The sequence below is a fragment of the Balaenoptera musculus genome, chromosome 19, assembly GCF_009873245.2.
Source record: "Balaenoptera musculus isolate JJ_BM4_2016_0621 chromosome 19, mBalMus1.pri.v3, whole genome shotgun sequence".
Lineage (NCBI taxonomy): Eukaryota > Metazoa > Chordata > Mammalia > Artiodactyla > Balaenopteridae > Balaenoptera > Balaenoptera musculus.
Window position 1 is genome coordinate 56,077,493 of NC_045803.1, and position 65,835 is coordinate 56,143,327.

Below are 65,835 nucleotides of genomic sequence, written 5' to 3' on the forward strand. Positions count from 1 at the left end.
AATGCATGTACACAAATACGTCTCATTTTGATGTTTGGGACTCCAGTATTGGCCCTGCTGGTGACTTGATCTATGTCATGCAGCCTCTGGGTGGCAGAATCAAAATGGGAGTCCCTCAGATTCCTGATCCAGTGTCCCATGTTCCCTTCCTCTTACCCTAAGTTCACGCAGAGCATGGAGGGTGGTTGGGGGTGGGGGGAAAGGGGGAGGGAGTTGATTATAAAGGATGCTGGTCCCACAGCATTTCCCAGGATTTGTTTTTAAAGATGAGTAGGCTGTGCTAATATTTCTTATCTAGTGGTTTATTAAAAGTAATGCACCAGATGCTCCAAAGATTATATCACCCTCATGGCCTGGTGGCTCTGACAGCCCTTAATCAGCTTCCTGACTGCAGCAGGCTCAGGAGATTCCATGACCTTGTGTAGCCAATTCTCTCTTCTTCCACACTAATATGTCAGCTGGGCACGTGGCCATGCAGAGCAAAGACTACATTTCCCAGCCTCTCTTGCAGCTAGGTATGGTCATGTGACCAAGTTTTGCCAATGGGATGTCAGTGGAGGGTCGAACTGGCAGCATCTGGGGATCTATTTTAAGAGAAGGCTGGCAGGCATGTGCCCTCTGCCCCTCCCTTTCCCCCTTATCCCTTTTTCCATTCTGCCGTCTGCAGCTGTCACTTTGGTTCCTGAGGACAAGGTTGAATGTGAGGGATGGAGGAGAGGAGCAGAGCCACCATGCAGCCCTGAACTGCTAAGGTTTGGCCTTTTATGTGAACATGAACCAAGCTGCTGTCTGAGTTAATTTTTGGTCAATGTTATTTTTGGTCACTGTTATTTTTGGTCAATGCTACTTGCAGGCAAACCCAGTTTTAACTGATGAGCTAGGTGATAAAAGTGGCTAACTATAGGTCAGGCCCTCTCTATAAACTCACTGTTGCTTAACCCTCAGAACAGCCTTAGTAAAGTAGGGATTCTCAACTGGGGATGATTTTGTCCGGAGGGACATTAGGCAATGTCTGGAGACATTTTTGATGGTCCTGACTGTGTGTGGGTGTGGAGTGCTACTGTTATCTCCTGGGTCAAGGCCAGGAATGCCGCTTAACATCCTACAATGCACAGAACAGTCCACCCCACAAGAATGATCCGGTTCCAAATGTCAATAGTACTGAGGTTGTAATGCTCTGCTTTATGTTTTGTTTTGTTACGTATAAGAAAACTGAAGCCAAAGGGCATAAATTACTTGCCTGTGGTGACAGAGCTTGTAAGTGGCAGAGTCGGGACTCAAACCCAGGCAGTTTCGGTGCAGAGGTGAGGGTGGGCATGTACCATGGGGCAAGGTGTGGGATGCACCGAACGTGCCCCCCCAAACACCCTGCACAGTCCCACCTTGTCTCCAGGAGTCTGGCAGCTCCTGGCTTTGCCACTCACTGAAAGAGTGACCTCGAGCTGGTCACCTCCCCTCTGGGTGCCCCAGTTTTCTCTGCGGTAGGGGTGGGGGATGGTAAAGCCCAAGTGCCTGTTGCGTGTATTGGTGAGCCCAATGCAACACTTGTACAGCGGCTCTCTGACCAATCAGAATGGACTTAAGCCCAATGCAGCACCTCTACAGTGGCCCCTGGCCAATCAGAATGGACTTGAGCTTAGATCCCAGAGGCCCCAACTGTGCAGAGCCAGCCCTTTAGTTGCCAGACCATGGGGGAAGCCGAGGAGGGGGGTGGATCTTGGAGGCTGGAGTTGGGGGGAGGCACTTGAGCATGTGCTGTTTGCTAATTGGTATGGAAAGATTTCAACACTTCAACAACCTGTACAGTTAATTCTGGTACCATCGGCCACATGTCAGCATGAGTAGGAGATGTAGAAATCGTTCAGGTCGGGAGGGAACCTGGCCTCGTTTGGAAGAATGAATCTGAAGAGCTGGTCTCCTTTAACCTCCAAATTATCCCACCCATCTTGGGTTTAAAGAAATTAAAACACACCCACCATTCAAATGGAAGGTTAGGGGTGAGAGGGGACTGCCCGATGAGCTCTACCCAAGACCAGGAGCTTTGCTATCGTTTAATTCATTTCATTCCCACAGCTGTCCTGGGAAGCGATGTGTTTATTATTTGCTCCCATTTTACAGATGAGGAAACTGAGGCCCAGAGAGACTTAGTACCACTTCCAGGATTTTGTAGCTGCTAAGCAGACTCAGGAGTTTGTTTACACAACCACCCAGTTAGAAGGCAAGAGGTGGGATTTGGGGACCTGTGGCCATCTCTGATTTGTGCAGATGGGCAACTTTTTTTTTTTTTTTAAAGGATATTTAATTTTTTTTTTTAAAGGAATTCCTTTATTTTTATTTCTTATTTATTTATTTATTTACTTTTGGCTGTGTTGGGTCTTCGTTTCTGTGCGAGGGCTTTCTCTAGTTGCGGCAAGTGGGGGCCACTCTTCATCGCGGTGCACGGGCCTCTCATTATCACGGCCTCTCTTGTTGCAGAGCACAGGCTCCAGACGCGCAGGCTCAGTAGTTGTGGCTCACGGGCCTAGTTGCTCCGCGGCATGTGGGATCTTCCCAGGCCAGGGCTCGAAACCGTGTCCCCTGCACTGGCAGGCAGATTCTCAACCACTGCGCCACTAGGGAAGCCCAGATGGGCAACTTTTAACACTCAGAAAGAAATAGGGAAAGGACTGGCCTCAAAGGGCATTTGGCTTGCTGAGTTTGCTCAGTTGGGCTCAGCACCTAAGTTCACCAGGGCAGAAACTGACGCATTCCATTTCCATTTCCTGCCACCTGCCTCACCTTGACCCCTAGGACCCGCCTACCCCATTTGCACTCCCTGACTGGTGCCCTGTCAGCACCAGCCCAGGGTCTCCATGCCCCTTCTCCACACTCCCTGGCAGGTTTGAGCCACCTCTGGATTAAGGAGGCGCAAATGATTTGATATCTCAGCCTGGGATTTAACTGACCTCTTAGCTCAGTTGGAAAAATTTCCTCTCTCAAATAGCTGTTTTATCTTCCGCCCCTGCCACCACTTTAATTATAGTAGCTCCTCATCAGATGCCTCAAACGAGAGGGAAAAAAAAGGCAAGAAGACAAGACACTGGGACAGGCTGAGTTTCCTTTCTAGACCATTTGGAACACAATTGCTTGTTATCACCCTCTGAATCACCAGCTTTCACCTGGAGATTAAAAGGCATCCCTTGAGACCACTTGAAATGAACAATAAGGCATACAGAAGCTTAATCTTCTCAATGGTCATGAAACCTGGGTTTTATGGGACATTGCCTCCCCCAGCCTCCAGTTTCCCATCTCAGGCCATCAGTTCCCTGGGCAAAAATGGTGCCCTGGGAAAATTCACACCTCCACAAAGTGGTTAATGGCGCATGAGACCATTTCACAATGTAACTAGAATGACATGTTTCCAACCTTAAGTTAACCTTCAGTGGAAGGACACCACTGACTAGACTTGGAACTTTTGAGTTCCAGAAGCTCCCAGGGTGAATGCTTTGCTTTGCTCTTTTCCTCCCTCACTCCCTCCCTCCCTCCCTCCCTTCCTTCCTTCCTTCCTTCTTTCCTCCCTTTCTTTCTTTCAATAAAATTGAAGACTTTTATTTAAATTTTTTGCTTTAACGTAAATTATAAATCTTAAGCCTTACTATCAACTTGCCTTTCACAAAATTGGAAAAACCACAAGTTGAAACAACATATTGATACTAATATATAATTCAAGAACAGTTTCAAGAGAGAACGCATTTTTAATACAACTATTTTATAATCGGTGTGGTGTCACAGAACCCAGGCATCCGAATGCAGTTTCTTAGGGTTCAGAGGGATGTAATAGGGCTTGACCTTCTGAGGGCTGATACAACTTAGCTGTATGAGTTCTGGAATAAAAAACGTAAGTGCTAATCAAATGTTCATCTTTAGCAGTCAGTATTTACCAGTGTGAATGGGTTTTGATGAAAGGTGATAGACCCAGGTTGAGAAAACGTGACAATGGCCTCAGCAATTACAACTCACATCTATACAGCACCCATAACCCAGGAACTGTGCTAACTGCTTTCCAGGCATTATTTTACTTGATCCTCCCCACAACTCAGTGTAAGAGATGTTATTACTGCCCCATTTTACAGATGAGGACATTGAGGTTCGAGGGGCGGACAACTTGCCCATGAATATGCATGCTGCTATTACGTTGCTTTGTGACCTTGGACCATTCGTTAGTGGAGTTCTTATATGGCTCTAAAAATGTAGGTCAGATTCTGACCTTGGCAGCTCGCAGCCAGGGTATAGCCTGTAGGAGTGTTTTGGGTTGGCCCTCAGAGTGTTATTAAAACTATGTGAATAAAGTGGAATTTGGAACAAACACTTTGGGAAACTGGCAGTTTCTACTAAAGTGAATTCATGCCTACCCTAGAACCCAGTAATTCCACTCCTAGCTCTTTCCTGAAGATGGTAAATACTCTTGCCAACCAAAAGACACAGACCAGAAGAGTGTCCACGGCAGCTCCATTTGGAGTAGCCCAAACGTAGAACCACTCACATGCCCATCAACATGGATAAATTGATTACTCTATGGTCGTACAATGGAAAACTCTACGCCAGAGAAGGTGACCGACCCACTGCTGTGTGTCAACATGAATCTCACAAGTACCGTTGGGTGAAAGAAGCCAGGCATGAACGAATGCACACTGAATAATTCCATTCATAGAAAGGACTAGAAAGGCAAAACTAGTCTAGTCTAGTAGAAGTCAGAATCGTGGTTACCTTTTAAGAATGAGAGGAGAATGCAGTCGTGTAGTGAATGAGATAGAGCGTGGGAAGGCGTCTGGGATGCTGGCAGGGTTCCCCAACTCCTCTGAGTGGCGGTTACGTGAGTCCAATTGCTTTGTGGAAATTCATCAAGCTCAATACTCTTTTTTTTTTTATATCACTGTCATTTTTTGGAACAGCTTTATTTGAGATATAACTCACATATCTAAAATCCACCCACGTAGAGTGTAAAATTCAGTGGTTTTTAGTATATTCACAGAGTTGTGCAACCATCACCACATCTAATTTTGGAACATTTTCATCTCCTCAAAAAGAAAATTGGTACCTGCTAGCAGTCATTCCCTCTGTACCCCCATCTCTTGGCCCAGGGCAACCACTAACCTACCATATGAGTTATATACTCTTTTTTTTTTTTTGGCTATTATTATTATTTTTTAACTTGTCTTCCAATCTTTATTTTTTAATTTTTTTTATACAGCAGCTTATTACTTATCTATTTTGTACGTATTAGTGTATATATGTCGATCCCAATCTCCCACTTCATCCCATCACTGCTCTTATTTTTTTTTTAATTGAAGTATAGTTGATTTATAATGTTGTGTTAGTTTCAGGTGTACAGAAAAATCATTCAGTTATATATGTGTATATATAATATATATATATTCCTTTTCAGTTTCTTTTCCTTTATAGGTTATTATAAGAGATTGAATATAGTTCCCTGTGTTATACAGTAGGTCCTTGTTGGTTATCTATTTTTTACATGGTAGTGCGTACCTATTAATCCCAAACTTCTGATTTATCCCCCCCCCTTTCCCCTTTGGTAACCATAAGTTTGTTTTCTGTGTCTGTGAGTCTGTTTCTGTTCTGTAAATAAGTTCATTTGTATCACTTTTTTTAGATTCCACATATAAGTGATATCATATGCTATTTGTCTTTCTCTGTCTGACTGACTTCGCTTAATATGATAATCTCTAGGTCCATCCATGTTGCTGCAAATGGCATTATTTCATTGTTTTTATGGCTGAGGAGTATTCCATTGTATACATGTATCATATCTTCTTTATCCATTCATCTGTCAGCGGACATTTAGGTTGCTTCCATGTCTTGGCTATTGTGAATACTGCTGCTATGAACATTCGGGTACGTGTATCTTTTCAAATTAGAGTTTTTGTCTTTTCTGGATATATGCCCAAGAGTGGGGTTGCTGGATCATATGGTAGCTCTGTTTTTAGTTTTTTAAAGAACCTCCATACTGTTCTCCGTAGTGGCTGCACCAATTTAGAATCCCACCAACAGTGTAGGAGGGTTCCCTTTTCTTCACACCCTCTCCAGCATTTATTATTTGTAGAGAGTTATACACTCTTAAGTGTGTATGTAGTTATATTTAAATGAAAAAGTTACTGAATAGCCAGTGTACCTGGTAGGAATTGCACTGAGCTCCTAATTCCTATGGTCTTACACTTGCTTGTCTTGCACATTTACATCACCTGCCTGGGTTCCCCAGGCGTTCAAATCTGTGACTTTGGGAATAAACAATCTTGAGAGTGTTTTCCTACTGGAGTATCTCTTGTTTCTGGTTTCTTTTGCCTGGGAGCAGGTCTGGGTCAAATCATCCCTTAATTTAGACAACACAGTGGAGATATATTTGACAGCCAGATGTTGAAGTGGGTCAGGTTCCTTCTGTACCCACGTCACAGCTCTCCCTGGAGAGCGGACACCCATCTGGAGGGAGTCATTTCTCTGACTCCTTCACTGCCCCCGGGACCTGCTGCTCTGGGTGAGTGGGAGATGGCCCTCCCCGATGTGCCTGGCCAGTACGACTGGAGCCCAGCACCAGGCTGGTCTCAGAAGGACAAGGTAGGGGAGGGAGCAGAGAGTTGTATGTCTGGGCAACTTGAGGATATGAGAGTGGCCTGGCCTTGGGTCACAGTGGATGGGGGAGAAAAGTCGAAGGAAAGAGTTGTTCCCTTGGCTGGTCCAAAATTAAAAACTGGCAACCAATCACTGACCGTCTTCCTTACTTTCTCACAACAAACATGGAAGGTAAAAATTGCTCTCCCCATTTTTCAGATGGGGAAACTGAGGCTGAAAGATGAACCAGGCCAGGGACTTAAAACAGCAATGATTTGTGATTTTCCCACAATCCCATGCATTGGCTGGGGCTCTACTGATGGTTCTGGCTGGTCTCCCCTGAGCCCAGTCCTGCAGCCGGGAGCTTGGCAGGGAGCTCGGCTGGGGCTGGAATGTCCAAGGTGGCCTCATTTGCTGGGGCATCCCTCCATAGAGCCCCTCCTTGGGAGGTAGTCCAGCCTGGACCTCTTCAGAGCATGGCAGCCGGGCTCCAAGAGATGTTAAGGGCTATGCTCAGAGTGCCAGCTGGGTGGGAACTCAGACAGCAGGCAATAAACCTGGACTGGGGATAGACAGAGGGCTTTCTTGAGGACGTGGGACCTCCTCTTGCATGGCTCCTTAGAGAAATGGTTAAGAGGAGGACTCTGGAGTCAGACTGCCTGGGTTCAAATCCTGATTTCAATTGCCAAGAGCTTGGACCAGACACTTGAGCTCTCTGCCTCAATTTCCTCATCTATGAAATGGGCATAACAATCATCCTTGCTTCATAACCCAGCAGGATGTTCCTGTAAAACACTTAGCACTGTGTCCACACATAGTAAGTTCTCAAATTTAGCTGCCATTGCTATTATTGTGGTTAACATCATGATGATGATGTGATATTGACAATGCGGAGGATTATCCAGACTAAGGGGGATAGGAAAGAGGGTCCTACGCAGAAGGAACAGCCTCTGCTCCAGCCAGGAGCTGAGAGAACCTGATGCCCAGAAAGAATTGAAAGGAAGCCTATATAGCAGATGGGCAGAGTTTGGGGGGATGGTAGTCACAGGCTGGAGAGGTAGGCGGGGGTAAACCAGAAAGCCTTTGTGAGGTGAGGAAAGGATTGGGGATTTTATTCTAAGGGTAGCAGAGGCCGATAGGACCCGGGGCCTGCTGGGGCCAGTTTAATACTCTATTGCGGTCCTGCTGGCTGCAGTGGGAGTGGGCGGAGGGATCAGGGATGGGGGTGGGGCAGTGAGTGCGGGGGCCTCTGCCTCATCCATGGCAGAGGGAAGGGGGCTGGGAGCTGGCGGTTGCAGAGAGGGTGATAGGCTAGGAGAGCTTGAAGGCTGCAGGAGCAGGAGTTGCTGACACTTGGCGTCTGATGGGATGAGAAGGATGGAGGAGAGGGCAATGTCCTGGATGCCTCCTGAGTCTGTGGTCTGGGGTACGGGGTGGATCCTTTAAGAACCTGGACAATACAGAAGGACCCGCTTTGGCAGGAGATGATGATGGCTTCAGTTGTGAAGACACTGTGTTTGAGGGACCAGCGCTTCCATTCCCTGACAAGTGAGCTTCTAGAAGGAAGGACATGCCATAGGTGGAGAGAAGGGAAGCCTATGTGCTGGGTCAATAGCATGTATGGGGCTTGGAGGCCTGAGGGAGAAGGATCTGTCCTCAGACCAGAAAGGAATTTCGTATGATGGCAGCACAGGGGGTTTAAGCGACAGGGGCAAGAGGAGGATGAGAAACGAGACTGGAGGCTTGTGCCAGGACCACGATGTGAAGGACTTTGAGTGCCCTGGAATTTGCACCTGTCCTGTGAGTCACACATTGCTTCCTGAGGTTTTTAAGCAGGGAAGCGATGTGAGCAAATCTTTTTTTGTTTGGAAGGAGGCCAGAGCGCAGAGGGACCCCACTGGTGGCAGGAGAAGTTAATGCTAATGCTTTGAACCGGGATAATCAAGCCCTGTGATAAAGCTGCTAAGTCAATAGCTGGACGTGGGTGGGGAATTCATTAAATATAGATGTTTGCCGATGAGTTAAGATGACTATGGAGTCTGGTTCCAAGGATTAGAGGTGCAAACAGCCTGTTGACTTCTGTCACTGGGCAGCAAAAGTCCTCCTCAGAAAGGTGTAGAGCAGCCGGGCCCCCTTCAAACACAGATGGGAAGTATTTAGCATCAGCAGTATCTAGCCAGCTTAGTCCGGCAGCCACCTCATGAAGATTTTACATCTATCCTTCCTTCCATCCATCTACTCATCTTCTACTCACCCATCCGTCATTCTATCCATTTCCTCCTCCTATCTTTCCTTCTACCTGTATCCTTTCATTCACCTATCCTCCATCAGCCCATCCTTTCTTCTACCCACTCATCCATCCATCCATCCATCCACCCATCCTTCCAACCATCTATCCTTCCATTCATCAACCTTTCAAGTTTCCCTTTCCTTTACCAGTTTTCACCCACCCATCCAACCATCTACCCATGCTTCCATCTTTCCTTCCATCTCTCCCTCAATCCATTTTCCCACTCACCATCCTTTTGTCTTTCTTTCATCCACCAGTCTTCAATCCATCCCTCCTTCCATCCACCCATCCATCCATCCATCCATCCATCCATCCATCCATCCACGCATCCTTCCCTTTACCCATTCATCATCCTGTCCATTCATCCTTCCATCTTCCCTCCCATCCACCTATCCTTCCCACCCAAATGGATTTTTTCATCCACCCAGCAATCCTTCCATCTACCCATTCTTCCAACCACCTATCTTTCCGTTCATCAACCCTTGCATTTTTTTCTTCCATTTACCAGTTTTCCACCCATCCATCCTTCCATCCAACCAACCATCTACCCATGCTTCCATCTTTCTTTCCATCTCTACATCCATCCATTTTCCCACCCACCATCCTTTTGCCTTTCTTTCATCCAACAGTCTTCAATCCATCCATCCATTTATCTCCATCCTTAAGTTTTTTTTTTTTTTTTTTTATAGGTTTTGCTGAAGATTTTTTTTTAAACTTTGGGGTTTTATTTATTTATTTATGGCTGTGTTGGGTCTTTGTTTCTGTGCGAGGGCTTTCTCCAGTTGCGGCAAGTGGGGGCCACTCTTCATCGCGGTGCGCGGGCCTCTCATTATCGCGGCCTCTCCTGTTGCGGAGCACAGGCTCCAGACGCGCAGGCTCAGTAATTGTGGCTCACGGGGCTAGTTGCTCTGCGGCATGTGGGATCCTCCCAGACCAGGGCTCGAAACCGTGTCCCCTGCACTGGCAGGCAGATTCTCAACCACTGCGCCACCAGGGAAGCCCGATCCTTAAGTTTTTGAATGCCTACTTATTTCAGGTTCTGTTCTAGGCACTGGGGAGTGACCAGCACGCAAGATAGACAAGGTCTCTTCTCTCATGGAGCTGACCTTCTTCAGCAGGAGACAGGCAGTAAACAAAGTAAACAAGAAAGTAGGAGAGTGATGGATGCTGGAGAGACAATTGAAATAGGGCAATGAGATTGACTGGGTGACTGCTTTTGCTAGAGTAGTTGGGAAGACCCCTCTCTCAGGGGGTGACATTTGAGCTGACACCTAAATGGTAAGGGTACAGACATGCACACTTTTTTTGGTGGTGGGACGAGAGCATTCTAGATGGAGGGAATAGCAAGTGAAAAGTCTTGGTCCAGGAGTGAGTTCAGTGCGTTTGAGGCACAGCACGGCCAGTGGGGCTGGGAAGGGAGAGGCGGGGAGAGAGCTGAGCGTGATGATCTGCAGGAGGATGGAGCCAGGTCTGAGGACCCTAAAAGTCAAGCTAAGAAATACATAGAGTGATCACCACTGGAGGAGTGTGACCTGATCTGACCATATGAGTGTCTCCAACCCCATCTTTCCTGCCTTAGTCCTGTGTTATTTTCTTATTGTTGCTATAACATTTTACTGCAAATTTAGTGGCTTAAAACAACACAAATTTAATATCTTCCCGTTCTGGAGGTCATGAATCTGAAGAGGGTTTTACTGAGTTAAAACCAAGTTTGTCGCAAGGCTGGTTCTTCTGGAGCCTCTAAGGGAGAAGCTGTTTCTCTGTCTTTTCAGGTTTCCAGAGGCACCTGCATCCCTTGGCTCGTGGCCCCTTCCTCCTTCTTAAAGCCAACAGTACAGCATCTTGACATCTCTCTCTCTCTGCTTTCATTGTCACACCTTCTTCTCTGACACTGACCCCCACCCCCTGCCTCCCTCTTATAAGGACCCTTATGATTACACTGGGCTCACCCAGATAATCCAGAATAATCTCCCCATCTCAAGATACTTAGCTGAACCGAATCTGCAAAGTCCCTCTTGCCACGTAAGGTCACATACTCACAGGTTCTGGGAATCAGGATGCAGATGTCTTTGGGGGGGTCTTTATTCTGTCAAGCACAGTTGGGGGGTCCCATCCTCACAGCCTTTTGCCATCACACTCTTGTCCTTTCTCCACAGAGTTATCAGAAGAGATTTTCTGGGAAATAGATTGGTATAGATGAACTTGTTTGCAAAGCAGAAATAGAGACACAGCCGTAGAGAACAAATTGGACACCAAGGGGCGGGGGTAGGATGGATTGGGAGATTGGAATTGACATATATACACTATTGATACTATGTATAAAATAGATAACTAATGAGAACAGACTGTACAGCACAGGGAACTCTACTCAATGCTCTGTGGTGACCTAAATGGGAAGGAAATCCAAAAAAGGAGGGGTATATGTCTTATTATAGCTGATTCACTTTGCTGTATAGCAGAAACTAACACAAGAGTGTAAAGCAACTATACTCCAATTAAAAAAATAAATAAATAAAAACTAAATTCCTTTAAGGGCTTCCCCTTGACCTCAGGATAAGGTTCCAGCTCCTGAGCACATGCCCGAACCCAAAGTTCAAGTCCTCGCCCATTTTCCTGTTACCCCCGTGACCCTGGTAAACTGATGGAAACCCCCCAAGCCATGGTCTCTGTACTAGATGTCCTGCCCTCCAGAAGCCCCTCACGACTGAAGGACTTAGTCCCCCAGCTACACGGAACGCTGCTGGCAGCACACGGCACTTAGCTACCAGCCCTCTGGAAAAGTCCTTCGCTGATGTTATGGTTTGAATTGTGTCCTTTCTCCTCCCCCACCCCCAGCAGCAACAACAAAATGATACGTTGAAGTTCTGACTTCCCGTACCTGTGAATGTGACCTTACTTAGAAATTGGGTTGTTGCAGATGTAATTAGTTAAGATGCGGTCATATTGGATGGAGTAGGGTGGACCCCCTGTCCAATATGACTGATGTCTCATGAGAAGAGACACAGACCCACAGGGAGGAGGCCACGTGAGGACAGAAGCAGAGTTGGGAGTGATGTGTCTACAAGCCCAGGAACATCAAGGATGCCGGCCATCGCCAGAAGCTGGGACAGATGCATGGTACAGATTCTCCCCCAGAGCCCTCAGAAGGAACCAACCCTACCGGCATCTTGATTACAGGCTTCTGGCCTCCACGACTATGAGAGAACAAAATAGCCTCTATCCTGTGACTGGTCAATGGGAAAGGGGTCCCCCTGCTCTACCCCAGGACACCTCTGAGGGCCATCCCAGGCTCAGGGCTCCGGTGGGGTGGGCTGAGGCGACTGCACCTTCACCAACGTGCCCCTCTGCCCAGCCGGGCTCCTACCTTCCCTTCATGGGAGTGGTTCCTCCCAGCTTTCCTGCTGAACCTCGGGCTGCAAGCCTCCATCAGAGTCTGCTTCCTGGGAGCCTGACCCAGAACTGCTTCTTTCTAGGGACTTGACTACAGCTTTCCCAGTTTTTGTTTCTTTGTTCACAAAACAGAACCAGCAGAACCTCCAGTGTCAGGGTTAAATGAGATACTGCCTAAGCCCGCAAGGTCAAATGCCCTTTACTCCACAAATGGCCTGTTAGTGGTAGGGCAGCGGTCAAACACTCCTGTAAATCTTGGTTACATGTCTCCTTCCCCTGCCAGACCAGAATCCCCTTGGGGTCAGTAACCACTTCATCCTTCATTCATTCATTCATTCATTCATTCATCCGTACCCTCTCTCATTCATTCATCCCATTCCATTTCATTTGTTCATTCTGGTGCATGCACTGGATCCCACCATCCCCCTCCCCCATTCACACCAGCCCACTTTGCTTCATTTTGGACATCCCGCTCCATTGCATTCATTCACTCCCCGTATTCCACTAGTTCATTTTCAGTTCTTACTATGTGACTGTGATGTGAACATTTGCCCTCTCCCCATTCATCATGTTTTACGATGATACACAATGCAGTGATGGGCTCTCTTAAACACGCATCTTTCCCAATCTGTCTTTATTGCTCTTTGCTTAGCAAATCAGGCAGAGGGAATAAAGTCAGACCTGTTACTCTTCCTTTTTTTAAATTTTAACGTCTTTATTGGAGTATAATTGCTTTACAATGTTGTGTTAGTTTCTGCTGTATAACAAAGTGAATCAGCTATACGTATACATATATCCCCACATCCCCTCCCTCTTGCGTCTCCCTCCCACCCTCCCTATCCCACCCCTCTAGGTGGTCACAAAGCACCAAGCTGATCTCCCTGTGCTATGCGGCTGCTTCCCACTAGCTAGCTATTTTACGTTTGGTAGTGTATATATGTCCATGCCACTCTCTCACTTCATCCCAGCTTACCCTTCCCACTCTACCATGTCCTCAAGTCCATTCTCTACATCTGCGCCTTTATTCCTGTCCTGCCCCTAGGTTCATCAGAACCATTTTTTTTTTAGATTCCATATATATGCATTAGCATACGGTATTTGTTTTTCTCTTTCTGACTTACTTCACTCTGTATGACAGACTCTAGGTCCATCCACCTCACTACAAATAACTCAATTTCGTTTCTTTTTATGGCTGAGTAATATTCCATTGTGTATATGTGCCACATCTTCTTTATCCATTCCTCTGTCTGTGGACACTTAGGTTGCTTCCATGTCCTGGCTATTGTAAATAGTGCTGCAGTGAACATTGTGGTACATGTCTCTTTATGAATTATGGTTTTCTCAGAGTATATGCCCAGGAGTGGGATTGCTGGATCATATGGTAGCTCTATTTTTAGTTTTTAAGGAACGTCCATACTGTTCTCCATAGTGGCTGTATCAGTTTACGTTCCCACCAACAGTGCAAGAGGGTTCCCTTTTCTCCTTTCCCCAGCAGGGGCAGGCTGCTTCCAGCAGGGGGTGTCGTGACCCAGTCCTACACCCATCCTTGACACCTGGTACCCACTTCATAATTAATGGTAGGTTTCAGTCCCCCGCTGAATATTGCCTGGGGCCGTCCCTAGCTTTCTCAGAGTTTGTTGGCAACTCTGAAATCTGCTGTAGATTTTACATGTCTCCCTCCGTCCCTCCCTTCCTTCCATCTCTCTTTCTTTCTCTTATTCTTTCTGAAGATTCAATTGTGCTCACTTCCTCTACCCATCTTGCACCAGTTTTCCTGACTTCTGTTAGACACATTTATCGAGAATCGGAGATGTCGCTCCTTGATCGCTAGAGGGCTAGGACAAGCTGGAAAAGTACATGGGGGCTGGTTTTTTGTTACTAAGAGTGACCCAAAAAAGTCTTGAAAATTTTATCAATTTTATCTAGGGGTGGGAAGGAGAAACTGAGATGCAAGTATGAAGGGGCATTGCTGGAAGCAAATTGCTTGCTGCTTGCTGCCGCAGGGTCCTCGCTGAGCGAGCAGATGACATTGGAGGTGGGGAGTAGCAAAGATGCTCTGGTTGAAGAAAGGGGGGTTCACGGCTCCCGGTGGGGCTGAGAGCCTCATCCATTTCTTCTCCAAGGAGCTGCCACCTCCGCCTTTCCCCAACCCCGAGAGGTTTGGGCTCTGACACTGAGCAGTAAGGTTTAGCTAGAAGCAGGGAAGGACATCTGGGGAGGAGGGAAGGGCGCCAGCGAAGGCGCATTGCCGTGCGTGTACCTGGGCTGCTTGGGCATGGCACACGTAACACACGGAGGCTTCACCACTGAGAAGGTGCTCAGGGAGGGTCCAAATTCCTGTGCAGTCCCCGGGGAGCCGAGCAGGGTGTGTGGACATTTCTGCCAGTTCTCAGCTGGGCCAGGCTGGGCCAGGCTGACCCCAGGGTGCAGGAGCTGGTATTGTGTCGAAGTGGAATCCTTGGGTCAGGGAAGCTGGGGCCCCTGTGACTACAGGTACTTGTGTGTGTGGGGGGGGTGAGGGGAATCCATGTCTTGGGCCATCAGGTGACTTGGGACTCATCTCCATGGTGACATGTCAGGGCAGCAAATGGCAGAGCCCCGGGCGACAGTGTTCCGATTATAATGGAGCCATCCCAGCCCTTGACGGGCTCGGTGACCCTGGACAAGCTACCTCCGAGCCCCAGCTTCCCCGTCAGTGACATAAGGCTTATGACAGTACCTGCCTCACAGAGTTATCATATGCATTGATCATGTGAAGTTCTCAGCTTACAGTAAGACTATTTAAGTGTGATTATTGTTATTTTTATTATTAGGATTAGTTATTATCACAGCTATCATTGTCCTATGCCCTGCCCCAGACCATGTACACAAAATTCACAAGTTCCGCATCCGAGGGGGTGAAACTGCTAGGAATAAGGGGTGTGGGTAGCAGTGGGTGGGGTTTTCACGGGTCCCCTGTCACGCCTGGAAGCCTACAGGATCCCAGCTGCTGCCTACACCCCCCAGTTGGGGTGGGTGTCAGGCACCCTCTGAACAGCCCCCTTCACGTCGAAAGCTTTCAGCTTTGGCCAGGAGTGCGGCTGGTGCCTTTGACACTGGCACACGTCTTTGTGTCCCAGGCACGCGCATCGTTCATTCACTCCCGTCCGATTTCCAGTCCTCTGGCTGATCCACGGGCATGAGATCATTCCCCAGCTTTTTATTTTTTCCAGTGCCTTTTGCAGTGTCACTTTGTGGTGCCCCCAGATCACAAGCACCATGAAAGTTAGTTATTTAGAGTGACTTTCCAATTTTCTGTAATGAGATCACCATGATAAACACGTAAAGAAGCACTGACTACGTGCTATGTTCTATACAAAGTATTTTTTATGTTTTTTTTTTTAAATTTGCACAACAGTCCTATGGGCCAGGTGCCATTATTGTGCCATTCTTTTTTTTAAGATTTATTTTTAAAAAATTTTTATTTTTGGCTGCCTTAGGTCTTCGTTGTTGTGCCCGGGCTTTCTCTAGTGGCGAGTAGGGGCTACTCTTCGTTGTGGTGCACGGGCTTCTCATTGCGGTGGCTTCTCTTGTTGCGGAGCACGGGCTCTGGGCGCACGGGCTTCAGTAGTTGTGGTGTGTGGGCTTCAGTAGTTGTGGCTCGCGGGCTCTAGTCGCACGGGCTTAGTTGCTCCACGGCATGTGGGATCTTCCCGGACCAGGGCTCGAACCTGTGTCCCCTGCAGTGGCAGGCGGATTCTTAACCACTGTGCCACCAGGGAAGTCCCTATTGGGCCATTTTTGATGGGGCAGCATGTGAGGCTCAGAGAACGTATGCATTTCTGCCCCAGGGGACATTTCTGGGAAGTGGCAGAGCTGGGATTTGAGCCCAGGGCCATGCTCTGAGTAATAGGCGATCATTGTAGGCAAATTGGAAACTATATATTAGTAATAATGGAGCTACAATTAAACCCACCCAAATTCTACCATCCAGAGAAAGCCACCATGAGCATTTTTGATGGGAGGTCCAAGGCTATGAATGGTGTCCGCTGTGCATCCTGGCTTGGGGCTTTCTTCCTGCCCACTAATGTGTCACAGGTCGCTGTGGCTGGTAGAGTTGGGTGCCCCCAACACCACAGCTCTCCAACCCACCCTCTACGTATCTGCATTTGTTAATATGCTTGGGAAGGCTTTGCTATTTAGGTTCAAAGAAGAGGAAGAAGAGTCTTTGGGAGGAAGAGCTGCCCCAGAGGACAAAGAGCCTGAGGCACCTGGGGCGTCGAGGAGGGACAAGCTTGGTGTGTGGTCCCCTGGAGCCTCCAACTAGCCTCCCATCCAAGAGAGCTTGGAACTAGATACGAGCTTGGAGTTTGCCCAGCTGGACAAGATTTCATAACAAAGTGTCCTGATGTGCAGGGTGGAGCCAGGAGATCCCACATAGCATGGCTGAGAAGCTGTTGCTTGGTTTTGCACTGCTGATTCGAGACCCTTTGGCATGTCGATTACATTATGATTCTTACAGCAAGCCAAGCTGGTGCTAACCTCAGGGCCTTTGCACCTGCTTTGCCCCTTGCCTGGGAAATGCCTTGACCTTCTCTCCATACAGGTGATTCCTTTTCATCACTCTAATCTTGGCTAGGATGTCACCTGTTCAGAGAGGCCTTCCCTGCCCACCACCCTACCCATCTCATTCTCCCTGCTCATGGCTGTTTTATTTTCTTCACAGTACCCACCACCCTGAGATTATCTTGTTCATTCATTTGTTTCTTGTTCTGATACAGGGAGCAACTCTCCTCACTCCCCCTATTAGAATGCAGGCTCCCCAGGCCTACAGTAATAACTGGCACATAGTAGGTGCTCAGTAAATATGTTTAACAAATGAATGGGAAATTTCTGCCATTGTTGCTTGGGTTCTATCAGCTTTTGATCCAGTTAGAGGATGGAAAAGAGGAGGAAGGGAAGGGAGAAAATGAAGCAGTCACCGTGTGTGTGTGTGTGTGTGTGTGTGTGTGTGTGTGTGTAAGGGGTGGGGGTTGTTTTGCAGTGACTGCCTGTCTACCTGTGCTGGGCCTGGGCCTGTTTGCTCCTAGATCCACCCTCCTCTCCTGCTCTGGGGGATTTTACAAGGGGACTGATTCCGGTGCGCAGCTTGTCCCCAGCTCTTGTGTCACTGGGTTCAGCCAATGGGAGACCCTGATGGAGGGTGGAAGGGCACGAGGCAGAAGCCAGGGGGTTCTCCCCATCTCTGCGCCTGGGGCAGGGCCCCGAGCAGTGGCCATGTCTCCTCTGTGGTTCCAGCATCACCAGGCATCATCTTCCTGTGGTTCAGCTTCTTCCAGGTGACCCCAGATCCTGGGCCTGAGAAACACCACCCCATCTCTTTGTCCCCTGCCCTGGGGATGGGGCAGCACTGAATTGCTGTTGTATATCTCCGGGTCACCTCACTGTCCCATGCTTGATTTCTCAGCCCTTCTGTAGCCTGTGTAACCAAGTCCCTGCGTTAATCTGTCTGCTTTAAATGCCCATCATTATTTCCGTTTTCCTGTGATACAAAATCTATGCCTCTATAATAAGAAAAAAAGATAAATAAAAGCCAGAAAAGTGGTTGGGAGCTGGTTTTTGAGGAATGGGTGAGGGGGAGGGTAGGACAGGGGCCCGAGCAGAGCTGCCACCTTTCCTGCCCAGCTGCCAGGGCTGGGACCCTGCACGCCGAGCCAGGCAGAAATCGCTTTCTGAATTTATGCGCCCATCACACCGTGGTTTATGAAGGGACTGCTTGTTTTTGCCAAGTGATAGGTTTATGTGCCCCAGGCACTGCATAATAAGGGTCAGAGATTCTTTCTTTCTCTTCTTTTTTTTTAATAAGCACTGGCTTATTTTTTTTTTTTAACAGTTAACTTTATTTATTTATTTATTTATTTATTTATTTATTTATGGCTGTGTTGGGTCTTCGTTTCTGTGCGAGGGCTTTCTCTAGTTGTGGCAAGCGGGGGCCACTCTTCATCGCGGTGCGCGGGCCTCTCTTGTTGGGAGCACAGGCTCCTGACGCGCAGGCTCAGTAGTTGTGGCTCACGGGCCCAGCCGCTCCGCGGCATGTGGGATCTTCCCAGACCAGGGCTCGAACCCGTGTGCCCTGCATTGGCAGGCAGATTCTCAACCACTGCGCCACCAGGGAAGCCCCTCTCTTCTTTTTTTAAACTCATGTCAAGCTAAAGCGTTCTTCAAGATCCCTGCGGGGAAGGGGTGTCCTGCTGTACCTGGTGACCACTCCCAGTCAAGTGGCCCGAATCACCGACCCACAGGAAGGGAGAAGGCAGAAGGAGGAAGGAGCGGTTTGTGTGGAATCATCATGTGGGTTTTGACAGTGGTGTCCCCGTGGTCGAATGGAGCCCAATCAGGCTCCCAGTCTCTCTCAGGTGGGCTCCTGGCTCTCAGGGGCTGCTGGTCGTCGGGCAGATCAGCGTCCTCGGCTCTTGGGAGATGCTGGATGTCTGCAGAAAACCCTGGCTCAGCCCAAGCTGAGGCGCCTCCCCTGCCAGGGCAGTGCCATCATGCCTCCAGGAAGCAGGCTGTGGCCAAGTGCCCAGGCAGACCTGGATTCACATCCTGCTCCCACCACTTGGAATCAGGCAAGTGTCTTCAGCTCACAGCCTCAGTTTCCTCTTCCGCTAAGCGGGGTAACATTGTAGGAACCACCTCAAAGGGCTGGTCTGAGGATAAAGGAGAAGCCTATGTAAAGTGCCTAGTACAAAGCACGGCACATAGTAGGTGCTCAAGAAATGTGAGTCCCTACTGTCGTTCTCCTTTAGCTTCTTTCTCCTTTAGCTTCTGCTTTCGTACATGCTCATCAGTCAGGTTGGACGCAACGCAAACTTGGTTTGTATCAGTTGGGATGTATTTGGCGATCAGTAAGAAAAAGCTCCAACTCTCCCCGCTTAACCCTAAGGAAGATTAGTTTGTCCTTGTAATAACAAGCCCAGAGGTAGGACGGCTCCAAGACTGACTAAATTCAACAGCTCAGCAATGTTCCCAGGAATTCAGGTTTTTTGTTTTGTTTTTTTCCCCATGCGGCCATTTCAGCGTTGGCCTCACTGTCCGATCAGCTCCCCTCATTGTGGCAAAGTGGCTGCTGCAGATCCTGGCATTGCATCCTGACTGGGTAAAGTCCAGACGCACAAAAGAACCACCACTTTCCTGCAGGTCTCTGGGGTGAGGACCACTTTCCCAGAAGCACCTCCCCTGATTTCCCCTCATATCTCATTGGCCCAGATCAGATGACAGACCCATTCCTGAGCCAATCACCAGTAGGTGGTGGGTGGGAACACATGATTGGCTTCAGCCAGTCATCCAGGTGGTTAGGGCTACGGGGGGATCAGCCAACCTCATCACTAGGTGACTGCTCTTTGAAATCCTGCTCCCACCACCCTGTTCTCCAATTCCTCCCTCATCTCTGGATACAGCTAGAGCCTTCTTTTTACCCTTTAAGACCCTCATGACTTTACAATCCAGCAGAATTGGAGCCAGAGGCAGGTGGCCCCTGCCTGGAAGATTCTTCCCACCTCCCATCCCAGACGTGTGGCTCCTTCCCATCTCTGGGTTTAGGCGTCACCCCCTGGACTCCGCTCCTCCCCACCCAATCTAAAGGGGGTTCCCCATCCCACACGGCACCCCAGAGTCACTTCCTCAGACTTTTGTGTCATTTCAGCACTTAGTATAATTTACCTGCTTTCCTGGTCTGTGTCTCCCCACTGGACCGTCCCCTTCGTGACAGAGGGGATCTCCCCCATTTTATCCAGGTCCTACTGTGTCACAGGACACAGAGATCCTGGGTACCCCCGGAAAACACAGGATGAGCCTGGTGTGTATGAACGTGGGAAGCATTTGCTTCCCTGGAAAGTTAAACGTTTCCTCGGGGAAAGGATTGTGGAATCTCCAGTTCACCTCCCAGCCATGTATCAGCAGAGGGGAATGGTCTGCCGTCCAACTTATTTGGAGTCAGAGGTTTTTTTTTTTCATTTTTAAAAAATGTCATCCTTGGCATTTAAACAACATCTTGGATGGTTTCACCTGGCTTAGGTTTTGTGGAGCCCACATTAGCAGCATCCTAGATTGTCTGACCTTGACCCGCATGAGGTTGACCCGGCCGAGTGATTGGCCAAAAGAAACAGCTACATCATGCTTGTCTTGGTGGTTGAGCTGAGTTCTTGGTGATATTGCTGAGCTGTTGAATTTAGCTACTCCCTTGCCCTGGTGTAGGATATGGGCACAGATAACTGGAATCTGTTTCTGCCCTAGTCCTTTTTTTTTTTTCTTTTTTCTGGCCGTGCCACGTGGCTTGTGGGATCTTAGTTCCCATGCAGGGGCTCAAGTTTGTCCAACCAGGCCAAGGAACTTGGTGCCAGGCGGTCAGCCACTCGGATCGCTGGCTGGCATTAGGATGGCCCATCAAAGCCATCTGGGCAGGAGCCCTGGGTGAGGAGTGTGGGAGCACCCATTTAGCCGATCAGTGAATATTTGCTGGGCCCCTACTATGTGCCGGTGCACCGTACGTGAGAAGGAATAAACCAAAAATAATAAAAACGCTGTCCCTGCTCTTAGGGTGCTTACCGTCTATCAGGAAAGTCAGGCATGGTAAGAAAGAATTGTCACTTCCACCATCAGGTTGTGTGAGCCCCGTCAAGCAGAGGTACACGGGGCCGTGAAAGCCTGTTCTAGCGGAACTGAGCTAGTCTGGAGATCAGGGAATGTTTCTGGGATGAAGGGACTAACTGTTTTGCCGAGAGCTGAGATATGAAGAAGACTTAACAAGTTTACTCAACAAAGAAAACAGGGAAGAGTGTTGGGAAGTGGGAACAGCATATGCAAAGGCACTGTGGCTAAGGCACATGGTGAGTGTGTGTAGGGGGCAGTCCAGCACACGGCAGCAGGGAGAAGCAGGAGGGAACATGTAAGGACATGTGGCCCCAGAGGTCAGGGTGGGGGCCAGTGGGGGAGAGGCCAACTTTATCAGGGCTCCTGGCCCTGGCAGTTCATTAGAATCAGCTGGGGAGGGACTTCCCTGGTGGCGCAGTGGTTAAGAATCTGCCTGCCAATGTAGGGGACACGGGTTCGAGCCCTGATCTGGGAAGATTCCACATGCCATGGAGCAACTAAGCCCGTGCACCACAACTACTGAGCCTGCACTCTAGAGCCTGCGAACCACAACTACTGAGCCCACGTGCCACAACTACTGAAGCCCACGTGCCTAGAGCCCGTGCTCCGCAACAAGAGAAGCCACCACAATGAGAAGCCCACGCCCCGCAACGAAGAGTAGCCCCCGCTCGCCACAACTAGAGAAAGCCCGTGCGCAGCAATGAAGACCCAACGCAGCCATAAATGAATGAATGAATGAATGAATAAATAAATAAATTTATTTATTTTTGAAAAAAAAGAATCAGCTGGGGAACTTTGGAAACCACCAGTTCTGATTTCCCTGATCGGGGTTCTGATTCACTTGGTCTGTGCTGGACCTGGGTATGGGTGTGATTGAAACCCCCTCCCATGGGTGATGCTTCCGTGCGGCCAGGTGGAGAAAGGCCGGGCCAGACCAGCAAGGCCCGTGGGGCGTGCATATTTATCCGTATCCCAACAGGGCCATGGCAAGGTCTTCAGCTTGGGAGGTGGGATGGGGAGGGGTTTCACGATCATATGTGCTTTGGGGGAGAAACAAAAACAAGCAGCTGAGAAATAAACCATGCTTTGGGGGTGGGTCCAGGTCCTGCAGAAAAAACCAAGAGAAGCCTGTTAGCGACCTGGCCTGGCAGCTAGAGAGGAGCTGAGCCTGCTGATGGAATTGGTACCAGCCTCGGCTGCGGGAAGAAGGGGGTCGCGAGCCAGCCAGCCTGCCCGCCGGACCTTTCCATCCATGTCTGTTGGCTTCGTGGCTTCCTACTGCTTGAAAGGGGACCTTGTACTGCGGCAATCCCGAAAGGCAAAAGGAAGTGAGGGAGGTCACATTGGCCAGAGAGGAGGGGTCAGTTCCGGGTCGGCGGGGGTGGTCTGGCCCTGGACCAGTCACTCTAGGGCGTTGGAGGAGGGGAGCAGGCGGAGGGAAGCTGGGAGTTTCCCAGCTGGGAGGGCATCCGCTGTGAATTAAGTGGGGAGAGGGACACTCAGCGGAGGTCAGGGACAGGGTAGCGGGGTGAAATGAGGTCAGGGTCTGGCTGTCCAAGAACGGGTGGCCCAGGGGACATCTGCTTTCATTCCCGGGCTGGAGCAGAGCTGTGCGGGGCGGTTCTGCAGGCTGAGTGTGCAACTCCAGGGCCTTTCCCAGCGGTCCTCCCTGCTCTTGCAGAGGACACTGCCGAGAACCAGGCACCTCCTACAGAGGCTTACCTATCCTCTCTGTTTAATCTTGGCCCAGAGGGTGCAAAGGCTTACCTGATGTCACACAGCACTATTTGGAACCAGGGCCATCTTCAGGCATACGTCCCAGGGCCCACAAGACTTTTAGGGGCCCAGGAAAGTGTTTTAAATTCTCTTAAAATTAGAGGAAATAAAAAGAATATATTCCAGGTTGGATTATATTTGTCCTTATATCAATGCAGTCATAATAGATCATCGTTAATTTTTTTTTTTTTTCTGATAGAGGAAAGGGCCCAGGAAGGCAAAAGCACCAAGGGCTCATGGAATAACATGTCTCTGTTTGGATGGTGACACCCCCTCGCCACTCAGGTAAGGCGAGGCTCTCCTCCTGGGCATCGGTCTGCATCTCAAGCCCGTTCTCTGTCCAGCCTCGTCCTTCACTTCTCAGATGTGTGGCCACTTCGCCAGGGGACCTCTGCTGGCTTCTGTGACTAGGTCACTCCCCCGCCCCCCATATGCCCTTGTTGCAGCTTGGTCCTGTGGACACACGGTGCGATAGTTTTGAGCCCAGCCAGACTCTGAAAACGAATGTCTGGGTTGCAATCCCAGCTCTGCCAATTATCAGCCATGCATAGCTGGGCAGGTTGTTCATTTCTCTGACCCTCAGTTTCCGTGTCTGTAAAATGGGGATAGTAAGAGTATCTACCTAACGGGGTTTTGATGGATTAGATGAGTGATTTTTTTTTTAAAGTACTTGTTTATTTATTTATTTATGGCTGTGTTGGGTCTTCGTTTCTGTGCGAGGGCTTTCTCCAGTTGCGGCAAGCAGGGGCCAATCTTCATCGCGGTGCACGGGCCTCTCACTATCACAGCCTCTCTTGTTGCGGAGCACAGGCTCCAGACGCGCAGGCTCAGTAGTTGTGGCTCACGGGCCCAGCTGCTCCACAGCATGTGGGATCTTCCCGGACCAGGGCTCGAACCCGTGTCCCCTGCATTGGCAGGCAGATTCTCAACCACTGCACCACTAGGGAAGCCCGTGAATATTTTTAAATTACTCCATTGTTCATCTGAGACTCAGTCTCATCTATGAAATGGGATGATGATAGTAACTATCTAGTAGAGTTGTGATAGATTACATTAGTATTTTTGAAGCCCTTGAAACCACACCTGGAGCCAGAAAGTGTCATCTAAGTGTTTATTAAAAACACTGATTATTATCTGACTCCTCTACTTGTTAAGCCCCATAAAGGCAGGGACTAGGCCTGGTTTTACTCTCCCCGGCATCCCCAGGCCTGGCACAGAGTAGATATTCAAAGGTCTGAATGAATGAATGTTTTCTGCTCCTCCTTGTATGCCTCTATGTCTCTTTCTGCTGGAAGTCACTCACACTTTAGTATAAAGTATGAATGAATGCCACCCTGTGCCCTTTCCTAGAGCACTTATTTGCCTGACCTGATCACTGTGGAAGAAATGTTTTGCCTCTTTGGGGAAGGAATGTGGTGCCTCAGTGATCAGGTTGGGGAGTTTCATGGGGGTTGGAAGGGCAGGATTTCTTCCTAGACCCTGGCACCACGAGCCATGTCCTCTGCTCCTTAGAGGGAGGCCCTGAGCACTTGCACCCTTTGTATTTTCTTTTTTTTTGGCTGTGTAGGGTCTTCGTTGCTGCACGCGGGTTTTCTCTAGTTGCGGCGAGCGGGGGCTACTCTTCGTTGCGGTGCATGGGCTTCTCATTGTGGTGGCTTCTCTTGTTGAGGAGCACAGGCTCTAGGCGCACAGGCTTCAGTAGTTGTGGCACGCGGGCTCAGTAGTTGTGGCTCGTGGGCTCTACAGCGCAGGCTCAGTAGCTGTGGTGCAAGGGCTTCGTTGCTCCGCGGCATGTGGGATCTTCCCAGACCAGGGCTCGAACCGGTGTCCCCTGCATTGGCAGGCGAATTCTCAACCACTGCGCGCCCAGGGAAGTCCCACCCTTTGTATTTTTAAAGGAGATATCTTCCTCCCTTTCTGGAGGGAGCAAAGCTGTCAGCAGGCAGCGGCTGTCAGACCCCTGTGGGCAGGCCTCGCCAGCTGGCCTCTGGCAGCAGAGGAGTTGAAAAGTCTTGCCAGCTCCAAGGCTTTCCCAGAGGAAACCCCGCCCGCGGATCTGCAGGAAGTCACACTCAGGCTTGATGACTCCCAGGAGTGCAGCCCACGTAGCTTGGGATCAAATCCCGTTCTCCAGAGCTCAGATAAACCAGAAGGACCTCCGCCACTTGGAACATAAAGTTTTGAGGCTTGGCAGGAATTGGGGAGGAGTTGCCCGCCCTGACATCATGAGGGGCCCCAGGCCCTGGCCAGCCCCCTCGGCCCCAGCTGGGAGCGTCCAGGCTGGCTGTCAGGCCGGGTTCCTGCCTCGTCCTGATCAAAGGAAAGCGGCTGCTTTCCTGGGTAGATTTGTACCATGTTTATTTCTCGACTCAGAGCCTTTTCTCCTTCCACGTGAAACCCGGAGGGCAGCCGTGTTCCCAGAATAGTCACCCCTTGTCTTGAAGACTTGGGAAGACCATTTTTATAAGTTAACGTTTTCAAGAAATTAACTGATGGCACACAGCTTGGTGCCTTGGGTCCCTATGGTCTGAATACAGCTGAGGAACTGATAGCGCAATTGAAGAACATTTATTGAGCACCTACTGTGGCCAAGCCCTGTGCCATGTCCTGAGGAAAGCACCTGGGAGGTCAGTCATGAATGGGGGCTTTGGGAAACATGCCTGACTTTTGTGACCATCTCTTAGTCCGTAGACCAGGGATACGCCTTTGTGTCATGATGATGACGTTTATTCTGTGCATTGGGCCAGTGCCTACTGAGCGCTGTGCAAGGCACAGGGGTGCAAGCAGTAAGAGAGACATGGGTACCTGACCTTGAGAGCCTACAACCTGCTGCAGGGTGTAGCAGCTTCCCTCTGCCGCTGTAGTGAATGACCACAAACTCAGTGTCTCAGATGAGAGAAGTGAGGAACAGCGAGCATCCCACAGACACAGAGGCTGAGCTGGGACTCAGCCCAGGGGCTCTAAATCCAGAGCTCGGGTCCCTTCTGCTTCGCTTGGTAGCGTGTCACAGCGATCAGATGGGGCTTGGGTTGAGCCCCAGCTCTGCTACTACTGCCTGACTTCAGGCAAGTATTGTACCTCTATTTCCCCATCTGTAAAATGGACATCAAAGCAGTGCCTGTCTTGAGGTTGCTGAGAACAGGCGATAGAGTGTAGAGTTTGTGAAATATGGACCCTTGTATAAAACACACGCAAGCCAACATTTATAGCACGCTTATGACGTCTGTGAAGCACTTTACACACACAATTGCATAGAACTCTCCCAAGAAACACACGACGTGAGTAACTGTCCACACGCCCACATTAGAGCGGAGGTCACCAGGGTTCAAGGACGCCCTTCCCACGGTGACACGCTCCCCTGGTCCCCGTTCGGCAACAAGTCTTCCAAAGCAGCTTTTGTGGGCAGAAGAGTTTGTCAGACCAGCTCAAAGCTTGGACAAAGTAGCAGCCAGAAGCCCCCAACCCATTCCCTGCGTGCCCACCCCACCCCCCAGAGCCAGCACACCTCCTGGGGAGGGGACCGCCCAGCCTGCAAGGAAGTGCTCCTTATCCCAGTGTGACAAGGCCACTCCCGGCCACGTCTCCAAGCAGCGTGACACCCCCGCCTGCTGCCGCTGCCTTCTGAGCTGCCTGGGCTGCAGACGTCTGGCTTGGAGTCTCCGGGCCAGATGCAATAGGGCAAGCTAAAAATAACCCGGTGGGCGGCCCCCATCGGGAGTGCGGGTCGGTGAGGGGGGGCCTGGGCTGGGCGCGGACACATGATCCCCCGGACCCGGCCGAGTGGAGCTGAGACCGTCCGGCAGACCGTGCACACTTCTGCTCCACACTTCCAGGACCCCCCCGCCCCGGCCAGAGGGCCCCTCTCCTCTGACCATCTGGGAGGAAATGCCTTTGACCAGCTGCAGGTTGGGCAGCGGCCGGAGGAGGGTCAGCTGGGCTCTGTGCTTCCTGCTGCTGCTTCTCGAAGCCAGTTCTGCCAAGAATATCTGGAAACGGGCGTTGCACGCGAGGCTGGCGGAGAGGTCCCGTGTAAGTGCCCGGGCTGGGGGGGGTGCGCTGGGAGGAGATGGGTGATCCCCGCACCGTACGGTGTACAAGCGCCCCACCCAGATGTGGGCAGGACAGGGCAGGCGTCCTGCTTTCTTTATCCGAGTTGTACCAAAGTCGGGTGGGGAGCCGATGGAACTCACAGCCCTCAAAAGACTCTGAGCCTGGGAGTAAAGAAGCCAGGGGCCCCTAAAAATGCACAGGGGGACCGTGACGTGCTTTTGCCTACCCACGTTTACTTTCTCCTGACAAATAGCACCTGATTTTAGACTCCAAGGACTTAAAACTGAGTGTTTGTCTCAACAGTCAATAACCAAATGTCGATAGTCGATAGGATGCAATTATGCTTCCGTGCCGTTCCTGACTCATTCAGTAAACATTTAGTGGAAACTGCTCCAGGCCGGGTGCTCTGTGCGTTCCCGTAGGTACAACGTGGAGACACCAGCTCCCACCCTGCAGGGTGGTCGAGTGGGGGAGGCAGTCAGGTGACATGTGACAGTAGTACAAAGGGTTGGCACGCTGTGGTGAGAGGCGAGGAGCATGCGCCCTGCAGCCCTAAGTCCGCATCCAAGCTCTGCTACTCACAGGCTGTGTGGCTTCAGGAAAGTTGTTTGACATCTGTGAGCACCGGTGATCTCATCTGAAAAAGACAGATTGATGCGTTCCTTTCATCAAATATGTATGTTTGATCGCCACTATGTACCTAGGTCACTGTTGCCCTAGGCTGTGGGGATACAGACTTATATGTCCCCAAGCCTTGGGGGACTCGTGTTACCCCACAGGGCTGGGCTTGCAGAGAATGAATGAGACGTGAAAGGAAAATGTATACAGGCACACCTGATCTTATTGTGCTTTACAGATACTGTGTTTTTACAAATTGCCGGTTTGTGGCAACCCTGCCTTGAGCAAGTCTCTCGGCGCCTTTTGTCCAACAGTGTTTGCTCATTTCGTGTCTCTGTGTCACATTTTGGTAACTCTCCCACTACTTCCAACTTTTTCATTTTTACTCTATTTCTTATGTTGATCTGTGGTCAGTGATCTTTGATGTGACTATTGGGAAAAGATCACGACTTACTGAAGGCGCAGAGGATGCTTAGCGTTGCTCAGTAACAGGCTGTTTTTTTTTTTTTTTTATTATAAGTATATGTTTTGGTTTTTTTTTCACACACACACACTGTATTTTATTTTTACAAGAGATAAATAGACTGACACCAAGCATTGTACATGGATGACCACAACAAAAGCAACAATGATTGCAATTACCAAACATGAAACACACTCATACTATGTCATAATATTGACATGCAGTCCAGTAATCCTCCACTGTAACAGCTCCTTTACTTTGCAGTGAAAATTGATTTGTATATTCTTTGCCTCTGAGTCCTTGTGGGATTTTTTTTTTTTAATTCAGACAGAAAGTCACAAAAATTATACTCATCCTCATCAGTTCACTCAGTCCCATGTAATTAATTTTTTTTTTCATCTTGATCTGTTGTTAGCACTTTTATGAGTTCATCAGTTTTTCATTAGAGTTCTGAAAATGCTTATTCATTCAGTTCAGCAGTACAGTCAGTTACCAGAAACCTGTACTTGTCAGAGTCTTTTCCATGAATTTCTTGAAGATGAAACCCTTTTATAGGAACATATTTGCAAAAGCATCAGAGTACACCCAGAACTGTAACAGGCTGTTTTTTTAATTAAGGTGTGTACGTTGAGTTTTTTAGACATAATGCTTTTACACACTTAATATGCTACCGTATAATGTGAACCTAACTTGTAGATGCACTGGGAAACCAAAATATTCATGTGACTCGCTTTCTTCCAGTGGTCTGGAACCAAACCCACAGTATCTCCAAGGCGTGCCGGTACTGTATTTGGTGACAAGTGTTGAGAAGGGAAATAAAGCAGGAAGGGGACTAGGAGAGAGAGTGGAGGTGGGAAGGGTGTCACTTTAGGTCCCCCACCCCAAAAGGGAGCACAGAGGCATAGAAGGTTCAGGAAGACAATACCAGCACTCTCAGCATATGGGTGAGGAGTGTAAATGACTCCATATCTGTCAAACACAGTGCATAGCGAGTGGTCCTTGCGTCTTGGTGACTTTTACTCAAATATTAGGAAATTGGTTGGTGTTTGCCTCCCCAGGTGGAATGTAAGTTCCTCACAGTAGGGCCTGATTCTGCCTCCCTCAGTGCAGTGTTCCTGGCACCTGCCATGAAGTAGGCGCCCCATACATTCTTGTGGGTAAATTATGGGCAAGTGCAATGGAAGCACAGAAGAGTGTGTGCAGCTCTGCCCCAAGAGAGTCAGGGGGGATTTTCCAGGATCGGGGACATTCAACCCAGGGCTTTGAAGGATGAATAGGAGTTTTCCAGGTGGAGAAGAGGGAGAATGGAATGTTTAATGACCCCAGGCACCATGTGAAATGAAACTGTATTGAGGCTAATCTCAGCCTCCAGGGCTCACACTCTATAGGTCAGGCAGGAGGCCACACGGGTGTAGAAAAGCATAGTAGCAAGTGAGATGGTGGTAGGTATTTGGAGGGAGAAGAGAGACCCTTGTCAGGTTGGACTCCCCCGTGCTCTTCGCTGTTCCAACAGGATGATTTAGGCCTCAAAGTATCCAGCACTTTGGTTCTAGGACCACAGAGAGATTTCCAATACATCATCTGGCCTTATCGCCACCTTGTCCTGGAGCGTCACAGGGGCTGATGCCGTGACATCTCTCTAGGAGGAACGAGGAGGCTAGGAGGTTGGGGACGATACGCACTGGGGGTCAGGGGGAGTCTCTTTAAAAACACAGGCCTGGGTGGGCTTCAGGAACCAAATTACTTCTAGCCACCGTTTGTCAGAATGCAAGCACTTTGAGTTTGTACTCATTGGACTGGAGCTCTTCCCTGCTATCAACAGACATCAGCTTCCCTCTCCGGTGCCCAGACACGGGAGAGGTTTGTGCCAAGATTGTGCCTCACAGAGAGCCCCTGGGGAAAGACAGGCTGTCGACTGGTGGCTCAGAGGATAAGGAGGCTGGGCAGGGCGCCAGGCCTAGGAGTTTTTCAGTGACATCTCTAATGAGCTGTGCAGCCTCAGGCTGCTTGCTGCCCCTCTCTGGGCCTCAGGTCATTACCTGGGAAATGAAGACAAAGGACCAGATGACCTCCAGGGCCCTTTCAGTTCTGATTCTAACATCCATGCAAATGTCCAACAGGGAATCTAGGAGTAATAGGAAGCAGCTCCGCATGTTCAGGGGCAAGACTTCTTAGGTGGCCCCCATTACCCACCCCAAGCTGGGTCAGCTCTTCAGCCTTGGCCCTGGACCCCATGGGGCAGGTCACGGCGAGGAGAGGCCAGGTGTCCAGGATTATGCTGAAGCCAGCTCATACCCACTCCAGAGAGTTAAACAGAGCCCTTATTAAAAATGAAGTCATATAAACTTATATAATTTACATGAAAAAGGAAGGAAGGAAATCCTCCTTATCAGAAACATATCACTTCCTAATTATTTTGGTTGCATTCTTACCATTCTCCCTGCTCTCAAGGTCATTCACGTCTGTGGCATCTGCATGGTAGAAACACCATCTATCGAGGAGCTATTACACTTCTCTTCCCAACTCCTCATTCAGTGGCCTCACATTGGTAGCTTGAAATCAGCCCCAGTGAGGGTATTTACACCATGGAAATTGGCAAAGGCTGCACATGGAGAACTGGGTGTTAAACTCGGACCCGCACGAGGCTGCCTGCATCTCGGCTCCTCCCCTTCTCAAAGCCCCGCCCCTTGACAGAGTGGGCAGAGGGGGCTGAGGGGGTCCGGGGAATTTCCTGGATGCTGTGTGCATTTTCCTGCCCAAGAGACAGTGCCTGAGAGGAAGACACGGGAGGCCCTTTAGGGAGGCTTGTAAGGAGAAGAAGACTTGTCCTCCGTGAGCCTCCGTTTCCTTGTCTGCCACGTGGGAGACGGCAGTGCTACTTTGCAATCCAGTGGAAAGACCACGAGAGCCTTCAGCTTGCTGCCCGGCCAGAGAACACCTCTCTCTGTGTACTAATAAAAACAAAACAAAGACAGATATTTACGAGGCTAGATAAGACGGAAAGGAACAGGCTAGGAAGAGGGATGTTTTGTCAGTAGCCCAAGAGGCTTTCTGGGGAACTCAGGGTCCGTTCTGTGGAGCTGGTGTTTTGGGATTTGCTTTCCTGCCATTTGATGGAAGTTATAAGAACAGTTCTTTGCTGAGCGGTCCTATGTGTCAGGCCAGGCTATCTCAGGATCCTCTGAACAAACCTACCAGGTGGGACTTATTGTAGCCGCCATGTCGGCTTGGGGACTGGGTAGCCCCATGGTCCCCATGTGTCACTGTGGCTATGTGTCTGTTTTGTACCCTAAGCTCCCATTCAGGGCAGCTGGAAATGGCTAGGCAGTTTGCACCCTGCCCAAAGGTGCCTGCCCAGCGGAGGGTCAGTGTGGGGCTGCAGCAGCCCAGAGCGAGGATGCCATGCATCCTGCCGGACGGGGCACCCCTTTGCAACTGGCCTGCCCAGAGCAGCAGCTTCTGGTGACGAGCACAGAGGCCCTGTGCGAGGCGCGTTCCCCAGTCTCCCCACGCTGGTCCTCCTTTCCCTCGTTACTTCTGTGAGCTCGAGAGCTTTCTGGCGCATCTTTTATTTTTTGCTAAGTTAGCAAGAGTGGGAGAGGCAGGTGGCCTAGAGCTGTGGGTACCTCCCCTCCGCTCTCATCATTCCCTGAATCCTGAATCCTCACCTTCATCCTGGAAGCTCTGTCCTCGGAACACGCTCGGCCGACACACGGGACGGGCCAAGGTGCTCGGGTCCACACCGTGGGAGCAAACGGAGCTGAAGGACCACGGCCTGGCTTCCTCAGCCCAGGCTGGGACGCCTCCGAAGAGTGATCTGGACAGTTTCTCAGAGGTTGCCCTTGGGTTTGAGCTCCAGGTGCCCAGGGCAGTCACCTGGGCATTAACGGTCCCCAGATGGTCCCCCCTTCCCTGCCTCACGTGCCCCCTCCCCTGCTAGAGCTGCCTGGGACCCTCTTGCAAATATACCATCTGTACTAAAATCCTAGTCTCAGGGTTTAATTTTGTCTCCCCTACCCCCAAAAAGATGTGTTCAAGTCCTAAGCCCTGGTGCCTGTGAATTTGACTTTATTTGGAAATAGGGTCATTGTAGTGTAATTAATTAAGATGAGGACATCTTGAAATTAGGTAGGCCCTTAATCCAGCGTGGCTGGTGGGCTCAGAAGAAGACAAGAGAGAGACAGAGACACACAGGGAGAAGGTCACGTGGAGACAGAGGCAGAGATCAGAGTGACGCGTCTCAAGCCAAGGAACTCCAAGGATTGCCAGGAGAGAAACATGGGCCAGATGCTCCCTCACAGCCTCAGAAGGAACCAACCCTGCCGACACCTTGATTTTGAACGTCGGGCCTCCAGAGCCGTGAGAGAACACAGCTCCATTGTTTTCAGGCCCCCAGTCTGTGGTGTTTGTTACAGCAGCCCTAGCACACTCACACGGTCAGCCTCTGGGAACCAACGAAGTCAGTTCTGCTGCTTGCAACCAGCAACCCCAATGGTCGACTCTTCCCAGATGAGGGCATTCCTGCTAGAGCAGAGAGTGACTCACCCCACACCATTCTGGCTGTGGACTGGGGAAGCTATCACTGTGCCCTCAGAGCCCTGGAGGCTCTCCTTGCTCCGTGAAAGATGTGAGATTGATTGCACCCCTGCAGGACCCCGTCATCAGCACCACTAGGGTGCATCCTTCTGGAGGGGAGGGGCTGCTCAGTGGGCCCTGGAGCGTTCATGGTCAAGACCCCGCAGGTCCTCCCTGGGGGCTGGAGAGAGGCGATGTGATGTACCGCGGTGAAGTGCCCCACTGTAGGCTCGGCCATCCCCGAGGGCCTAACGCAGAGCCTGACCCGTCACAGACGCTCAGAAACATTTTAAGAACGAGGGGGAGGAGCTGGATGGATGGACGGGTAGATGGAAGGAAGGAAAAATAAATGAATAGTGTGACTTTGGGGGTGACTTCCTCCTCTCTGAATCTGGCTTCCGTACCTGAGGTTTCAGTCCTGAAATTGATTCCAGGTGGAAACGAGCAAGGGGAAAAGTATCCAAGAACCGTGTGGTTGTAATCTGGGACCCTGCATGCGAGGAGGCAGAAAAGCAGAGGGAAACTTACCTGTCATAGTGGCACTAGTCGCGGTAACCAAAGTGGAAACAGCCCAGACGTCCATAAGCTCAGAATGGATCAATAAAACGGGGTCCATCCACACAATGGAATATTATTCAGCCATAAAAAGGAATGAAGCACTGAGACACGCTCCAGCATGGATGAGCCCTGGAAACATGCTCAGTGAAAGATGCCAGTCAGAAAAGGCCACATAGCCTGTGATCTCTCTGTATGAGATGTCCAGAAAAGGCACATTCATAGGGACAGAAAGTAGATTAGACATTGCCAGGGGCTGAGGGGGTGGGGATGAGGAGGGACTGCTTAACGAGAATAGAAGTTTTCCAGAAACGAACACAACATTGTAAATCAACTATACTTCAGTTAGAAAAAAAAAAAGAATTTGTTTGGGGTGATGTAAATATTTTAGAAATAGATAAGAGGCAGTTGTTGCACAATATTATGAATTTAATCAGTGCCATAGAATTGTACACTTAAAAATGGTGAAAATGGCAAATTTTATGTTATATTGAGTTGGCCAAAAAGTTCATTTGGTTAGTGAATATATTGTTCAATAAAATTCTTGGTGAAAATGAAAAATGTGTCTTTTATTTTTGCTTAAAACCAAACCAACTTTTTGGCCAACCCAATGTATTTTACCATGATAAGTTTTTTAAAAAGCAGCGGGAACCTAAGGTACATCTTAGGGATTCTGTGAGGGTCTCCTGGTCAGGCTTGTCTTAGCTTCATGGTCCCCTGCTCAGAGGCCCGTTCCCTGATCCCCTATTTAGGTCTCTCTTAAAAGTTTTCTTAACTTCTCGACTTCTTCTTCCTAACATTTAGCTCCCTTATTATGATCTGCATGATTTTTTTTTTTTATTCTGGCTTTGTTTCATTTTACATTACCTACTTTCACAGGTAAACAAAAAGAAAGCAATTCGTTTGCTTTCTGTGTGGTGTTGGATTGGTGTTTGTCACATGTCCTGGAGCTGAGCCACACGTGAAGGCAGGGCCAGTGTCTTCTGGTTTAGGTCAGCTCTCCTCGCCTGCAGCCAGTGCCTGGCACGTGGTAGGCCTGGGAACTATGAATTTACCGTGAAATGAATGACTAAATTACATTAAAACCTTCTAGAGCAGAAGAGAAGGGATGGAAAGTTCTAGAAGACTCTCAGGTGCACAGCAGGGCTCAGTGGACACCAGCCGGAGGAGCTGGCCAAGTTTGCACTCTTGCCCTCGACATGCACTGAGATGGCTTGTCCTGGTGTGAGATCCTGGGTTTTTGAGTACCTCTCTGAGGAAGTCCCGTTAGCCACGCACCAAACTCTGCTCCCGGAGCCCAGCGCGTCCTGAAGGTCTCAGGGCGTCAGGAAATGGCATTCAATGCACACTGAACTCTAAGCCCTCTGTTCCAGGGAGAGACATATTTTTAGATCTTTGACATCCGAATTCCAGAGGAAGAGTAAGTAAAGCTTAGAAGAAAATTGGCTTTCTTCCTGCACCAAGCAAACCAGTCCTGGGGTGCATATTTGTTGGTCAGGCCGTTAACTCTCTGGAACATTCCAAAGAAGGGTAAAGCTCTTGCAGGGGAATGAAGGGGGTGGAGTGCTGAGGGAGGGATGCGGGCAAACGGGCAGCTTTGGAGACTGAATTCTTTCTCCTTAAATGGAAATGGTTTCAAATTTTTTCCTGATTACAAAAACAATGATGTTTACTCTGCAAGACATTCAGACAATACAGAAAGTCACAAACAAGTAAAAATATTCTAAATTCTCCGAGACACAAGCTCTGTTGACATTTTGGTACGTGTGAGTGCCTAGACTTTTTCGTGAAGCAGTTATGCTCGGCACACATTGTTTTCTTAATGGTATTTTGCTCATATTGTTTAAAATTTTTTTACTGAGATGAAATTCACATACTGTACAATTAACCACGTTACAGTGGACGGTTCAGTGGGATTTAGTGCATCGACAGTGTTGTGCAACCACCACCTCTATCTAGTTCCAAAACATTCCCATCACCCCAAAAGGAAAACCCAGACCCGTTAAGCAGCTGCTCCCCACTCCCCTTCCCATACTCGCCCCCTGGCAACCACCAATCTGCTTCCTGTCTCCATAAATTTCCCTATTCTGGACGTTTCATATAAACGCGATCATACAGTACGTGGAATTTGTGTCTGGCTTATTATTCATATTGTTTTGTACCATGCACTTTTCATTGAACGATATATGGTGACTATGTTAATATGATAGATCCGTGTCCTCTTTTCAGAGACTTCTGTGGTGTTCCAGGGTACGGATGTGCAGTTGTTTATTTATCCAGCCTCCTTTGGTTGGGCATCCAGGCACTTGCTCCAGTGGACTCTGGATTTGGACTAGTGGAATCGGGCTTCCCACTGAAGCAGCCCAGAATTGGCATTTCCCTACCTGCTTCCTGAAGATATCAGAAGAAGAATGGCTTTGCAAATCTATAGAGGCTTCTAAAAATATCCCCACAGGGTATGAAAAAAAAAAATAGCCACCAGGTCGAAACCCTAAGGGAAACCATCTTTATCTAAGTAAGGCATGCAGCGCTGGGACATTCTTGTCCGAGCTGTACCGTAAATGTATGTTCAGGAGCTACTTTGAAGCAGACTTGCTGTACCATCCTTTCGCAGGGATGAAAATGAAAGATGGAGATCATAGGTTGTCTGGGATGTTCGTGAAGGATGTTGTCAGTCTGGGGTGAGCTGGGATTTGATATGCTGTTGTTTTATTTTCAGCTGAGTGGCAACAGAGGGCTGGGGCTGGCTGGGGCTGCAGAGAGCGGGGGCCAGGACGAGTTCTTTCCAGAATGTATCCCTGGGGGAGGCAGTTACATGACTACATCCAGAGCTGGGGCTGGTCCAGAGGCGGGCAGGAGGCAGGGGCGTGTGAGAGAGGGGGACCCCGAGCTGACAAAGCGGGAAGAATCTCACAGGTGAGACTGGGAAGCAGCTCCCCAGATCCAGGCTCCCGGGACAGGAAATTGCCGGAGTCAGACAGACCCAGGTTTGAATCCTGCCTCTGCCGCTGGCCAGCTGTGTGACCTGGGGCAAGTGCCTTTAATATTTCTGTGTCTCAGTTTCCTCACCAGTAAAATGGGTTAATAATAGCAGTGAGGGCTGTGCTGAGAGTTCCGTGAAATTCAGTATGTGAGGACCTAGCACAGCGTTGGCACACAGTGGGAGCTTAATAAATGCTGCCTGCCCTGCAGTGATTATGAGTCAGCCTGCCCATGTTCTGAGCCTGGTTCTTCCCCATATGGTGAGTATGCGCCTCAGTTTCCTCACCTGTACAATGGGGTCAGCAGGTGTAACTACAGGGGAGCGATGGATGCTACCTCAGGGGACCCTCAGGGAGCAGTGCTGGGGCGGCCGCTTCCTCTTAGGAACTCTGCCAGTTGTTTGCCCCCATCCCCCCCACCGCCCCCCCTCCCTCCCTAGAAATGATGGCACTGCTGAGGGAGGGTTTCTTGCTTGCGTGTCTTTAGACCCCAGTTAGATCCTGAACTCCTTGGGGGCAGGGACCGGCTCATAGGTTTCTTTTGCATCTGCCTCAGCATCACACCTAAAGCATCATCAGTGTGTGAGTGAATCGAGGGCGGGAAGGAGGGAGGAAGCAGGAAAGACCAAAAATAAAAGTAATGATAAAACCAACCGATCAGCATCGCTGAGCAGAGCACCCACCGATGTGATCTCATCTGCTCCCTCCACAAATCCCTGCAGCGGGCGCTTACTTCTGGGCCCATTTTGCAGATGAGGAAAACGGAGGCTCAGAGAGGTCATTTTCCTGTATGGGGAGAGCTACAGGGGTCCAAGCCAGACTCATCTAATTCCCACACCTGAGCTCAAATCCCTGACTGTTGAGGAAGTCACGGCCTCAGCGCCATCCATCTTGGTACACTTGAAGGTGGGATGTAACTCCTAAGTTCTTGCCCCAAGGGAAGAGGAGGCATTAGCTGGGCAAGGACAGGGAAGAGTTCTGAGTGCAAGGGACAGTGTGCAGAAGGCCCCAAGGCAAGGAGGAGTTTGGGGTCCTAGCAAACCTTCAAGCACTGACCCCAGACTTATATTCTGGATGCATTATTCTGGCTTCAGGAGGGAGGAGTGTAATATGACCCTTCTCCGCCGGTGGCCTTGGGCAAACCTTTAATTCTCTGAGCCTCAGGGGGCCTCATCTTTAGAGTGTGGATAAAATAGGACCTGCCCCTCCTGGACTCACATGACCAAAGGCGTGTGCAGATGCTGGGGGAAAGGTACAGCATTAAACAAACACGAAGGGACAGCTCCACATCAGTGCAGGCTACCTGGCCTGCGGAGCCACCTTCACAGGGACAGTGTGCAGGTTATTAAACGCCTAGAAGGATGAAGGATGCCTGACACGTGGTGAACCGCCAGTAAGTGCTGCCCGTCACCGTCACGCCTCCATCATTCTCATCGTCACAGCTTTCAATCAACCACAACAAAAACGAACTGAACACCTGCTCTACACCAGGCACGGTCGTAGGTGCTGGGGACACAGGTGGGAAGAAGACCGAGTCCCTAGGAGGACACGTTGTAGGGGGGAGAAAAACAGTAAACCGAACAGTGAATCAATACACGGTCCTCCCAAGGGTGATCAGAGGTTTGGAGCTATGTAAGGCAGGCAGAGGGGAACGGGGAGCGCCAGCTACGGGCGCATGTGAGCAGAGACCTGGACCAAGTGAGGGCTGGAACCAGCCGGGCATCTCAGGAGGGAGACACAGCCCATGCAAAGGCCCAGAGGTGGGACCTCAGAGAGGCCAGGGCGCTGGCCAGGAATGAGCAAGGGGAGAGCGGTGGGACGACAGGAGGGAGGCCAGAGAAGTGGAGGGGCAGGGGCACGGGGCCAGCTGGGGTCTGACCTTTAGCCCGAGAACTTTGGCCTTTAACCTTTAACCCCCATGGGCTGGGAAGGTGATCTATTTATTTCGTTTATAAAAGTCCAGTTCTTTCTCAGAACACCAGGAAACATCCTTTGTTTAGGACCCTCTGTGAGCATCACCTTGCATGACATGAAATATTTTTCAAAACATTTAATCCTTTAATCTGGGCCCCTCCGTGAAATCGGTTCTTTATCACCCAGGACCATCTGTTGTTCCGGCAGCACCATAAATCACTGGGGCGATTTGACTTCTAAGGCGCTTATCTCTTTTGTTTTCTCCAAATTCTGAGAACCGACATTTGAATTTTCCCTGGAGAGCGCCCCTTTTGGGGGCTGCCCTTAGGAAGTCACCCACCTGGGAGGCGCTGGAGGTGGGTGGAAAGCGTTTCCTGTCTGATCTCCAGGTTCTGTTAAATTTCATAAATGAGGCTTGATGTGAAAACAGGCTGGGCGGAAAAACCAGCCGTCCCTTCCCAGCCACGCCCAGGCATCCTACCTCACCCTCCGAAGGAGGCCAGGGCAGCTGTCACCTCCGATTAGGATTCAAATGGCGGGGCCCCAACGTGGGTCCGATGTTGCTAATTCTTAAGAAAATGAACTGAGTTAATGGTGCGAGATTATGTGCCCTGCCTGCATCTTGGAAATTATTCCTGAGGATACAGGAATTTGGGGCACCCAGCCGAGCAGAGGATGGCAAAAAGGCTGAACCAGGAGTTAGAAGATCCAGGAGTTACAAGGTTGCCCCTTTATTTTGGCTTCGTTTCCGCCAAATGTTGGCTTTGTATTCATTTTTGCTTTTCACAAATTAAATGATTTATATAAGGGAGAAAAGATGAATTCTCTGGGTACAAACTATTATACACAAAATAGATAAGCAACAAGGGTCTACTGCAAAGCACAGGGAATTATATTCAATGTCTTGGAATAACCTCTAATGGAAAATAATCTGAAAAAATATATATGTATAACTGAATCACTTTGCTGCACACCTGAAATTAACACAAGATCGGAAATCAACTCTGCTTCTATTAAAAAAAAAAAAAGAAAAGAATTCTCTGGCTGAAGCAGGGAGGGCCAGGAGTCCCACCCTCCCCAGACTGCACCCCTCCCCCGCTCCACTTGGTCACGGTTTCCTCCCACCCCCACCCCCACCCCCGCCGCCCAGTCTTAGCCCCTTCGGGAGGGTTCCTGGGAGGTAGTTTGAGAACCACTGGTCCTTGTGATTGCGCGCGTTGGCAGATGCGTCCGGTCGGGACCTGTTCTCGGTGACCCGCCGCCCCCTACTGGGCACTGGGAGCAGCGCGTGGAGTTTCCGCAATAGCTGTGGCGGAAGGACGTTCATGCATCCTTGACCTTTGAGGGCATATACCATTGTGTAGCTTGCCTTTTGTTTATTTATTTACTAACATATAAGGTTTTCCCTGTCATTAATCATTCTTCTTAAGGACTTCTACCTTTTAAGTTTTTTAATTGTCTTCTTTAAATTGAAAAAAAATCAATGTGTTCATGGCAATATATATATATTGGAACCTGTGCAAAAGAGCATGCAATAAGGGGGAAAAAGTGTACAATAAGGAGAACTCTCCCTTGGCTTCAGAACCTAACTCTTCTCTCCAGAGGCAATCTTTGACCAACGGCTGCTGTGTATTCTTGTATATCCTTCCAAGGATGTTCTAGGCCTGTTAAACATACGCATATTACATGTGTGTGCATATGAATATTTGGAAACATAGGTGACGAGCAGATAAACTGTTCTGTATCTTAATTGTCTCCATGAACCACCATCTCTTGGGGATCTCTCATCAGCAGGTTTTAGTGGCTGCGTGCTACTCCAGTCTGCAGACGTGCATTATTTACTTGGACGGTACAAGGTGCAGGAGTTTGAAATACATATATGATGGGGGAGATCGGGGGACCAGTAGGTAAAGCATTTTAGATAGGCGGAGCAGTTCAGGCATAAGCCGGAGGCGGGGCAAGCCAGGGTGGTTTTTCCCCCAAAGAACCTACTCTGTATCTAACTCTGTGCCTGAGTGTGCGTGCGTGTGTGCGCACACCTGTGTAGAGGTGTGTAAGACCTGCCCTCCATACACCCCACCTTCATAACCAGAAGCAGAACAGTGTTCCTGGCACAGATGGGGTCTGGTGTGACTTCAACTCTCCCAACCCCACCTCTAAAATGCTTCTTTTATTGGTAATGCGTCCACACTTCCTATATGTTAAATAGGATATCATATTTTTAACTCTTTCTGGAAACATAGTACCAAAAAGTGTGAAAATCCTGAGTTCAGCTCCATGAATCCCCACAAAGCGAACACACCATGGAACCAGCACCCAGATCGAGAAGCAGAACGGGGCCAGCCCCCAGGGACCACAGACCCCCTTCAGGTCACCACCCACCAGGTGACCACGCTCCTGGTCTCACACCAGACATCAGCTTTGCCTGTTTTTGAACGAAAACTATAGATGGATTCACACTGTATGTTCTCTTGTGAGCTGACTTCTTTTTTTTTCTCAGTATTATGCCTGTGACGTTTATCCAAGCCGTTTGCTACGTGAATTTATTCATTTTGTGTGTGATTTGTAAATTCTCAAAGCTCTATATGAACACATGAATTATAAGAAGTATATAAATATGTGTGTATCTATGTGTGTTTGTATACATACATATACATATATATATACCCTATTTTATATGTAAATACATACATATATGTACATACATACATATAAACATCGGGATAGAAGCTTAACATACAACTCTTATCCAGATTGATTTATCCTTTTTGCTGCTGATGGGCTTACAGTCATTTCAGTTTGGGGCTATTACAAAGAGAAACAGCGTCCTTTCATCCTCAGAGCAACCCGCTGAGGCTGGTTCTGCTGTGATCACGCGAGGACGCGGCGGCTCAGAGAGGCCCAGCGACTCGCCCGCGGCGCACAGCACCCGCCCCGTCCCGCTGACGTCCCCCCTCTTCCCGCAGGCCGAGGAGGCGGGCGGCCCCCGACAGCCCCGCGCAGACCGTTGCCCGCCGCCCCCGCGCTCGCTGCCCCCCGGCGCCTGCCAGGCGGCGCGCTGCCAGGCTGACTCTGAGTGCCCGCGGCACCGGCGCTGCTGCTACAACGGCTGCGCCTACGCCTGCCTGGAGGCCGTGTCGCCCCCGCCAGGTAGGTGCTCCAGGCCGGGGGAGACAGGGTGGGGGGCGCGGGGAACTGTCCTGCCCGGCGCTGCCCGACTGGAGGAACAGCTGGGCTTACACCTGGACCCCCTGGGCGGGCCGCCCTGTGAGATGGGAGCACAGCGCTCCTGGAGCAAGCATCCAGCTGCATGCATTGAGCGCCTGCTGTATGCGGGGCTCGCCACTGCCGGCAGAGAACTACAGTCCAGGGGCCGCCCGTTCCGAGGAAAATACCCCTCCTATGAAGATGGGGCAGATTTCTCATAAAAAATCCAGATTTCCAGCTTTTCCTTTTTTTTAATTTTTTTTTAAATTTTAGTTATTTTTGGCTGCGTTGGGTCTTCGTTGCTGCGCGCGGGCTTCCTCTAGTTGCTGAGAGCGGGGGCTACTCTTCCTTGCTGTGGGCGGGCTTCTCACTGCGGTGGCTTCTCTTGTTGTGGAACACGGACTCTAGGGCGCGGGCTTAGTTGCTCCGCCGCATGTGCGATCTTCCCGGACCAGGGGTCGAACCCGTGTGCCCTGCATTGGCAGGTGGATTCTTAACCACTGTGCCACCACGGAAGTCCTCCAGCTTTTCTTCAAAATACTGGACCGCATTCCCTGGGCCACCATCTGCTGGAGCCTCAGGTGCCCCTAGACGGCAGCGGGGGCGGCCTCCAGGTTTCCAGGGACCCCACAAGGCCCACTTCACTCATGACGCCTGGCCCTGGGGGTATTTGAGATGGAGACCTGACACCTTAGCGATCCAGGTGGGCATGCAGACTCCTGGGTTCAGATCCACTGGCTAGCTGGTCACCAACTTAAACCCGCACTTGTGAAGCAGGGCTGAAAGGAGACTGTGCAGCTCACGCGGAGCGCCCCGTCCGCCTCCGGCAAGGAGGAGAGAATCAGTAGGATGTTTGTTGAATCTGAACGGGGAATCTCTTTGGCAGACGCAGTCCTCAGGGGTTCATCTGTGGAGGGAAGGAGTTTCAGATCCCTTCTGGAGAGGTTTGGGAGGGGAGGGAAGGGAGCCTGGGAGGAGTACAGGGTGGGGCTGATTATGGGCAGCTGAGTGGAGAAAAGGTGCCCTAAAAGTTTCCTCCGCTCCCAGTTCTGCTTGGGGCTGAGCCTTTGGAGGACAGCAGCCTGTTAGGACTGCACTTCCAGCCGGAAGCTGTGGTCCCCCTGGGCCTTCATTACTGAGGCCTACCCCCTCCTCAAGGCCAAGGTGAGAACGAACACACCCAGTTCTCTTTGGGGTGAGGTCACAGCGACGACAAGGGACTCAGCACCCTTAATAATGCTCATAATTACAGTCTGTGCTGCCTCTGAGTGCTGCCTCATGGCCACGCTGCCTCCTACAGGGCCTTTTATGAGAAAGACAAAATGGCACCCCTTCCTGGTGGAGGAAGTACGTGAAAGTGTGCCCGTCTGGTTGGACAAGTCAAAAAGGTGCCCCTTCCTTTGGACTGAGACTGGGCATAGGAACTCCAACCTTACTTGCTGCCTAGAACAGGTGCTTCTGAGCAGTGCACAAACTGTACAACTGTCCATGACATTCCAAATGGCTTTTCCTTACACCATCTCATTTAATGCTCACACAGTCCCATGGGGTGGAGAGACCACTATCAGCCCTGTTTTACAGCTGAAGACACGGGAGCTCAGAGAAGCTGAGTACGTTGCCCAAAGTCACACAGAAGGCAGAGCTGGCATTTCAATTTAGTCTTCTGACTGTGGAGAAGTGTCCACTGCCTTAGGCTCTGAGTGTAGGGATATGGGGCCCCAGGCTCATTTGTGGGATCCCTCACTGCCCAGAACATCCTTCCCCCAGACACCCACACAGCTCACTTCCTCACCTCCTTCAGATCTCAGGCAGAGGTGGTCACTTTCTCAGGGAAGTTTCCCTCTCTAAATGGTAATCTTTCCTCTGGCCGTTGCTTACTGCCTTCTGGCTTAAGCTTTCTTTATAGCCCAGTCTAGAATATTGTGTTTCATTTGTTTCCTGACCGTTCCCCTGACTTGAAGATCAACCCAGTGAGGCAGGAAGGTTGGTTAGTTTCATTCACTGCTGTATCCCCACTACCTAAAATAGTCTCTGGACACATAAAAGGTACTCAGTGAGGAATGGATGAATCAATGAAGGCCTAGCTTTCATTGGCCAACAGGAAGAGCCGACAAAATATTAGCCAGTCATAATAAGAATTATGATAATATCTAGAACAAGGTTCCTCACCCTTGGCACTCTTGACGTTTGGGGTTGGATAATTCTAGTTGGGGTGGGCAGTGGGGCGCTGACCTGGGCAGCATCCCTGGCCTCTACCCACTAGATGGCAGTGGTGTCCCCATCCCACACTGGGACAACCAGAAATATCTCTAGACTTTACTGGATGTTTCCTGGGGGGGCAAAATCGCTCCAAATTGAGAACCGCTGATCTAACATGACTTGAAATGCGCCAGGCCCTGTTCTAAGCAGCTTACACACTTCCTTGCAGTCAGCATGTGGGTTCCCTCCAAAGCAGACCCCAAGATAAGGTCTTGAGTGAGGGGAGTTTATTTAGCAGGTGATCCCAGGAAGTTCTAGTTGGGGAGCAGAGAGGCGAGACCCTGGGCCTCCAGGCCTTTAGGGTCTGCATATTGATGGGAGACCTTGACCAAATTTCAGTATTCCAAAAAGTATAGCAAAATGTGTACATTTCCCTGTACAGGAAAAATTAATACATTTCCTATTTAGTAAAAAATAGCATTGAAAATACATTTTCTAACATTAAGTCCGAGGTGGTGGGGAGAAGGAGGGAAGAACCAGAAGATCGGAAATAGAGGCTCTGGAACCATGTCTCACCCCTCTCGTTTGGAAGTTGTAAACTGCTGGTTCTGTTGTTTCCATTTCCACACTGAGAGCAACCATCTTATAACCATATTGTGCTCTTTTAAAGAAAAAAGCTAACCGGTATTTTTACCAATCCCTATCTAGGTACTTTCAAACGCACTAGACAGCACATCAATTTCTTTATTTTGGAGTCAGACTAAAGCAGAGGTCATAAACGAATGTGATCCCAGACCAGTTTTATTTAATCTCCAAAGTACTTAAAATTTAAAAAAACTATTTGCCAACATTTAAAACCAAGAGTTTATATTTTAAAAAATATAGACCTAAAGTTAAAAAAAAACACACAAAAATCACCCAGAGGCTCTGGGAACACTGGGAACAGCTGGCCAGAGCTGACCAGCCGCTGACCCACTGAGGCAGGAACACTCTCCAGTTGGCCGTGATCCTACCCAGCCTGCCTTTCTCCTTTATGTTACCTATCTGTCCCCAGAGGCATTTGGGTTTTCAATCCCTATTTGGGGTTTTGAAGACCTTCCAGTCTACTACATGGTCACTCTTCCTGTTAAAAATGTATTGGTTAGAGAACAGGCCATGATGCTGTAACAAAAAGACCCACAAACTCAGGGGCCCAACCTATTAGATATTTACTTCTCCCTTGGTTAAAAGGCTGGAGTCGACAGGTGGTCCATGACAGGCAGGTGTCTCTGCTCCAGTCACCCAGGGACCCAGGCTCCCTCTGTCTCGTTGCTCCACATGGTCCAAGTGGCTCCCAGTCTGCAGGAAGCGGGAAAGAGAGAGGGAGGGGACCCGACAGGTAACCATACAAGGGAAAGCTGGGATGTGGCCTCGTTACTTCTGCTCATATCCAATTGGCCAGAACTCAGTCACATGGCACACCTTGCTGCACGGGAGGCTGGGAAATGTAGTCTCCAGCTTGGCCAGCCAGTGCCTAGCTGAAACTCAAGAGTTCTGTTACTAAAAGGAAGGGATGAACTTTTGCTGGGGAGCTGAGTTGTTTCTCCTGCGGGGCGGCTCTGTGTTTCATCCCGAGATGCAGGCTCCCCACCCCCAGAGGCTGGGGCATTTCTCAGCTGCCTGAGGGCCTCGATTTAACCATCTATTATCTTGTCAGTTTTAGACTGGCTGGTGCAGCCGAAACCTCGATGGCTTGGGGGCAACGGCTGGCTCCTGGACGGCCCTGAGGAGGCATTGCAAGGTACCTGCAGGGTGATGCCCAACCCGACAGCAGAGCCAGGGTACCTCCCCTTCTCAGGTGCCCCCAGAAAACTGATAACCGGGGTCAGCCTCTGCTCCGGCAGGCTGCCTGTCCTCAAATACTTGGCCCGCTTGGACCCTCCCCACCCCGACACGGAAGGGCATGGCTGGGTCTTGGCCCGGCTCTCAGAATCCCCAGAACGGTGTGGGGTTTGACTGTCCCTGGCAATGGGGTCTCCTCCCTGGGTGGAGAATTCAGAGGGAGGGGGCTTGGGGTTTTCAGATCCCTCAAGTCACCATAAGGGGTTCACTGTTCCCTGCTGACGAGGCCTCCTTCCGGGGTGGGTGGAGAACAGTTTCTGAAAGGAATGGCAGGCAGGCCCAGGGGCCTGGAGCACTGTGGGGGTGTGGCTGTGAGGGAGCTCCTTTGCGTGTGTGCAGCTGTGCTTGTGACCCTGCATACATCCGAGTGCGTGACCGTGTCTGTCAGGGTGTGCAGCTGTGCTTGTGACCCTGCATACATCCGAGTGCGTGACCGTGTCTGTCAGGGTGTGCAGCTGTGCTTGTGACCCTGCATACATCCCAGTGCGTGACCGTGTGTGTCAGGGTGTGCAGCTGTGCTTGTGACCCTGCATACATCCCAGTGCGTGACCGTGTGTGTCAGGGTGTGCAGCTGTGCTTGTGACCCTGCATACATCCGAGTGCGTGACCGTGTCTGTCAGGGTGTGCAGCTGTGCTTGTGACCCTGCATACATCCGAGTGCGTGACCGTGTGTGTCAGGGTGTGCAGCTGTGCTTGTGACCCTGCATACATCCGAGTGCGTGACCGTGTGTGTCAGGGTGTGCAGCTGTGCTTGTGACCCTGCATACATCCGAGTGCGTGACCGTGTGTGTCAGGGTGTGCAGCTGTGCGTGAAGCCGGCTGGCTGTGCTTGTGGCCGTGTGTCTGAGAACTTGTGCATCCGTGTTTGTGCAGATGTGTGCAACTGTAGGGGCGTGTGTGTGTGCAGGATTTGTGTGCATGTGAACATGGGTGTGGATATGGCTCTGTGTGTGTGTGTGTGTGTGTGTATACGTGTGTTAGGACTTGTGGGATGGCGAAAATGTGTGTATGTGATACGTGTGTGTATAGGATTTTGGTGGGTAAACACGTATGTACGTGTGATTATAAGCACGAGCATATGTGTTTCATTGTGTGGGGATGAACGTACGTGTACTGGGTTGGCCAAAAAGTTCGTTCGGTTTTAGGTAAAAATTGACGTTTTTCATTTTCACAAAGAACTTTTCTTGAACGACGCATTCGCTAACCGAACGAACTTTTTGGCCAACCCAATATGCATGTCACGATGCCTGCATGCGAGGGCACGTTTGGGATCATGTGACTTTGGGCTGCCTCTGTGTGCCTGTGTGTGTGCAGAGACCCCAGGCACAGCGTGGAATCTGGGGTGCTGACGAGAGCCCGCCGCGTGTGTGTCCCCCGCAGCAGAGGCCTGCAGCACCACAGAGGACGGGGCCGAGCCACTCCTCTGCCCCTCAGGCTATGAGTGCCACATCCTGAGCCCGGGTGACCTGGCTGAGGGCATCCCCAACAGCGGGCAGTGTGTCAAGCAGCGCCGGCCGGCAGGTGAGTGTGGACACCGAACCCCACCCCACTCTCCCCGGAACCCCCCACGGGAGACCCGTCCCAAAGGAGACCCCCGGCCCCTGAGCCTGGCCACGCCCTCCCCCTGTCCCCTCTCTGCCCTGCTCCTGTCCACCTTCTCCCTCCTCATCTGAGCAGGATGCGGGGAAACCCCAGCTCGGCCACCTCCTGCCTGGCTGACCTTGGGGTCAGTTGTTTCAAATCTCTGAGCCTCGGTTTTCTTATCTGTAAAATGGGGCCATTTCATGCTGGGTTATGGGGATTAATTGAAATCATACGTGTGATGCCAGAGCAGAGACAAAGAGGTGCTCAGTAAAAGTTGGATAATTTATATCTATCTATCTATCCATTTTAAACTGCACAGAATTTGAATTGTCTGAGAACCCTTAACTTCTCTCTGCTAGGACTGTTCAGTGTGACTTAATTAGTATTTGTCTTTGGAGACAAGGCAATAAATAGTTCAGTGAAGGGCATGAATAGTGTGGCTTTAGTTTGCATACTTTTCCCCAGGGGGGCAAGGAGGACAGAGGAGGGACTGCTGAGGGTACCTAAAAGCCACTCTTGCCTCATGCAAGGTGTAAGGTCGAGAGGTTAGACATGGAATTTGCCAGAAATGTGTGGCAAGTGAAGAATCGGGAACTTCAGGGAGATGGAGGGGGTAACCATGTCAAAGTTGAGCTTATTGGAACTTTGAGACCATACCCTCCAGGGCCCACGTCCCCACTTCAGCATCTCTTAGTCCTAACAGCTGAGGATAGCACCTCGGTCAAAATTGGGGATAATCACAGCGACCTTACTGGCCCAAAGAACCCATCACATGCATTATCTGCCGGAGCATTTCTTTTTCCTCATTTGAGAATTTATTTCTCTGAGGTGTTTCAAGAAAGACATAGATGTTAAACCTGTTACACATTTAACATCAGCATCATTGCAAATAATAAAATTATGAGACATGGAACTGTCTCGGGAATCCTGGTTCCTGGAGTTCTGAGCTTTGAAAAAAATTACGTATAAAAGGATTGGAATCAACCAGGAATCTGAGATTTCTCCTACATTCCACTTGCTATTTAGGGTTATGAGTAGGTTCTCCAGCCAGACAGCCAGGGATCCAGTGGCCACTTGGCCCCTTGCTGCTGTGTGTGGCAAATTGCCCAACCTTTTCAGGCCTCACTTTCCTTATCTGTAAACAGGGCTAATGGTAGTTAAGCTACTTCACGGACTCTTTGAGGAACCACTGAGTTAATCCATGTAAATAGACCATGTCTGTAGTTTCTCAAGCACAGAACCGAATCCCTTCTGTTGGCACCACTGCTGTCTGTAGACACCACAGTGGACGGAGTATGCAGGTGGACGGGATACGCAGTCCTTCGGACATACAACCCCAAGAACAGGCCAGCCTGTAGGAACCTGCTGGAAGGGGCAGCTTTTTCCAAAAGAGCTGGGGTTGGTGGGGGTTAGTCAGGAGTCCTCTGAACCGAAATGTCATGTTTATAACTGGAAAGGCCTGGAATCACGTGGCCTTTCTCATCTCCTGATCGTGCTCATTCAGTTACATGACCTCCAAGACCAGGGTAAGCCAGACAGGTTCAAACCCGTTCTCAAGGCACCAAACCAGTTCAAAAAGGACCCACTTCAAGGATGGAGGTAAACAAAGAGACAGTCAGGTGACTGTACCGATGACGCCCGGGGTTGACTGAGGCCCTTGTGAGTGCTCCGCTAAGCTTCAGTGCGAGCCTGCAAAGGCAGAAGTATGACCAGGAGCAGCGTCGAGTGTGATTAAGACTGCAGGCCACTGAAATGGGTTCAAATGCTGCGGCATTCTTCCCGGGTGACCTTGGGCAGCTAACCTAAGCTTTCTTAGCCTCAGTTTCTTCATCTGTAAAATGGGGCAATGAGGGTCACGATAGTAATTGCTTCTTGGGGTAGTGACGAAGCTTGAATGAGAGAACACTTATAAAGCGCTTAGGGCAGCGCCTGACACATAGTAGGTCCCCAACCAATGTGCGCCGCCGGCATCTGTCTTCCGGAAGAGGGAGGACTGGAGATCAGAAACGTGCCCAGACAATGCATACACCTAACAGAGAGCAGAGTGAGAATTCCAAGCCTGGCCACCTGCTCCAAAGCCCATGGGTGTGTGTCCTCCCCTACCCACAGGAATGATCGGAGCCTTCTAGATAGAAATGTAATTGAAATTTCCCCTAGCCTTGTCCCCGGAGGGCTGTCACTTAGCAATAATTATTGGCAATTGTACAGGAGTTTGGAAGCATCTTAAATTCCAACAACTTCCCTTGGAGCAACGGGCTCGGGGAGGAGAGGAGTGCTCTTGTCCCAGGGTAACCAAACAAAAAGCCTTGGATTTTAAGTTTTTAAAAAACTGCATATTTGAGGTAATTTCTTTTTTTAATTTTTAAAAATTTTTTGGCTGCGTTGGGTCTTCGTTGTGGCGTGCGGGCTTCTCATTCCGGTGGCTTCTCTTGTTGTGGAGCACGGGCTCTAGGCGCGTGGGCTTCAGTAGTTGTGGCACGTGGGCTCAGTCGTTGTGGCTCACAGGCTCTAGAGCGCAGGCTCAGTAGTTGTGGCGCATGGGCTTAGTTGCTCCACGGCATGTGGGATCTTCCCAGATCAGAGCTCGAACCCGTGTTCCCTGCGTTGGCAGGCGGATTCTTAACCACTGCACCACCAGGGAAGTCCTGAAGTAATTTCTGACTTACAGAAAAGCGGCAAGGAGAGTCCCTTGGACCCTCCACCCTAATTCATCAATTGTTAAATACTGTTTCCTTTATCGTGCTCTCTCTGCCTCTCTCCCAACCCTGCACTCTCTCTATATATAAATCCACATAGTTACTTTTTGGGACTATCTGAGAATAAGTTACAGGTCTCGTGCCCACGCCTAAGATGCAGGTCTCTGCTGAGAGCCGGCTACTACGGGGGCCGAGGGCCGCCTGAGTTCAGCCTGGACCCTGACGTCTGAGGAGTTCATGTCTTTCTTGAGAGAAAAATGAACATCAGCACAGGCAGTAGATCTGATTTCTCGGCGAGCAGGGTCGGGGTCCTCGGTGCATCTTTTTATTTTATTTTATTTTACTTTATTGAAGTATAATTGATTTACAATGTCATGTTAGTTTCAGGTGTACAACACAGTGATTCAGATACACCCACACCCACACCCACACCCCCCCCCCCACACACACACACACACACACATATATATATATATATATATATATCTGTTCCTTTTCAGGTTGTTTTCCCTTATAGGTTATTACAAAATATTGAGTAGAGTTCCCTGTGCTATACAATAGGTCCTGGTTGGTTATCTGTTTTCTGCATAGTCGTGTGTACATGTCAGTCCCAACCTCCTAGTTTATCCCCACCCCGTGCATCTTCTGAGTGGGTTCCATGCTGCTCCGATACTGACCATCCAAGACTGAGATGTGGGAGATGAGCCCCCCCCCCCCGCCCCGACTCTTCCTCTGACAAAGTGACTTCACTGGGTGCTGCCTGGGCAGCCCAGAGCAGGGGCTCAGATCCATAGGTTTGTTTTGCCAAAGTGACACTTGTGGTAAACACACCTGGTGTGAGGAAGGGGTTCAGCTCCGCACAGACCACCGTCTCCTGCCCATGGCGTCAGGGGCCAGAATTCACCCCCAGGGAGAAGGGAGGAGCAGGAATGTTTCGGAGAGCCTCCGGCCTGGAAGAATTTTGCCATTTGCTTCAGAAAATAGCTGTAAATGGAAAAATCGTTGTAAACAGTAGTCGTTGAGGTTGCTGATAAGCTCTCTGCCCGAGGGTGTGGATCAGCCGTTGGTTCTGTCGCCTTGTACAGTAAATGTCAGTGTTGGTCCTGGACACCCTGATGATTTTTAGGATAGCCACAGAAGAGAAGGAAACAAAATGCCCACTGAGTACATAAATATGATTTTTATTGAGATATGATTGGCATATAATATTAGTTTCAAGTGCACAAACGTGATTTATTAACCTTATAGCAGTCATATGAGACTGATGCACAGAGGGGGAGGGGTGAGTTTACCGGTAGACGCATTGCCAAGTGAAACGTCTGCATGATCTGGCCAGGTTTCTCCACTCTCCCACGTTAAATTTCCCCAACTCCCACCATAAAATGTTTTACTGCTGTGATAGGGTGGGGGCTGAGGAAGGAGTTGGTTGATGACAGTCAACAGTGGGAATTGGGTCGTTCTGCTTCTGCATTTAATCGGCTGCAGTGTCACACGTCACTGTAGCTTCTGGAAAATTCCACTGTACACTTACTTGTGAGAGAATGAGAGTGAAAAACACAAATAATTTCTTAGCATTGTTATGAAAATAGTTTTGGCCTTATAAACTCCCCGAAAGGAGTTTAATCCTCTCACTTCTTTTCCAGATGGGCGATTCTTACGACACAAATTTTACAAAGAATATCCAGGTAAGAGAAGAACCATCCTTACTTTGCGGAGAGTACTAAAAAGGGCAGTGGGCATTTCTGGGGTGAAGAAAAGAAACCCAATGGACAGTTCTGAGAACTATAGTTTGAAGCTGCTATGAAGGAAAATGACTGTATTCTCCCTGGTTGCTTTTATGCTGTCAGATGGCATGTTGGGGGTAAGGTGCTAGGATGCCAAGATGCTTCTGTTGTGAAAAATCTCTCCTCTAGCCTGTGCAGTCCTCCACGTGGGCAGGAGCCATTCCAGGCAGCAGGCTGGGACTGAGGCCGCAGCTCAGGGATGGCTCATAGGGGACAAAATGGGAATTAGATTGGGAAATAAGGTAGAAGCCCTGTTGTCTGATGGTGGGCAAGAGGGGCTTACAGCAAACACAGCTTCATGCTGAACATCAGAACCTGGGTCTAGACGTGCAAAAGTTCCTCCTGCTTTCATTGAGGGAATTAGAAAATATGGCTGACACCATCCCTCCAGCCAATCATCGATCCAATTATCCATCGATCCATCGATCCATCCATCCATCCACCCATCCACCCACCCATCCATCCATCCATCCACCCATCCATCCATCCATCCATCCACCCACCCATCCATCCATCCATCCATCCATCCATCCATCCATCCATCCACCCATCCATCCATCCATCCATCCACCCATCCACCCATCCATCCATCCATCCATCCATTCTTCCATTCATCCACCATATCTTCTTAAAGAATTGACAGTACAGGGCTTCCCCGGTGGCGCAGTGGTTGAGAATCTGCCTGCTAATGCAGGGGACACGGGTTCGAGCCCTGGTCTGGGAAGATCCCACATGCCACGGAGTGGCTGGGCCCGTGAGCCACAACTACTGAGCCTGCGCGTCTGGAGCCTGTGCCCCGCAACGGGAGGGGCCGCGATAGTGAAAGGCCCGCGCACCGCGATGAAGAGTGGTCCCCGCACCGCGATGAAGAGTGGCCCCCGCTTGCCGCAACTGGAGAAAGCCCTCGCACGAACCGAAGACCCAACACAGCCAAAAATAAATAAATAAATAAATAAATAAAGTAGCTATAAAAAAAAAAAAAAAATTAAAAAAAAAAAAAAAAAAAAAAAAGAATTGACAGTACATATTTATCAAAAATTACTCTTCGTGCCTTGCTGGAGGTTGCTACGTTTATGAACATGGCAGACCCAGTCCCTGCCATCCTGCAGCTGATAGCAAGCAAGAAAGTATTAATAAAAGATGAATAAGGTCCAAGTGGTTATTTAGTGCCAACAGTGATCAGGGCCATTGAGGTCACATTCAGGACACTGTGAAAAGGACACCTTAGACTAGGATGTCAAGGAAGGCTTCCCAACGAGGGGATATTGAAGCCCAGTATCAAGAATAAGAAATAGTGGGCAGAGGGACAGCAGATGTGGAAATCCTGAGGTGGAATCAACTTGGCCATCACAGCAGCCGGAGAGCGTCGTGAGCACGGGGCTGGGGGGGAACGGCAGGAGTTGAGGGCAGACCACACAGGCTGGGGGGAACAGCTGCAGGTGGGGACTGGGGGACCTCTTTGGGGGAGGAGAAGGGGCAGGGCCAGGGCGCCGGGCCAGGCTGAGGTGTTTGGACTTAGTTTGGCTGGTGAGCCGTGAGCATCTGAGCAGGAATCCACACACCTTCCCTGACAGAGCCCACTTCTTTTCGCAGAGGGTGCCTCCAAAAATGTGGCAGAACACGGGAAAGGACAGCAGAAGCACTTTCAGTAAAGCGACGGCAGCAGGTAAGTGGGAGGCGGGATGCGTCAGTGACAGCAGGTGGCTTTGGGCAGCCAGGTGTCCAAGGTAGCTTTCATCACGAAGTTGAACAGTGGGAGGGCAAGAGTAGGGCTTTATCTGCGGGTAGAATTTGAAAATTCGCTTATAATTTCAAAGTGAACATACGAGAGCTTTGGGCGTGCTCAGAAGTGGAAGTTACTATAGCCCGTGGCCCTAAATCCAAGGACCAGACTAGGTTGTAACTTACACATTCCTTTGCCTTCATGCCTCCGTGAACAGACAGACAAGCCCTCCTCTGTCCCATGAAGTTGGTCCCTCTGTCTCCCTCCCTCTGCCACGCGGTGCTATCCAGGGCCAACTCTCAGGCATGAACCGGGTGCCCAGAGGTTCAGCAGTCATTCGTGGAAATCTCCAGTGTGTGCAGGCGTGGTGCTGGGGGGACGCTGTGGATAAATCAGGGCTCCTGCTCTCGGGGGGCTTACATCCTAGTAGGAGACTAAACCGGGCAACCAGTAAGTCAGCAAGAAAGGCCCAGCCTGCAATAGTGTCGTGAAGGAAGCTGGACAGACAGGTGATGTGATGCGGGGTAGCCAGGCGAGGAGGGAGCTGCTTCAGATCGGGGCCAGGAAGGAAGGCCACTGTGAGCAGGTGATATCTGAGCCAAGATCTGACACGGGCACCCAGGCAGAGGGAGCGGGAAGGGCAAAAGTCCCGAGGCAGGAAAGATCTTGCTTTGAGGAACCCCAGGGAGGCCACCGGGGTGGGAACAGAATGATGGTGGGGAAGGCTGGCATCAGAGGTGACCAGGTAAGGAAGGCACAGGCTCTGCTCTCAGATGCTCTTCAAGGTGAGATGCAGGTGGATGCAAAGGTCCAGGGGTCTTGGCCAGTAAAACCTGAACACCCACCCAGCACTGTGAAAGCTCAAGTCTATGCATGGTAAACAAAAGCCCTTGAAAGCGGACGATTCCCCCACCCACCGCAATGCCCTTCAAAGGCAAACATAAGGTTTGAGATTCAGAATACTCAGGTGTGAGTCCTGCAGGAAAATCTAGAGTCCATGGGGATTGATGCCAACATGTCTATTACCTGCTGATGACAGGAACAGTCCTCGGAGTGGGTCTGACCCACCTGAGTCTGTGAACCTTACACAGGGACGTGCTGGGGCCAGTGGGAAAGAACGGGACAGTGAGAGATGATTTGGGATGGCTCTTAAGAACCAGCCGGCCAGAACTGGGTTTAAATTCCTGCTCCACCACAAGGTGACCTTAGGCAAATGACTTCCACTCTCCAAGCCTCAGTCTCCTCATCTGTAAAATGGGAGTGATGGGGAGGGAGGCGTTAGGAACTAAGTAAGATGGGAGGGGAGACAAGATGGCAGAGGAGGAGAACACAGAGCCCACCTCCCCCCACGAATGCATCAAAAATACATCTCCACGTGGAGCAACGCTCACTGAAAACAAACTGGAAACTGGCAAAAAGATTCTCGTACAACCAAGGTTGTAAGAACAATCCACACAGAATCAGGTAGGAAGGGAAGAGGAAGATGGAACCTAGAGAGACTTAGCAGTGAGTTAAGAATTTAGTCTTAGTGGAAACTGGCATCTTTCTGGTGTTTCCGGTGGGCGAGGAGGAAGTGGATGACACACACTTTTGACCCCATGTTCTTGGGTTCCTATGAACCCAAGCAGTGGTTCATATTCGTTCCCTCTTTGCTTCCCTTTCAGCCAACCTGGAAGAACATCCCTCCACTTTCTGCTAAGCCTCAGAAACCGTTGGGTAAAAAATGATTTGACCCCCAGAGGTCATGCCCAGCTCAACAGAGCATGACCCCAGAGATGCTTGGAGACAGGACCCCAGGCTCTCAACCCCTGGGTGGCCGCACCTGGCAGGGTGACTTCGTGGGAGCCACTCGCCAGCTCCGGTCCCTGTTTTATCGTCCTGGAAATGAGGCCCACCTAGCAGTCCCCTTGACCTTGCAGCTCCCCAGATCTACCGTGGGAAGAAGTCACTGCCTTTGTGAGCTGTGTGAAGCCCCTTTCTAAGACAGAGGTCAGTGTCTTGGTTGGTACAGATTTCTTCCAGGTTTGACTCTTGGAGGCATGTACCCATCCCAAATGTTCTCAAGATACGTTTGCTCATCATAAAATGGACGTGAACTTACCTACTCATGCGTGATTCATAGTGTTAGCACCTGATGATCTTAAATTGGAGGTGCTGAAGCCGTAGAGTCCTGGGAGTGGGAGGGGGATGGGTGTGACTGGGGTGAGGTGTCAGCTCAGCTCTGCTTCTGGACCCCTGCGCTGTCTGGGCCACATGTGTACCGTGTCCGTGTGGGTCCCTCTGAAGCACAGGGAGGAGGATTTGATTTATTAGGAAGCGATTTATTAGGAAGGTTCCTGGGAAGAACTAGCAGAGGGGTGGGGCAGTGGGGCAGGAAGAGAAAGAGGTCCTACCAGGTGATGTAAGACGGTCCCGAGGAGGGTACCTTTGGCGAGACCCCCTGGGGGTCCCAGAGGCAGCCTGTGTCCCACCAGGACCAGCTCCAGGGGCGGCACCTATACAGGTGCTCAGAAGGGCCCCGCGCTTGGTTTAACAGAGTTGAGCAAGGGGCCCGCATGTTCATTTTGCAAATGATTTAAGTGGGTTCGAGTCCCACTGTGGCGCTGGCCCCTTCAGAAGGCAAGGGAGCCGAGCCCCGCTCAGTGGTGGGGTAAGGGCTGTCCCTCGGAGGAGCGCTTGTCAGTTCCGGGGGCAGCCCACCCCCTGCCAGGGAGGGGACCCAAGAGGACACGGGCAGAGCCCTGGGGGCATCTGTTACACAATCCAAATCTCAACAGTGACTGCACCAAAATGGACGCACACATCCAACGGCTTTTGGGGGAAATGATTCAATTCATTGGGCATGTAAGACAGCCCCACTGGTGACTGATATGGATCAATGATCAATCATTCGGCAGGACTTGACCTTTCAAATTCCAAAATGGGCTTGTGCGGAGACTCCTGAGTACCCGTATTTTAAAAACAAGCATCTCTCCTCACCCCTGCCCCCCACTCACGGCCCTCCCCCAGCCCACACATCCACACTTCTTCTCCAGATAACATCCAGACTCTCTTGGAAAATACGCCAAGTCCAATTTAAAGTGGAAACTGATGACCGATGGGCCTTTTTTTTTTTTCTTTGGTCGTTTCTGAGCATCCGTGCGTTCACATTGCTCAAGAATTATTTCGATGGTTTCTTTGTTTTTGCTTTGTTTTTGTGTATGCCACATGAGAGAAGAACAGTCAAGCGATTCATGTCAAAGTTGTGTAAAGTGTGCCTTTGTCACACCGGCTGGGGGAGGTTTTGACCTTCCCGTTGATGGAAAAGGAAGACGCCTTTATCCAAGAATGGCAGGTCCGACCAGAGACAAATCTGATTTCCGTCTCAGATACTGAGGTTTATGTCAATCCATGCGAGGCATGTTGTGGAATTTATACACGTGATTTCAGGGGTCACAGCGTGGGTCACCCATGAAATCCCCAGCGCCCCATCTGTCTGTGCTGCAGGGTCCATCTCACTGGTCTGGACGGGACCTGAGCCTGCAGCTGGCTGAAGTTCCCTCCCGGGGAGGTGGCGGGAATGAGCAACCAGACCATCAGGGCCGAGGACCAGAGGCCTGAGGGACTGTCCCCTTCATGGCTGGCCATACGTGGCAGGGGTAAACAATTACAACCAGCAGAGACTTGGGTGTCAGAAATCTGAAAGGACTCACCCGAAGTCACACAGCCCGTAAGTGCCAGGGTCTGGATTCCAAACTGGTCTGACCTGCTCACAGCTCGGGCTCCAGAGACCCATCCAAGCACATTCCCTCCAGCCATTGAGGCCCAGAAGGGGCCACTGCTGGTGTACGGATCCGCAGAGGGCCCTGGGGACAGGGCGGAGCTCACCCCCACTTCTGGGGGGCTGCCCACTAGGTGGGGTGGAGAGAGTAGAGGCTGGTCAACCTGGGTTCTGATCCTGGGCAAGGCACTTGCCCTCGCTGAGCCTCAGTTTCTTCCTCTGTGAAATGGGTGCGATAAGGGTAACTGCCTTTCAGAGTTGCCGGGGAGGATTATGAGAGATGGTGTATAGAGAGCAGTCAGCGGGTATGGTTATCATTCTTTATTATTATTACCTTGGCCCAAGAGTCCATGGGCCCCCAGCTGAGCACCTCTGTTTAAGCCCAAATACCGAGACTCTAATTATCTCACTTCATCCATCAGTAAGTTTCATTGGTGCATTTCCCTTAGGTTCAGGGTAATTAATTAACTTTCCCACTCACTCATCGGGTACTCATTCACTCATTCATACATTCCATCTATCAAGAAATATTTACCAAGCACGAACCACCTTTTCTTGGCGAATGCAAGATGCACGTTTTTTTTCACCTTTCCACGTCCCCGAAGCTGGGAAGTGTCCTAGTCGTGACCACCAGGCGTCATTGCCTGCACGTGAGCACATTTAAACATGCAGGCTGGGTGTAAGCAACTCAGTGGAAACTTCCAGGAAAAACCAAGGAACCGCCTTCTGGGAAATTCTGCGTCATCAGAATCTTGGGGATTCAGAGGCCACGTTGGCAGAAAAACTTGGACCCTGGCAACTCTGAGTGGAAAAGTGATTCGGAAGGGTTTGATCCAAGCGTGATGACCTTCTAGGAAAGACCTTATCCCATTTATCTCACTTACATTTTCTTTCTGATGTATGCACAAGAATGAGGCATGATTAAAATCTATGTCTAAATAAATCTGCAAGAGGTCTTTACTAAGTTTACAATAGAAAGGTGAAAGCATCATAGCAGCTTAGTTGGCAGTGCTTTGTATCTTTTAATTATATATAATGTTCTGCTTGGGTTATTATGATATATGCTGCCTGTCTTAGTTTCCATCTGAGACACAGAGGGGAACAGCCCAGAAACGGTCCCTGCCTGCATGGCGTTTATGGTCTAGTGGGGATTGGAACCACCGCCTTCTGACTCCAGGGCTCTGCCCCTCCATCATGCGGCCCCAGGGATGGGCTTGCAAGCCCCCTTCCTGGTGGAACCTCCACCCTGCCCTCCCCGGCTTTCCCCCTTATGTCCCTGCCCTGGGTCCTCATTCTGGAAGAAGACACACAGATGAATGGGTGATTGCAGGCACTGGGGTACGTACCCGGAGCTCAGCTGTGTTTCTTGGCTTTGAGCCCAGAGCACTGTCCCCTTGGGAGCTGGCACAGCCCTTCCTTGGACCTGATTGATTTGGAAACCGGGTGTCAGGGCTGCTCACCTGAGCTAAAGTGTGAGCAGAGGTCCTGTGGTCCAGGGCGTGAGAGACCTCTGGACTTGGAGCCGGGTTCCGGTAGCGGTTGCAGCTGTGTGCCCCTGGACACAGAGCTTAGCCTCTCTGAGACTCAGTTTCTACCACGATGGAACGGGATGACGCCTGCCACACCTGCTGCAGCACGAAGGAGATGAGAGTTGTGAAAACAGGTGGGAAACCCGGAAAGGCCTGTCCTGGGTCCTCAGGGTGAAGAGGCAGAAGGAAGGCAGACAGTGCACTGGACCAGAGTTGAGGGACCCTCAGGGGCTAGAGGTCCGCTGTGCTGCTGGCAATGACAGGATCCCGGCCGAGCAGCTGGGGCAAAGAGGGCTGCCAGGAGAGACAGGAGGCGTGGATGGGGGCACCGCTTTGGTGCTAGGCTGATGGGGTTCAAGTCCCGGCCCTGCCACTCGCTAGTGTGTGATCTTGCACAAGTAAGTCACTGTGCCTCGGTTTCCCCATCTGCAAAAGGGGGTGATGATACTCTGGGCTGTGATGAGGAGTAAAAGTGTGGAAATATGTGCAGTTCTCAGAACAATGTCTGGCTCGTAGCATGGGTTCTATAAGCAATCGCTGCTATTGTTGTTATCGTCTCTAAGGCAGAAGTGAGCGGCCACAGCTTGGGAGGACAGGACCACACCTGGGCTTCAGGGACAGCGGGAACCAGGGATGGAGTCCCCCACGTCTCTCTGTTTTCTCTGGGCGGAGCCACTGTCTCCTCGGGACATGAGAGTGGCCCCAGGCAGCCCTAGAGCTCCATCCAGCACATGCTCCCCGTGAATGGGACGCCTCCCCTGTGACACCCTGGGGAAGGCACCAACACCTGGGCCCATCGACTGAGGCCTTGGGAAGCAGGGAGGAAGAACCGGCAGGTCCCCCATCAGCAATGGCCACGGGGGTGAGGGTGGGGATGCCGAGCCAGGAGGGGGTCCCAGGAAAACGTGCACGTGGGGCCGGGCAGACAGTCTCCTAGATTCCACCTCTCATTCCACAGGGGAGGGCAGCAAAGACCCCACAGTGTCTCGTGACTTGCCCAAGGTCACACACAGCCAGGCAGCCATGGGGAACAGTCAGCTCTTACAGGGATCTCCCTCCGCTCAGCCCTTGCCCTGTATTATTTCACTGCTCTCGTGGCAACCTTAACGTGGTCGCCAGCACCTTCTGAGAGCGGATCACGTGCCAGGCGCCTCTGGAAGCCCTTTACAGAAACCAGCCACTCATTCGAGCTCTTCCAACCCATGAGGAAGAGACTCTTGACACCCATTTTACAGATGAGGGAAACTGAGGCATGGAGAAATAATCACTTAGCAAGGATCACAGAGCCAGTAAATGGCAGAGTGAGGATACAGACCCAAGTAAACTAATTCCAGATCTGACTCCTTGGGAGGTTCGACCTTTGTCTTTTTCTTTTAAATCAGTGAGAAAAAGCCTTTAATTTGTGTGGTTTAAGAACACATCTAGGGACTTCCCTGGTGGTGCAGCGGTTAAGAATCCGCCTGCCAGTGCAGGGGATGCAGGTTCAAGCCCTGATCCGGGAAGATCCCACATGCCGCGGAGCAGCTAAGCCCGTGCGCCACAACTACTGAGCCTGAGCTCTAGAGCCCGCTTGCCACAACTACTGAAGCCTGTGCGCCTAGAGTCCATGCTCCGCAACAAGAGAAGCCACCGCAGTGAGAAGCTCACGCACCACAACGAAGAGCAGCCCCCGCTCGCCGCAGCTAAAGAAAGCCCGCGTGCAGCAACGAAGACCCAACACAGCCAAAAATAAAATTAATTAATTAATTAAAAAGATAAAAAGAACACATCTAGGTGTTGAGTTTTGGATGAAATAGTTGACTTGATTATGACGTTCTTATATCTGCAGCCATTCAGAACAGAGAGATATTACATAGTTGTCAGTCTCCCAGGAAGTACACATTATAGGAAGACTTTCTGGAAAAGACTGTAAGAAGGAAAGAATGCGGCTGCTCTGTTGTTTTTTTTTTTTTTTGCCATTAGTTGTTGAAGTCAGATTCTATTTCATACTATGGTCGTCTACCTGTTTTTATTTTTCTTTTTTGAAAATAATTTTAAAACATTTTTAAGGGACTTCCCTGACGGTCCAGCGGTTAACACTCTGCGCTTCCATTGCAGGGGGCGTGGGTTCAATCCCCGGTTGGAGAACTAAGATCCCGCGTGCCACGCAGCGCGGCAACCCCCCCAAAAAATTTAAATTTAAAATAATAGTAAATTCACAGAACATGTGAGGAAAGGTCCAGAGAGGCCCACCTCCCCCTTGTGTAACTACAGCACAGTACTGCCACCAGGAAGCTGGCAATGGCACCATCCACAGAGCATGTGGGTTTTCTCTGGTTCCACAGAGGAACCTGGGAGGGGAGAAGCGATTCACCCTGGGTCACCTAGCTTGGAACTGGCCATTTCCCCACTCTCCCAGGAAGTGCAAGAGGCTGACCCCACTCCCCCGAATCCCCAGTCTGGAGTTTTCTCACTTGCCACACACACAAAGCCTCCCATATTGAAGAGACCACAGAGGCCATGGCCACCTCTTTGGCTGTCTGGGGACCGTCCCACAGCTGTGGGGGGCTGAGGGGGGGAATGCCCAGCCTCTGAGAGAGCTACGTCCCTCCAGAGGGTAAGCAGGGCCCCAGGAAGCCAGGAAACAGTTGGGCAAGTCAGCCCGGCCTCCTCCAAGGCGCCTGAAAAGCAGCTGGACCCTGGGGGCACTTGGCTGAGGACAGGAATCTCACCCACAGGGGCAGCTTCTCCATAAGAACAAACTTAATTAAACAGTCTCTCTGTCCCTTGGGCTGGCTGACATAGCCACAGTCTTCCCTGGGGCCAGTTTCCATCAGAGTTGCCAGGATTAACTATCTTCCCGACCCCAGATCTTTTTGTAGACCATCTCACAGAGATCAGCAAGGCAGTGTAAAGGGAAGGCAGAGGGGCGCCCTTCCAGGGGACATAGTGCCGGACAGACTTTATCTGATGACCCCAGGGAAGGCCTCTGCGTGCTTCCACCTGGGAAGAGGTGAGCAGGCCCTCAGGTGAGACGCTGGTGGCACCCAGCTCCAGACAGACTTCTCCCTGTGGGCGCCTGCAGGCTGCTGCCTGAAATTCCACCATCCGAGAATCATCTGTTGTCGACAGCTTGGAGGTCTGTGGAGTGTGGATTCCTCTGGAAGAGGTTGGAGGGGGAGACACTGGTGTGTGGGTGATCACAGGCACGTGGAAAGGGCTAGGATAAAGCTTATGTAGGCTCTGGGCATCTGTGCAGGCTGAGAGGTCAGGGAGGGCTTCCCAGAGGAGGGGCTTCTGAGCTAAGTTCACCAGTACGAGTTTTCTGTAACTACCATACAGATTACCATAAACAACAGAAATGTAGCCTCTCCCAGCTCTGGAGACCAGAGGTCCATGTCAGGGTGTCAGTAGGCTTGGCTCCTTCCAGAGGCTGTCCCATGCCCCTGTCCAGTTTCTGGGGGTGGCCAGTAACCCGTGCCATTCCTCATCTTGCAGACCCACCACTGCCATCTGTCTTCATCGTCCCATGGCCTTCCCCTCTGTGTCTGTGTGTCCCAGATTTCCCTCTCCTTTGGTTTATAAGGACACTTATTGGATTTAGGACCCACCCTAAACCCAGGACCATCTCATCTCAAGATCCTTAATTGAAGTACAACAGCAAAGACTCTATTTCCAAATAAGGTCACATACACAGGTTCTGGAGTTAGGATGTGGACACAACTTTTGGGGGGGGGGGGCACAATTCAACCCACTCAGGAGCAAGTTAGCTAACTTAGATTGGGGGAGAAGAGGAAAGGCATTCGAGGCAGAGGGAACGGTATGTGCAGAGGCACAGCTGGGCATGGCTGGAGAAGGGGGGCACTCTGGGAGTGGGAGGATGCGGGGTAGAAAGTTAAGCGGGTGCCAGCCAATTCACATCTTGAGTTTGAACTTGACCGTGAAAACAGTGGGAAGCCACTGAAGGGTTTACCTGGGTTATGATCTCATTTGCTTCTCCCCAAGAAGGTCAGTCTTACGGTCTGCATTTACAGATGAAAACACTGTGGTTCAGAGAGGTGAAGTCATTCGCCCAAGAGATGACCATCAGGAAAACGGCGGAGGCAGGATTTGAACTCAGGCCTCATCTAACTCCATAAGTGGGAAGACAAATGCAGCAGGGATCTGCGTCCGTGGAAGGCTCCTCAGGAAGGAAGAAAGGAACGGAAGTGAAATCAGGTACCAGGATCACCGCCCCACCTGACAACGGTTCTCTAATGTTGGGCCTGGGGGTTGCCATGTTGATGCTCTGAGACCAGCCTCCTTGGCCACACCTGATTGGTGGAGAAACAGGTCACCTGACTCAAGCTAAGCCTGCCAGATTCCTCCCCCCAATGCTCTTGAGTCTTTTTGACGTCGGAAGGTAGCATGGCTGTGACTAGGAGCCTAGCTCAGGAGCTTCCTCTCAGCAGCGTGGCCTCAGGTAACTTCTTGAACCCCTTGATGCTTCAGTTCCTTCTTTGGAAGTCGGAAGGATGAAAGCAGCACCTTCCCGCATGGCTGCTGTGGGATTACATGAAATCCTGGTGGTGAAGCTTTTCGCCCAACACCTGGCACACAGACAATGCTGGGCAAACATCAGCTGGCTCTGCTAGTGGTACGGACAGGGGGATGGGGCTTGGGGCTGTGCGGAGGGCACCTCCTGCCTTGTCCATGAGGAAGAGGGACGGGAGAAAGAGCCAGTGGGAGAGGAGGAGGAGGAGAAGGAAGAGGAGAGAAAGAGAGAGAGAAGCCAACAGGTTCTGGACAGCTTTCCAGGACTTGCTTCCAACTGATACGAGACTTGGCCGCCCTCCCCTTCCTGTACTGAGGTTCAAGGAAACAGCTCAGTGATTCCCAGTCGCCAGCTGCCCCTGACTTTGCCCTGGGCTAGCACAAATGCGTTTTTAATTTTTTTTTTGCAATCAAAACCAAACCAAAAGCAAAACAGTACAGAACACCAACCAAAACACGCCTTGATTGAGACAGTTTGGCAAGCTGAAGACCCCATGGAAGCCACTGGAACCACCTTTGAACTGGATGCCAGGGATTTCCTGCCTCAGACCCAGTGGCTACCTAAAGAAACCCCTGGCAGGTCTAAGCCACGCTGTGGGGAGGCCGTCCTGCCTGTGACCGCCCAGAAGCCTCACATCCTGGGAACATATGCGCGGCCTCCCCACCCCACCTTCCACATCCACACCGCCTGATCCCAAGTGGGCAGGCTTCTGGAAAGTTCCACGCTCAGCCCAGGAACTTGTTGAACGGGTGCCTTGAGATGGGCGAGTCCCCTGCCCATTAGGCGCTGCCCTGGCCAGGCTGGAGAATGCGCGAGAGCAGAGTAAATTGAGGGGATTAAAGTCTCATGGGTTATATGCCAAGGTGAGTGCTAACATCTAACATCCACTGTGTCCTCGACATCCAGGTTGGGAAGATGCCACCACCTGCATTGAGAGCAGAAAGAATCAAGGCTCAGATATTGTAAGTTTCTAGCTCAAGATCAAACAGTTACTAAGTGGGGAGCCAGAGCTTTCTTCCTACCTGAAATCAAAAGGCTTATCATTAACACTTTCAAATGTAAACAAGGCGTAGAAAGTGGTAGAAGGAACCTCTTTGGATTCATCAGCCAGCTACCATTGCTTCATCCAGACCCTCAACTTTGTGCACAGGTAGAGTCTGGAGTACTTTAAAGTAAATCCCAGACATCATATACATCACCTGTGAATGCTTCAGAATGCGTCTCTAACAGATGAGTATTTTTTTAACATAATCATAAGGTCATTATCACAGGGCCACCTGGACGGGAAAGTTCGAGGTGGAACCACCACACCACGTGCCCTGGGAGGGAGCACGGTCCCAGCCAAGTCCTGCTCTTCCCCGGCAGGCAAGTTCACTAGAGCAGCAGTTTCCAAAGGGGGTTCCTCGGGCCCACAGCATCAGAATTACCAGGGAACTCATTAGAAATGCAGGTTCTCAGGCCCCCCCAGCCCTGACGAGTGAGGAACTCTGGGGTTGGGCCCAGCAGTCTGTGTGTGGTTTTTTTTTTTTTTTAATTTTATTATTTCTTATGGAAGCATAGTTGATTTACAATGTTGTATTAATTTCTGCTGTACAGCAAAGTGATTCAGTTATACATACATATATATATGTATATATATACATTCTTTTTCAATATTCTTTTCCGTTATGGTTTATCACAGGATATTGAATATAGTTGCCTGTGCTATACAGTAGGACCTTGTTGTTTATCCATGCTGTATATAATAGTTTGCATCCGCTAATCCCAAACTCCCAATCCACCCCTCCTCCACCCTCCTCCCCCTTGGCAACCACAAGTCTGTTCTCTATGTCTGTGAGTCTGTTTCTGTTATGTAGATAAGTTCATTTGTGTCATATTTTAGATTCCACATATAAGTGACATCATATGCTATTTGTCTTTCTCTGTCTGACTTCACTTAGTATAATAATCTCTAGGTCCATCCATGTTGCTGAAAATGGCATTATTTAATTCTTTTTCATGGCTGAGTAGTATTCCACTGTATATATATACCACATCGTCTTTATCCATTCCTCTGTCAATGGACATTTTGTTTGTTTCCACGTCTTGGCTATTGTGAGTAGTGCTGCTATGAACATAGGGGTGCATGTATCTTTTTGAATTATAGTTTTCTCTGGATATATGCCCAGGAGTGGGATTGCTGGATCATATGGTAGCTCTATTTTCAGGTTTTAAGGAACCTCCTTACTGTGTTCCATAGTGGCTGCACCAGCTTACCTTCCCACCAGCAGTGTAGTGAGGTTCCCTTTTCTCCACACTCTCTCCAGCATTTGTTATTTGTAGACTTTTTGATGATGGCCACTCTGACTGGTGTGAAGTGATACCTCATTGTAGTTTTGATTTGCATTTCTCTACTAATTAGTGATGTTGAGCATCTTTTCGTGTGCCTATTGGCCACCTGTATGTCTTCTGTTTAGGTCTTCTGCCCATTTTTCGATTGGGTTGTTTGTTTTTTTGTTGTTGAGTGGTATGAGCTGTCTGTATATTTTGGAGATTAAGCCCTTGTCAGTCCCAGCAGTCTGTATTTTAGCATGCCCTCCCGGTGACTCTGATGCCATCTGGAACTCCAGAACTGCTGCTCCTGAGAAGGATGATGGCCCAGGGAGGTGTTTCCCTTCTTGCACTGTTGATTTCTTATTTATGCAGCTTCTGGCTCCTTCCCCAAAGGATGCTGAGGGGTTGGTCTTAAGCAGCGTTGCCTTCCAGCCGACTCAGGAGCCCAGTGAGTCCACCCGCTCCCGAGGTGACCCTGAGCCAGAGTTTCCTCCTGCATAAAATACGTGGATGACAGTACCAGCCTCCTAGTCCGGCTGTGCATAGTAACTAGTTAAGTGCTTAGAATGGTTCCTGGTGCACAGCGGGTATTACGGAAGGACTAGCTGTTCTGACCAAACAGGGGTGGCAGAGCCAAGGGAAGTATAGCCTAACCTACACACCATCGTAGGATGCATGCGAGTGAGCTCGAAACACGTCCACGGGAGCGTGCTTCTCACGGGCAGGGCCGGGGCGGGGGGGGCCTCCCGGGAGAGAACGGGAAGGAGATTTGGGGGCTGCTGGGAAGAGCAGGGAGTGCC

At 50.3% G+C, this 65,835-nt stretch overlaps 1 protein-coding gene across 1 annotated transcript; it reads left to right on the forward strand.

Moving 5' to 3' along the window:
- Positions 1–26,438: 26,438 nt before the first annotated feature.
- Positions 26,439–55,020, forward strand: WFDC1 (WAP four-disulfide core domain 1). Its single transcript, XM_036833964.1, has 7 exons — positions 26,439–26,719; positions 40,813–40,996; positions 44,949–45,032; positions 46,514–46,654; positions 51,057–51,098; positions 52,791–52,863; positions 54,585–55,020. The coding sequence occupies exons 1-6, from the start codon at positions 26,576–26,578 to the stop codon at positions 52,847–52,849; spliced, it is 654 nt and encodes a 217-aa protein (XP_036689859.1). The 5' UTR covers positions 26,439–26,575; the 3' UTR covers positions 52,850–52,863; positions 54,585–55,020.
- The last annotated feature ends 10,815 nt before the right edge of the window (positions 55,021–65,835 follow it).

What these genes read in the sequence shown, in the direction of transcription:
- WFDC1 (XM_036833964.1), top strand. Translation starts at nt 26,576, where the DNA reads ATGCCTTTGACCAGCTGCAGGTTGGGCAGCGGCCGGAGGAGGGTCAGC. An exon ending in GGCCGTGTCGCCCCCGCCAG is followed by an intron (nt 40,997 to 44,948) that starts GTAGGTGCTCCA and finishes TTATCTTGTCAG; the next exon opens with TTTTAGACTGGCTGGTGCAG. An exon ending in CAAGCAGCGCCGGCCGGCAG is followed by an intron (nt 46,655 to 51,056) that starts GTGAGTGTGGAC and finishes CTTCTTTTCCAG; the next exon opens with ATGGGCGATTCTTACGACAC.